The sequence below is a fragment of the Carcharhinus amblyrhynchos genome, chromosome 1, assembly GCF_965287045.1.
Source record: "Carcharhinus amblyrhynchos chromosome 1, sCarAmb.v2.hapA, whole genome shotgun sequence".
NCBI lineage: Eukaryota > Metazoa > Chordata > Chondrichthyes > Carcharhiniformes > Carcharhinidae > Carcharhinus > Carcharhinus amblyrhynchos.
Window position 1 is genome coordinate 88,888,156 of NC_137324.1, and position 72,089 is coordinate 88,960,244.

The following is a 72,089-nucleotide window of genomic DNA, read 5'->3' on the forward strand; positions in this document are numbered from 1 at the left end:
GAAAGAATGCTTTCTATGATGCATCTGTAAAAAGTTGGTGAGAGTCATAGCTGACATGCCAAATTTCCTTAGCCTTCTGAGAAAGTAGAAGCATTGGTGGGCTTTCTTAACTATAGTGTCAGCATGGGGTTACCAAGACAGGGTTGTTGGTGATCTGCATACCTATAAACTTGAAGCTCCCACACTTCCTACTTCATCCCTGTTGATGTAGACAGGGACTTGTAGTCCTTTAAGCTTCCTGAAATCAATGACAATCTCCTTCTTTTTGTTGACATTGAGGGAGAGATTATTGTTGCCGCATCAGTTCACCAGATTCTCTATCTCATTCCTATACTCCGCCTCGTCATTGTTTGAGATCCAACCCACTACGGTGGTGTTGTTAGCAAACTTGAAAATTGAGTTGGAGGGGAATTTGACCACACAGTCAGAAGTGTATAAGGAGTATAGTAGGGGGCTGAGAACAATGCCTTGTGGGCACCAGTGTGAGGATAATCGTTGCCTATCCTTACTGATTGTGTCTATGGGTTAGGAAGTCTAGGATCCAGTCGCAGAGGGAGGAGCTGAGCCCAGGCTACAGACTTTGGAGATGGATTTCATAGGAGTAATGGTGTTAAGGCTGATTTGTAGTCAATAAATAGGAGTCTTTGTTGTCTAGATGTTCCAGGGTTGAATGCAGGGCCAGGGAGATGGCGTCTGCAGTGGACCTGTTGTGGTGGTCAGAGCCACTGGATGATGATCATTAAGACACGGTGCTTGGCTTTTTTTCGATACCGGAATGATGTTCACCTTCTTGAAGCAGATAGCGATCACTGCAGGTCATGTGGTGCATGTACATCCACAGTGCTGTTCAGGAGGAAGTTCCAGGATTTTGACCCAGCGATATGAAGGAACTGCAATAAAAAATAGGTGCAGATGTAGGCCATTAGACCCTTCGAGCCTGCACTACTATTCAATATGATCATGATTGGTCACTTTATATATTATGTTGCACTTTCAGTATCCCACTCCAACTTTCTTTCCATGCCCATTGATACCTTTAGCCATAAGGGCCACATTCAGCTCTTTACTGAATATATTTTCCTGAGTATTTATTGTGGGAAAACAAAGATGTGTTTGTGTTCACTTTTTATTGAAAGTTCATGTTAGTGTCCAGTGTTGTAATTGCCACTTTGTGGAACATGGCTGAACATACAGAATCAGCTGGGTCTTGCTCCATACATTGTAAAGGACATTGTCTGAGAAGTGGTGAAGGATCACTGCGAAGATATCAATCTTGGAGTTCTCCATTCTAGCCATCACAGTTAGTAGTGTTCATTGCTCAGTTTAGTCAGCCGGAGCACAAAGCTGGTGGTCATGAATCAGCTCAAAGTCCATGAAACCAATGAGGTGCTGAACTGGTGGTGGATTTTCAATTGTCTGTTTCCACTCGAACCAAATGGAAAATCACTTGGGATCTTAGTGTGTAACAATTTCATTTAATGGCATTTACCGACATTAACAAATTTAAACCCATTGCCCACATGAACAAAGTGAGACCATCGCTTTTCTTGCATCAGCTGTCACTGTCACCATGAAGACAGCCCTCAATTTCTGTCTTTCCCTAATTCATTCAATCTTTTTGCAGAAGAATTGTACACAACATACCCTTGTAAGGCAGACTGCAGGAGGACGTAGCCCTAATATTGAAGAAGTTACTCTTTGGTCACAACAGACCATTGCAGATGAGGACAAATTCTGCTGCCGCTATTGGAGATAAACCATGCTGTTACTGTGCAGTCATCTGGACTCAAAACATCAGCTCTGGCCATGCACCAACTGACTCAAGAACAGCTTCTTCCCTGCTGCCATCAGATTTTTGAATGGACTTACCTTGCACTAAGTTGATCTTTCTCTGCACCCTAGCTATGACCGTAACACTACATTCTGCACTCTCTCCTTTCCTTCTCTATGAACGGTATGCTTTGTCTATATAGCATGCAAGAAATAATACTTTCCACTGTATGTGACACATGTGACAATAATAAATCAAATCAAATCAAAATCTTTTCTTTCCTCGCAGATGTTGCCAGATCTGCTGAAATTTTCCAGCATTTTCTCTTTTGGGTGCAGTTATCTCACATGAATCCCTTTGAAGAAGCATGAAATTAGGAGTTGCAATCCCTTTCTCATTCTTCTTAAATCACAAGCCATTCTTTGCTTGCATGCTCTGTCCCTGTGGCCCTACCACTGCAACAAGGGCAGAGGATTAGAAAGTGGAGGAAGAAAGAGAGGAAAATCAGCAAGTTACAGGCTCAGGAATTTCTCACTTCCACCAGTCTCAGCCCATCCTATCAACTGCTACATTGTGTATTTATACGTTTCATTTCAACAATGCAAGCATAAAGCCAAGGAAATTCAGGATGACAACAGCATAAAGCTTCATCAGGAATAAATTATAATTAGGTGGTTGATTTGTAGACAGATTATGGGGAGGGCCAGATCTCAATCGTACATTTGAGAGGATTAATTTTTCGTATAACACCAATGGGAACAGCTTGCATCCACTTTTGCTAGCCAAGAAAAGGACTTGTCCCAATTTTACACTAAAAATGATGCAAGTAGTTTTGAATTTCAGCTTGGCAGTCTCTTTCTCAGTTGGTGACAGTAGTAATAATAAACTCTGAACTGATATCTCTGTGAATCATATTAGCACCGCTGAAAAGTAAGAAAGGAGAAAGAAGTACTTGTTTTATATAGCCATATGTTGTCTCAGAACACTTCCTGCCACTTTTTGAAGTGTAGTCACTGTTGTAAGTTAAGAGATGTAGCAATAAGTACATGCACAGCAAACCCCTACAAATAGCAATGTGTTAATAAGAACATAAGAACATAAGAAATAGGAGCAGGAGTAGGCCATCTAGTCCTTCGAGCCTGCCCCGCCATTCAATAAGATCATGGTTGATCTGTCGTGGCTCAGTTCCACATTCCCGCCCTCTCCCCATAACCCTTAATCCCCTCTTTTATCAAAAACCCATCAACCCGCGTCTTAAAAATATTTAGCGAGGCAGCCTCCACCACTTCAACGGGCAGAGAATTCCAGAGATTCACCACCCTTTGAGTGAAGAAGTTCCTCCTCAACTCCGTTCTAAACCGCCCCCCCTTTATCTTGAGGCTGTGCCCCCTAGTCCTACTATCCTTTCTGAGCGGGAAGAGTCTCTCCACCTCTATCCTATCCATCCCATTCATCATCTTATATGTCTCAATGAGATCTCCCCTCATTCTTCTAAACTCTAACGAGTACAAGCCTAGTTTATTCAGCCTCTCCTCATAGCTCAACCCTCTCAACTCCGGTATCAGCCTAGTAAACCTCCTCTGCACTCCTTCCAAGGCCAAAATATCCTTGCGTAAGTACGGCGCCCAAAACTGCACACTGTACTCCAGCTGCGGCCTCACCAATGCCCTATACAGCTGCAGCAAGACCTCCCTACTTTTATATTCAATCCCCCTCGCTATGAAGGCCAGCATCCCATTCGCCTTCCTGACCACCTGCTGCACCTGCAAGCTGGGTTTTTGCGACTCATGCACAAGGGCCCCAAGGTCCCTCTGCACCGTCGCCTGCTGCAGTTTTTTGCCACGTAAGTAATAATCCTTCCTACCATTATTCCTACCAAAGTGGACCACCTCGCACTTGCCAACATTAAATTCCATTTGCCCTTTCCTGGCCCATTCGCCCAGCCTATCTAGATCCTTCTGTAGACTCTCCACACCCTCCGCACAATTTGCTGTTCCACCAAACTTGGTGTCATCAGCAAATTTCGACACCCTACACTCGGTTCCCTCCTCTCTTTTCTGTGATGTTGATTGAGGGCCAGGGTGTCAAAGATAAATTCCCTACTCATCTTCAAAAGAATATCCTGGGATCATTTATATCAACCTAGGGAGGTAGACAGGGCTTTGCTTTAACATTGTATCTGAAAGGTGGCACCCCTGACAGTGCAGCTGTCCTCCAGTATTGCACTGCACTCTAGTGCTGCATTGCACCCCAGTGCTGCATTGCACCATAGTACTGCACTGCATCCCAATAATGCACTGCAATCAAGTACTGCTCTGTTCCCCAGTAGTGCACTGTACCCCAGTACTGCACTGCACCTGAGCACTGCACTGCAACCCAATAGTGCACTGCACCCACTACTGCACTGTACCCCAGTAGTGCACTGTATCTTAGTACTGCACGGCATCGGACTACTGCACTGCACCCTAATACTGCACTGCACCCTAGTATAGCACTGCACCCCAATACTGCACTGCACCTGAGTACTGCACTGTACCCCAGTACTGCACTGCAGAGTCACCAAGTTTTTTGTGCTTAAGCCCTGGAGTGGGACTTCAACCAAGACCCTTGTGATTCAGAGGCAAGCATGTTACCAACTTTGCTGTGTTTTCTATCTCACAGGCAATTAGAATCTTTCAGTTAAAAACTTCTGAAAATGCATATTAGTTTGTCTTCTCTTCCTTTTAGCTCATTCAGTCTTTAAGATCTTCAAACTATTAGACCAATGCAACTGTTTCTGTGCAGTTCCTGGCAATGTTTGGATTGTTATAGCTCAGTAGATTAAAATAATACTGTTTCTCCATTTTCAGTTAATTTTCTATCACTGCATGCCAACCTTGCCCTGTGCACCAATTCAAGGGGCATAAGAGACTGAACTGGGACTGAGACACTAATGCCAAGTCTCTCATCAATACATATTTCCTGTGGAACATGGGACAGCTCTTCAGTGAAATAACTAGAAAATATGAACTGGCGATGTGGAGCTTGACACTAAGGCTATTTGAGCATGGCCTGTCCACCTAACCCGCACATCTTTGCACTGGGGAGGAAACTGGAGCACCTGGAGGAAAACCACACAGACACATGGAGAATGTGCAAACTCACATAGAAAGTGACTCAAGGTTGGAATTGAACCCAGGTCCCTAGTGCTGTGAGGCAGCAGTGTTAACCACTGTGCCACCATGCAACCCCTTGATGAGCCCTCAAGCTACACATGGTACCCTTCCTCCCCCTCCCAAAAACTCCAGAACTCAGTAAACTCACTCACCCCACCTCACAGCCAGAACAATGGGACATGCCTAACCCTGGGGACAGCACCCCACCCCACCAAACCCACTACCCACCCTCCCCCCCCCCCCCCCCCCAACCCCCCCACCCCACCGCCCACCAAGGATTCAGTAAACTCTCCCACTCTACCCAACAACTTTACAGCCTCGGAGATATGTGGAAGGCCGGCCCAGTGAGAAGCCAATTTTCGACTCCTACTCATATCTCCTGGCCTGCTGTACTATACAGGCAGCGCAGCGGGAGGGAGAATCACCCCGCAGTGTTTGATTAGCCATCTGCCTGACTCGGAGGTATTTAGATTGTGTACAGCCCATTCAGTGCTATGTGGGTTTGGCTCAACTCCAGAAGACTGGACACTGATATGTCAGTACAGTAATTGCTGGGCTTTTCTGAAAAGGTGAAAAGTTCAGTTTTATTTTAGAGGGAAAGAATTAATTTGAAGCATCTTCAGTCTTTCAATCAAATTCACTTCTTATGAAAAGTTGTTCATGGGAATATTACTTAAATGAACTCCCATGTAATTAAAATCCTGCTGCAATCTTTCTCCAACTAGACACCACTTTAACCTTTGTGTGTGAATGATTTGGAGATGCCGGCGTTGGACTTCTTATTGTGTGAACGATTTTGCCAGAGATGAATACCTCAAATAATTCTCCACAAGTATTATAATCCAAACTGCAGTCTGATGATAAGACTTTAAACTTTTTTACTTTAAAGAATGTCAGTTGTACTGACTTTACAAGGTTCTGAAATGTCACAGAGACTAATAGGCTGGAATTACATTTCCTCCCCGCCTTCTTCTGCATGAAAGCAGATTTCTGATGAAAGGCCATCAGCCTGAAACATTAACTCTGTTTCTCTCTTAGAAGATGCCAGTTGGTCTGCTGAGTATTTCCAACATTTTCTGATTTAATTAAGTCTCCACCTCTCTTTTACATCCACTCCCCTTCACACAATGGAATACTTTTACCAATTCAGCTATTAGGTTCTTTAAGAAAATCATGTAAATCATAGAATCCCAACAATACAGGAGGAAGCCATTTGTCCTGCTGAGTTTGTACCGACCACAATTCTAACCATGCCCTATTCCCTACACATTAACCCCACACACTTATTCTGCTAATCTCTCTGACACTAGGGGCAATTTTAGCATGGTCAATCAACCTAATCCACATATCTTTGAACTGTGGGAGGAAACCGGAGCACCCAGAGAAAACCCACGCAGACTCAGGGAGAAAGTGAAAACTCCACACAGAAAGTGACCTGAGGCCAGAATTGAATCAGGGTCCCTGGTGCTGTGAAGCAGCAGTGTCACCGTGCTGGTTAAGGGAGAAATAAGGACACCGCTGTGTTTCATCATACAGTGACATGGAATCTTAATGTTTGCAGCAGGTAACTCGCCTCCTGATTTCCCAAAACCTGTCCACCATCTACAAGACACACGTCAGGAGTACAATCATAGAATTACTATAGTGCAGAAAGAGGCCATCTAGCTCATTGAGTAGGCACCAACTCTCTGGAAGAACATTCCACCCAGGCTCCACCCAATCCTATATCCCATGCATTTACCATGGCTATTCTATCTAACCTACACATCTTCTGACACTCTGCACTTGCTTGGATAAATGCAGCTTTAACAACACTCAAGATGCTTAACACCATCCAAGACAAAGCAGCCTGCTTGACTAGCAACCCATCTACCGTAATATCCATCCACTCCCTCCACCACTGACGCTCTGTGGCATCAGTGTGCACTAGCTACAAAATGCACTGCAGCACCTCACCAAGGCTCCTTCAACAGCACCTTCCAAACTAACGACCTCTACCACCTGGAAGGACAAGGGTAGCAGACACACGGGAACAACGCCTCCTGCAAGTTTCTCTCTAAGCCACTCATCATCCTGGCTCGGAAATATATTTCAGTTTCTTCACTGTCGCTGGATCAAAATCCTGGAACTTCTTCCCTAACAGCAATATGAGTGTACCTATGCCTCATGGACTGCATACGTCTCAAGAAGGCTGCTCACCATCACCTTCTCAAGGGCAATTAAGGATGTGCAATAGATGTTGCCTAGCCAGCAACACTCACGCCCCATGAATGAATATCTAAAACTATTCTAAAGAAGAGCAGGGGAACTATCCTTGGTGAGCTGCTGCCCACTATTTATCTATTAATCAACACTACAAAAACAGATTATCTGGCCATGATCAGATTGCTGTTCGTGGAAACTTGCTGCATGCAAATTGGTTTCCATAATTCTTATGTTACAACAGTTAAAAGTTTCCATTAGTATTTCATTGGTTGTAAGGTGCTTTAGGAGGGTCCTGAGCTGGTGAAAGTAATTTACTGTAAATCTTCAATTTGTTTTACTGACGGACTACCCAGATCAGCTTTGACCCATAACATGTTTGTCACAGTGTGTTTCTTATCCCTAAAGCATGTATTAATTTTATAAAAACTCCTTCAGCACAAGGGCACCCACGAGGCATCCACAAGTCAGTGTGTACAATGAGTGTTGAGTCTGATGCAACCTGCTTCAGACTTAATGGCAAGTTTTGGAAGTTAAATTAATCAGATTTATATTCCTGTCTACTTCTCTCCATACTTTCATGACAAATAAAATTGAAATGATTTTGAAATGCCCCTTGTGCGTTAGTGACTTCTTCACAATCCAGGCATAATCTGGAGTTACATATGATGAAAGCAAATTACTGCAGATGCTGGAATCTGAAATGTGGTGTCCAATTCTCCCATTGCAATCTTCAATTTTTCTGGTGGGTCGAGTCGGGAGATGCCTGTGTCGGCCATTTCGCGGGTTCCCCGCAAGTGTTTACGAACCACGTGCATCTCCCAAACAAAAGAAAATGGTGCTGCCAGGAACATGCAGAAAACCAGCTGGAAGTAAGGGTCAATCATTTGAATATGTTTATTTTAAATGTATTTTAAATATGATTATCAGGGCCGGCACAGACTATCACTCCTGGCACGGATGCCCAATAGCATCTCCCACCCTGCCAGAGTACTTTATCCCAGCGGGTTTAGAGTAGCTCCCCAAATTCGGGGAACTAGCGGGACACCCTGCCAGAGTGAAGGTGGAGCAATCGGGGCCCCCCAGGGGATGAGATGGTGGGGGGTGGTGCCTCTGGGCATGGGCAACCTGGCAGTGCCAGCCTGTGATCCCAGCACTGCCCAAGGGGCAAATTGCCCATGCCCAGGGGCACCTTGGCACAGCCGATCAGGCATTGGGCAGTGCCAAGGGGGCAGGGCCTATTGTAGGTGGGGCCTAGGGGTGATTGGTGGGGTTGAGGGGTCCTGCTGCCACTCTGCATTGGGATCGGTCTGGGCTGGAGAGAGGCAATGATTGGGGCGAGCTGGGGAGGGGAGCCTGATCCTGGGGTGGGTCAGCGGATGGGGGAGGTCTGCCGAGGTGTGGGGAGATGGGAGGATCACCACTGCTGGGTGTATGGGTGGGCTGGATATCAGGGTGCTCCGGACTGGGGTGGAGGGAGTCAGGGCTGGCCCAGGAATTGTTGTGGGGGCCATGACAGGCTGTAGGGAGGGCTGGAGGGGCAGCACTGTGGGGGTCCTGGGCTGGCCAGCGATTGAGCTGGCTTGCAAACGGGGAGATTGACAGATTGGGACTACTGCACATGCATAGAGTTTCGGAAGTGTCAGGCTCTGGCGTGAATAAGCTCCCCCCTCCCTCCCACCCACCCCGGGTTTTTAATGAGATTCACAATTGTGAGTCACACTCTGCATTGCACAGAGTGCCGAGATTCAGGTCTGAAGCTTTACTGAAAAAACAGTCGTGACCTAGAACAGGATTCCCACTAATTTAGCACTTTTGGGAGAATCCCTCCCCCCCCCCACCCTGCGTTGGGAGTTACACATGGACCAGCCAACTGCACAAACATTTCACTGAGAAAAGCTACATTCAGTGACAATGCAAAATAAAGTATCACCTGAAGGTGCAATTTTACTTGTCTGCACATACAGTGATTAAAAGGGCAGGGCAGCACAGGTGACAGGTGCTCCATCAGCTTAAGTTGTCGGCGATAGGCGTCTTTCTGTACCTTGAGCAACACCTGGCAACCTCAACTGCTGGGCGTGTACTAGCAGGATCCAGTGCTGGCTGTCAACTTGCAATCCAAGCGCAAATTGTTTGTAGTTGGAATAAAGGTAGCATGTTGCTTGTAGTCTGCCTTCTAAATTACACCGTTTCTGAAATGGCCAGCTGAATAATAAATGAAGGAAACATTCCTTTGAATCATTATCCAAACAGTGGACACAGAATGCATTATTGCTTTTAACGATCGGCCTGCGGGTGTTTGTAGTTGGTGTCAATGTAAAACATCAAACAGCTACTTAGAGGTTAGCTAATAAGTGGTTCTCATCTGTTCCACCATTACGTGATCAAAGATGAATATATGAAGCGGGATTCTCCTCTCTAACCCCACCCTGGATCAGGGTGGGGATGGGGGGGAGGGGTCAGAGAATGAGCAAATATTGCCTGCTGAATCGTCCTCCCCCTTCCCATCATTCGGGCTGCTGTAAAGTTCTTGTGAGGCGGGAGCTTTCCGGCATCACTCCCTGGGAAGGAGCTTGAGGACTATTGTTGTCACCTGTTGTATGCTGAACCTGCACATTAACCAATCAGGCAGCATCCTGTGCTCTGGGAGATGGAGGCCCTTGTAGCATCAAGAGGAGTGGCCGGGTGGAGGGTGGACAATGTGACCTAAGAACTGCCAGAGATTTTCACTGACTGACCCCCTCAACAAGAATTGAATGTGAGAAGGGAAAAGACGCACTGTCCCATTTGAGAGAAATTCTTGCTTTGTCACAAAGCGGAAATCTCAATGACCCTTTTCGATTTCACTTTTTTAAATTTACTGCGCACTTCAATGTAAAAAAGGCTTTAAGAACTTAGAAAAACTCTGCTCCAGTTTGCTTAGGAAATTACTTTGCCGGTGGGTTAGGGAGTTTTGAATAACGCAATACTCAGGGTGGATGAGAAAAGAAGGGATAGTGGACGGGGGGGGGGAGGGAGTGTTTTCTCTTCCCAGCTTTGGTCAGGTTGTGTGTGATGTTGCTGGGGGAAGGGTGGGGGGGAGGGGGGCTCAGGATTTTCCCTCTATCTCATGAAGGAGAGCCTAAGGGTCGCCTACCACATGATCACAGCCCCTGTTCCCCCCCTCCCCCCACCATGTAACTTTTCATCACTTGCCTGCAAGAGAAGGAGAAGGAGATAGGGAAAGTTATCTGCAATCTGCAGCCTCACACTTGAAGGAAATTTCCCTCATCCCCTCCCCCACTCCATCAACTGGAGTTTCTCTAGGTCTCCATTGGTTACGTTCAAAGCAATCAAACGTTTGATGGATTTTTTGAAAGGTCATTAAGTGTGAAGGAACTTTTCATCGAAAGATGAAGTCATCTGGGATTGGTGAAAAAAATGGGAATTCTATGATGTCGAATTTCCAGTGGGAGTCTAGTGGAAAAGTTATAGTAAGAAGTCTCATGGTACCAGGTTAAAGTCCAACAGCTTTATTTGGAATCACCTGATGAAGGAGCAGCTCTCCAAAAGCTCATGATTCCAAATAAACCTATTGGATTTTAACCTGGTGTTGTGAGACTACTTACTGTGCCCATCCCAGTCCAACGCCTGCATCTCCACCTCATGGATAGACTTATACCTGCAACTGTTTTTGGGATGACAATGTGGATTGTTTTCACACTGATTCTTGTATTCTGGAGTGGTCTTGCAGATTAGGAGCACAGGAAATTTGGTGCACAGTGTGCTGAGCAATCTGCTGAAATGGGAATGGCACCATTACATATGTGGGCCATAGAAACATGCGAGGCCAGAGGTAGTGGACAGAGGCAGGAGCTGGACACAGTGCAGTGCGCACTAGGCATGAAGAGCAGGAAAATCATCAGGCATTAACCAAGGGTAAGGGTATACTGACCACAAAAGTCATATCTGAATATGACAGAAGATTCATGTAGAAGGGAGCTCAGATTAACCTGAGAATTGGTGCCAGGTTCAAACAAGGTCTGGCACTGCAGTCTGTGGATCCCTGCCAGTGGTATTTCAGGTCATAGTGGCTCTGAATTCTTATGCAATCAGCTCTCTCCAGGGCTCAGCAGCAGACCTCAGCAGCATTTCATAATCATCTACATAGGGTGCATCAAACAGATATAAATACCCACTTTATTCTGACTTGGAAATATATCACTGTTCCTTCGCAGTCATTGTGTCAAATTCCTGGAGTTCCCTCCCCAGTGGCATTGTGGGTCAACCCACAGATCACAAAGAGCAGCGATTCAAGAAGGCAGCTCACCATCACCTTCTCAAGGGCAACTAGGGATGGGCAATAAATACTGGCCAGCCAGCGACGTCCATGTCCCACGAATGAATAAATAAAAAATACTCGAATGAGGGAATACATAAACTTTCTATTACATGTGTGAGAGCAGATGTTGCAGACCAGCAGCTTCTCAAATAGAGGAGGGTTTCCTCAAGAACAAGTAGCTATAGACTACACATACATTGCTATTAGAGTACCCATTCATCAGCTGGATACCTTCATCAACAGGAGATCATTCCACTGCCTGAATACCCAACTGATGTGTAGCCGCACCAAGGTATAACTATATATATGTGCATGGTATCCTGGAAGCTTGTGTGATTAATCCATATTGAGAAATTCACAGCTGACTTAACATCTTTGACCACTAACACAGGAATGTGGTTACCTTCTGGGGGACAAGGGGTACCCTATAAGGAGGTGGCTAATGACCAACTTAAGATGATTGCAAACAGAGCCCATAAAGCAGAAAAGCTATGTGCTTTTCCATGAGGAATTCTACAGTATTCCCCTGCAAGGGTCTCCAGAATAGTCATTGCATCCTGCATATTGCACAATGTGGCACCATAGTATCGTCTGCAACCAGAGGAGACAGAAGCTGTCACTATCATTAGGTCATCTGAGGAGGAGGATAGTGACGTGGCCCCTGTCCCAGGAAATTGAGTTCATACAGAGGAAGAGTAAGAGGAGTTGTCCCATGTAGCCATGGCTGATCCCTCAGAGGATGGGATCAATGCCCGAGCCCTCTTAATTCAGGGCTGATTTTCATAGATTCTTGAAATGTCTTCAAGTTTATCAGCCAGTCCTGGGTGGGCAGATTCAACGTAACCTTTAACATCAAAGCCACAGTCCCTCAGAGAAATGGCCATTCCCAAGAGGTGAGAAACAGCATATACAAAGAGTCAGTGTCACCAAGAGAGCTGAAACATGATCATCATAACACTAGCCTCAACACACAGTACAAATACACCTCAAGAACTGCTTCACTACCTGGACCATGAACATTTATGTTGTCAAAATGCTGGAGAAAACATCACTTTATGTCTAGTTAAACCATGCATCCTTGGTGAGTTACTGCAGTACATCTTACAGATGGTACACACTGCTGTTGCTTTGTGTCTGTGGTGGAGGCAATGAATGTTGAAGGTGGTGGATGTGATTAGTCAAAATATGCCCATTATGCCAAGTGTAACAGTGGGAAACGTGACTTTAGACCCATGGCAGTCATATGATTTTATGTGTCTATGATACAGCAGCAACTACACATTGTGCAGGGTGATGCCACTGGTATGTTCACCACCCCCTTGTACCACCCACATGCTCCACCTATCATCAGTGTCCAGTGCCAGCAGCGTATGACATCTGTGACATGCACTGCCTCCAAACACCTGAGCTTCCGGTGACCCTGCTGCTCTACCACCTAGAAGGTAAAGTCCCAAGGCTTCTCTCCCCAGCTAGTCTAGTTAAATTTCTCGTCAATGGCAAACCACTGCATATTAATGGTGGAATTTAGTGAAGGCCACTGAATGTCCTGGGGAAATTATAGACCCTCTTTTGTCAATGATGCTGTTTGCCCTGGCACTTGTGTGAAGTAACTGCCATGTATCAGTCCAAATCTGGATGCTGGATGTCTTGTTGCATGCGGATGAATAACCCCTGCAGCAATATCTGAGATGATTGGTTCCAATAACCATAGGAACATAAAAAATAGGAACAGGAGTAGCTCATTCAGCCTTTTGAACCTGCCCTGTCATTTAACATGACTGATCCTCTATCGCAATTCCATATTCCAGCACTGTCCCCATTCCCTTTGATACTTTTAGCATATAGAAATCAATTTATTTCCTTATTAAATATATTCAGTGACTCAGACTCCAAAGTCTTCTGAGGTAGAGAATTCCATAGGTTCACCACCATCTGGGTGAAGAAATTTCTCCTCATCTCAGTCCTGAGACTGTGACCCCATGTTCTAGACGCTGCAGCCAAAGGAAACAACATCCCTACACCCAGTCTGTCCAGTCCTGCCAGAATTTTATATGTTTCAATTAGAGTCCATCTCTTTCCCCTCCAGAGAAAACAGGCCCAGTCAACCCAATCTCTCCTCATACGACTATCCTGTCAACCCATGAACCACTCTGGTGAATCTTCACAGCATTGCCTCCATGGCAAGTATATCCTTCCTTCATTAAGGAAATGAAAACTGCACGCAATACTCCAGGTCCCACCTAAGTCCTGTACAGCTGGAGTAAGAAACCACAACCATCTTCCTTTGTGCCAGCGACTCCAGTGCTTGTTTCCCTTTGGATTAAATGCTACTCGGGTTTCTTGATACCACAATTTGATTGATTGTACTGCTTTAATGTCAAGGGCAATCACTTTCATCTTCCATTGGGTTGTCAGTGCTTTTTCTACATTTCTACTTCATTGGCTGAAAAGTGCTTTGGAATGTCATGAGCTTATATAAACACAAGTCTTTTCTATCCTTCTTTCTTTTGTGCCCATACTTTGACCCAGACTTTATTGAGGCCTGAAACTGAGTGGCCCTACTGGACCATAAACTGAACATCAATGAGCACCCCCACTGGTCTCCCAAATTCCACTCTCCATAACCTTGAGGTCAGTCAAAACTCTATCCTACCTCACAGCAAGTTCCATTCACTCATCACCTCAATGCTCAATGATCTACATCTTTATATTAAAGTTTTTATGTTTATTCTCAACCATTCCATGGTCTCATTCTTCCCTGCTTTTCCTTCAATTTCTCAACCCTCCGGGGGGCCAGCACTCCTTTAATTCTGGGCCGCTTCAGCATCCCAGATTTTAAACATTTCACCTTTGGTGATTGTGTCTTCAGCTGCCTAGGCTGTAAGCTCCTGAATTCACTCCCTAAACTTCTTTACCTTACTTTCTTTCCTCAAGAGGTTCCTAAATGCTTATCTCTTTGTAAAGCTTTTGGTCATCAGCTCTAATATTGCTGTAAATGGCTCATATTTTGTTTTATAATGCCTCTGTGAACCGTTTTGGGAGGTTTTGTTACATCACTGGCATTATATAGTAACTGTTGTTGTTGGCTACAATGTCAGTTGGCTATCCAATTTGGGAACCACAAGCTCTTGCAAGAATACTTGTAGTTATACTGGAAATTCCTTAGAAAATCTGACCAACAACCAAAGGCATTGAAAGAATGTAGTGGTGAGAAGTCCCATTGAGCCACCATCATAAAACTTATAGATTCAGAGGGACAAAAAAATACACATCAAAGCAATCAACATCTTGTGCCCCAAACAGTGGAATGCCAGTGAGATCTAAATACAGTTTGAACATTTTGGGGAAAGAAATATTTCCCTATGGGAATATTGTTGCTTCTGTGTTCTGAGAAAGATGAGACTGATCATGAAATGGAAGAGAAGAAAGAAAGATAGTTGGATAAAGCCGAAAACATCAACATCTACCCACAGACTGAGGAGGTTACATCTGGATTTCTCAAAAAGGCAGTTTGTGGGGAGGCTGCACATTCCCCTCAGAGTAATTACATCAGTAACTGGCCACAGATCTATGTTTTCCACCTCAACAAAGAGCCTAGTCTTGGCAGTGTCTGCTAAAGTTCATAGTGCTGCATTTTTATACCATTGTATCCTTTAGGGTAGCCTTGGGGACCTTGATTACATCAATTCATCCACTGTGCACGACAGTATCAAGAAAGCCAACGCTACTTTGTTCAAGCAGAGATCTCCATTTATCAGCTTCTAGAAGGACCGAATGAAGTTTGCTCGGAATTCCCAGCATCCGTCATAAGCTGAATTGCTGTTACTCGTGCTGCAGCATTATGCTGCTCAAAAAACATCAATCCTCCTAAGTAATCAAAAGAGGTATGAAGAAATAGTGTATTCATCTTGCAGGATCATGGAGGTTATCCAGGAGAGATTTGAGGAAGCTCCAGGAAACTATGAGCCAGCAGTTCATTAGTGAATAATTAACAAGTTTACAATAAACATCGGTCTTGGCATTTCTCTAAGTATATAATTCATTGAATGGGCTCTTGGACCCTTGAGTGTCACACCCTTGGTGTGTTTTTCAGTGGAATGGTTGACAATCAATTTGTTTGTGCCTTGGTCCTAATGTTAAATATGTGGCCCCTTTTATTAGATGTGCTGGATAAGTACATAAAATAGGCATTTAATGTTGCAGAGATAGGTAACAAACTCCTCCAATCTATCCATAAGCTCTACTTGCATGGATACATTCTTCATTTAGATAGATTATCCTCGGGATAAGACTCTTCAACAAAGGGAGGACATTCCTCCATTTTTTTCAAAGTGATGCCTGGATGCTTCTCTTTCTCTTCACTCCTTCCCTTGGTTGTGCTCAATCCTTCGCCCATAGTTAGTTTTTCTGACTTGCTAGCTCAATGACGGCATGGTGGCACAATGGTTAGCATTGCTGTCTCACAATGCCATGGACTTTGGTTTGATTCCAGCCTTGGTTGAATGTCTCTGTGGAGTTTGCATATTCTCCGTATGTCAGTGTGGGTTTCCTCCAGATGCTCCAGTTTCCTCCCACTGTCCAGAAATATGCAGGTCAGGTGGATTGGGAAGAAGCTGACAGAAGATAGGGGTGCATGGCATTCTTGATTATGCTGGCTGCTTTGCCAAGGCAGCAGGAAGTGTAGACAGTGTCAGTGGGTGGGAGGCTGGTTTGAGTGATGGGCTGGGCTTCGTTCATGACCCTTAGTAGTATCTTGTGGCCTCGGAAGAGCAGGAGACATACCAAGCTGTGATACAACCTGAAAGAATGCTTTCAATGGTGCATCTGCAAAAGTTGATGAGAGTTGGAGTGGACATACCAAATTTCTTTAGTCACCTAAGAAAATAGAGGCATTGGTGGGCTTTCTTAAATATAGTGTTGGCATAGGGGGATCAGGACGGATTGTTGGTGATCTGGGCCCCCAAAACCTGAAGCCCTCAATCATTTCTACTTCACCCCCATTGATGTAGACAGGGGCATGTTCTCCACTACACTTCCTGAAGTCAACGACTATCTCCTTCATTTTGTTGACATTACGGGACAGATTATTGTCGTCACAACAGTTCACCAGATTCTTTATCTCTTTCTTGCACTCAATCTCGTCATTGGTTGAGATCTGGCCCACTATGGCGATATCATCAGCATACTTGAAAATTGAGTTGGTGGAGAGTTTGGCCATACAGTCATAGGTGTATAAGGAGTATAGTAAGGGACTAAGGGCACAGTTTTGTGGGGCACCAATGTTGAGGATGATCATGGAAGAGGTGTTGTCTATCCTTACTGATTACTCAATAGGCCGAAGGGCCTCTTCTGTACTGCATGATTCTATGAATTACCCAGAAGTTAGAAGTGACTTTAATGCTTCTAACTTTTTTGGGTAACTATCGGTTTAACCTGGTAGCCAGATGCATCTAAAAAATACAAATTAAGTCACAATTTAGGATTGTTCATAGTGCAGGACAATTGTCCAGGGGAAGTTTGCACTTCCTGGGCAATAGCCGTGTAAATCATACCTGGGAATTTCCAGCAAGGTGGTGAAGGAGTTGGGGGGAGGTGGTTCTCCAGGGCATCTTTGGATGTCCTCTAGATACAATGCCCTGGAGCGGTAGTTATGGCCCTATCACTGTCACATTCATTTTGTTGATTACACTGAAGGTGTTGCAGCAGTGGAGGTGAGTATTCCTAGAGGAACAACTACATTGGTAACTTGACTTACCTTGGTCAACATTGTAAATTGTTGCTCCATATCATAGAGTGATTGGCTGCATGAGTCACCTCCTGCTCACATTACAATCTAGCTGTGTGTTGCCTCTTCCACGTGGAAGAACTTCCATGCTCTTATCTCAATTGATAAAACATCCATGTAAGTGTTTGGAAACCTTGGGGATATGCTGCAGTGGAACCATCTGCTGGCCCTCCATCCATTCCAAACACCCAGCTCACTCCCTCCTTTAGTTACATATGGAGAAAAATTGAATTCCACCTCCCCCCCACCCCCACGCTGATCCCAGCAGCGATAAGGAACTTCGGGACAGATAGACCATGACAGACCCATCCTGTAGCTTAAATAAGACCCAGCCAGAAAGGTTCAATGGGGTTCTGGCTGTCTTGTGAGAAAAAGCCAATGCCGATTTGAAACCTGACCCAAAACTTCTCAGAGCTGTAAAAAGTTTCAGCTGAGTCTAAGCAATGCTGTTGGAAGAGAGAGAGACTCTGAACTTCCAAGACTGATAACTGTCATTCAGTAAAAATAGATTAAAAGCTAATTTACCTTAATGGTTAAATACTGAGTGACTAACAGTTATCCATTGATCACATTGGTACCTTGCTTTTCTTCATTCATTTGTCTTTTTTCCATTTTACATCTTTTCTTCCGAAGATGTTAATACTTATGCGCACATGTCCGCAGGCTATTGGCTGATATTATTGCGGAAGATACCCATCGCTCACCTGTTACTAAGGGAATAAGTTCCACTGTTCATGTGACTACAGGGGACATCAGAGGGAATTGTCACATCTGTACACTTTTTGATTTGATTTGATTTATTATTGTCACATGTATTAACATACAGTAGAAAGTATTGTTTCTTGTGCGCTATACAGACAAAGCATACCGTTCATGAGAAGGAAAGGAGAGAGTGCAGATGTTTTATTAATTGAGATAAGAGCATGGAGGTTCTGACATTTCCACATGGAAGAGGCAACACACAGGTAGATTGTAATGTGAGCAGGAGGTGGCTCATGCAGCCAATCATTCTATGATATAGAGCAACAATTTACAATGTTGACCAAGGTAAGTCAAGTCACCAATTTAGTTGTTCCTCTAGGATTATGAGTACAGTCATAGCTAGGATGTCGAGAAAGATCAACTTAATGCAGGGTAAATCCGTTCAAAAGTCTGATGGCATCAGGGAAGAAGCTGATGGAAGAAGGCGGAAGAGAGAATGTCCAGGATGCATGGCGTTCTTAATTATACTGGCTGCTTTGCCAAGGCAACGGGAAGTGTAGACAGAGTCAATGAGCGGGAGGCTGGATTGAGTGATGGACTGGTCCTTGTTCAAACAAAGCATACCATTCGTTGAGAAGGAAACGAGAGAGTGCAAAATGTAGTGTTACAGTCATAGCTAGGGTGTAGAGAAAGATCAACTTAATGCAAGGTAGATCCATTCAAAAGCCTGATGGCAGCAGGGAAGAAGCTGTTCTTGAGTCGGTTGGTACGTGACCTCAGACTTCTGTATTTTTTTTGATAGAAGAAGGTGGAAGAGACAATGCCCAGGGTGCGTGGGGTCCTTAATTATGCTGGCTGCTTTGCCAAGGCAGCGGGAAATGTAGACAGAGTCAACAGATGGGAGGCTGGTTTGCATGATGGATTGGACTACATTCATGATCTTTTGTAGTTTCTTGCAGTCTTGGGCAGAGCGGGCACCATACCAGTTGTGATACAACCAGAAAGAATGCTTTCTCTGGTGCATCTGTAAAAATTGGTGAGAGTCATGACTTCTATTGTGGGGTCAATGGACAGAGAATAGGACAGAGACTATCTAATGTTTCCCTTCCTAACTCAGCACTGTTGGCACCACTCCTAGTGTTCAAGGCAAACCCAGCTGATGTTAGTTGCTGCGACACAAACTATGAATCTGTAACCTTTGATCTTTCTGCTCTGTTTAATTCAGTGACTAATTGCCTGCACTTTTACATGGCAAGAGATCATTTCATAGAATCCCTGTAGTGCAGAAGGAGGCCATTTGGTTCATCAGGTCTGCACTGACTGTCCAATAGAGCATCCCATCCAGGCCCTATCCCTGTAACCCCATGTAATTACCCCACTAATCCCCCCAACCAAGGGGCAATTTAGCATTGCCAACCCACCTAACCTGCACATCTTTGGAGTGTAGCAGGAAACCAGTGCACCTGGAGGAAACCCATGCAGATATGGAGAGAATGTGCAAACTCCACGCAAGGCTGGAATTGAACCCGGGTCACTGCTGCTGTGAGGCAGCAGTGCTAACCATTGTGCCACCGTGTATGAGATAGAGAACAATGCCATCTACTTCCATTTACTTCAGTGGTGGATGAAATAGAACAGGGCATGAAAACGGATATGCACTAGATTGCCAAAGAGCTAATCAGTTAAAATTGCCCCTATTCTGCAGAGACTGGCACAATGGAGAGGACATTCCATTAACCTCATATTTGGAGGTGGGTACAGAGGGCATGCTTGAACTAGAAAGCCTCCAACCGATCTGAAAATTGACTGCGTTTTCAATATTTGGGGCAAACCTTGCACAGGGAAGTTGTCATTTTAATAGAATGAGGTTAGTCTGCTTGCCTCACCCAAGTTTGTTCTTGGAGAGGGGGTGATGTGGCAATGTACAAGTGATCCAGAATATTCTGGAGTTGGCAGCAATCTCCTATTCCTCTTGGCTGCACAGTGTGATCTTTGAAATCTCAAAGCAAAACTTGGATGCCATCACAAGGCTCCACTCATCACTATCTAATTTCCCAGATTGTGCCAAAAACAGGTATTTTGCCCCCGTTTACACATGTAAGGGGCTGATGCGCTGTTCCAGGTGGGCACTGGAAAAATGACCCAAACCAAAGTTTTTCAGGTGTACTTTGACATGAAAGGTTGGTTTCTTGAATTGGTGTTTGAAGTGGGGGTGGAAGGCGGGGTGATTGCAAAATTCTCTACTGCCTTGTGGATAAAAGGCTAAGGGAGTAAATTTTGACAAAAAAATCTGGAATGAAGCCTGAAGGTGGATTGATGTTTAAATATGTCACCTTTCTGGCAATGCATTTTGTGTACAGGGACTTTGAACTTCCAAGACTGATAACCCTGTTATCCATTAAAAATAGAGTAAAGACTAATTTACCTTAATGGTTAAATGCTATGCGTTGTGAACAATTATCCATGCTATACTATTGGAACTCATCAAGCATGAAGCTGATATTTTAAATGTCAGATTGCCAAAACCCCAATTGTCTCACTAATGACCTTGAGAAAAGGAAACCTTTTCAAATTTGTTCAGACACATTTGTGACTCCAGTCCCATAACTCTTGACTAGATCTTATCTGCCCATGCTGTTGGTCAATCATATCGCTTCGTAAGGGCAATATATCCTGAACTTGTCAGGGATGTCTACATTTTTAGAATGAATTAAAACAATGAGCAGCCTGCACAGTAGTTGACTCCACAATACAGCTGCTCTGGTCTATCAAATTTTACAAATGTGCTCCTTCAGTGTATGTTCTCAATTGCTATTGGTCTGTTTTGTTTTGTTAGCTGTCACACTTTGAAGATGTATGTCCAATTTGGTCTGTAAACTCTAATCACTGGGCTAAATCTGGATGAAGAAATCTAGGAATGTATGATAAGTGGTAACCACTCAACATAGTCTGACCACACATCATGGTTGCATGTGAATCCAATTCATCATGAAAAAAACCACCCTCAACATTACATCGTAACTGCATGGGCCAAGTCCAACAGGCTTCCTCTAACACAGTTGAACAAAGTAACTTGATTCAAATACATATTGCTACTACCCGTACGTCCTAAATTACTGAAAACACACAACTTTATCACAGTGGCTTTGTCATACTGAACTGATAACGTGCCTATCTATTGCTGCATTGAGATGGGAGATGCTTAGCTTGAAGAGATTGTTGTCACAGACAGTACCTTTACATTGTACAATGGCTTTTTTAGCCACAGCAGATATACTTAAAAGAATTGCATATTCTACACCTGTTCAAATGTTTGAAAGAAGTGAAAACCAAGAGAAATAAAAAGAATACAACAGAACCAATATTGCCTAAATTAAAAAATAACCCGTTTTGGGTATTTCACCCACACCAGTAGCTTCTCTTGAGTCTGTCCAAGTCACTGATAGGAAAACCACTTTGCTGCTGTGTTGTCAGACCTAACAATGGGTCAGGATAACTATGATTGCCCACATGGTGGAAGTGATGTAGAGAGCCGGTAAACCTCCTGCTGCCTGCTTACCTCCATGATTGTGTTTGTAGATTGACAGTAAATGCTGAGTAGGGGCCAGGTTCTTGTGAGCCTATGCTTAATCTTAATGTCAGTCCACACCCTTAAATAGGAGGTGATTTGTTTGCGGCTGGAAGAGGCTGGAAATGACTTTCTGAGAAGGAAGAAACCGGAGCGATGGAGTAGCAGAGAGGACTCTTTGCTAATATGTATTCATGGAGATGTAAGTGCCACTGGTGAGGCCAAGATTTTTGCCCATCCCTAATTGCCCTAATCTAAGGATGTATCGGTTAGATGATTGGCCATTCTCAGTTGCCGCATTGTGTCCAAAGATGTGTAGGTTAGATGGATTAGCCATGGGAAATGTGTGGGGTTACAGAGATAGGGCCTGGATAAGATACTCTGTCAGAGAGTCAGTGCAGACGTGATGGGCCAAATGGCCTCTCCTGCACTGCAGGGATTCTATGCCCCTCAGAAGGTGGTGTCTTCTTGAGCCACTGCAGTCCATATGGTGAAGGAACACCCACAATGCTGTTAGGATGGTAGTTCCTGGATTCTGACCCAATAATAATAAAGGAATAATTTACCAGGTTGTGTTCATCTCTTGCGATAGTGATGGTCACATGGCCTCTGGCCATTTGGACTATGGCTTGTAAAAATATCTCCTGTTCTTTAAGTGTACAGATGCCAGTTTTCAGGGTTCATCTAAAGGTCAATGAGCAGGTGGTCCATAGAAAATTTTTTTGTTCAGTTGAAACCTCAACTTCAATGTCGGCAAAACACCAGGTTTCATTTTAGAGATAAAGTTTCATATATGGCTGCAGGCCAGGATTTATAAAATCTTGTAAGGATGTGTAAGAAATAATGTAAAAAGTGTTTCATTATATCAAGCAAAAGCTGAAACACATGCAAAGTGACCTGATGAAAACGTCCCAGGAGATATTCCAACTACAAAAGTGCAGTCGTCTCAGGTTATTCCTTGCTTCAAGGTCATGGCTGCAGCATGGCTTTGTCCTGACGCTGGCCCAGCATTGCCCAGGCAGTGCAAGAGTGAGGCAGCCAAGGAGAGAGAGAGGGAGCGAGCAAGTGAGGAATACAAAAAGTGAGGCAGAGAGTGAGAGAGAGGGACAAATTCTTCTGCAGGGTTCAGGACCTGACATTGGGACCAAATGGGGTCCTGAACTCACTATTGCCCACAATAGGACAGGCACAGGGATATTCCCTGGAGGTGGTCTCCAAGTTCACCATCTAATTCCAGACAGCGAGCGGTGTCCCAATCCTGCCAGTCCATTCAGAGAGCTGGCAAGTTTGAGACCCCACTGGGAGAGGTGCTTGTTGCTGAGGCAAATAGGGGATTGAGAGGTGCAAGAGGTAAGGTTGAAGTGAAAATTCAGAGATGCCAAGCAGGCCTGCTAGTCAAAGGTTAAAATTCCCCTGGATGTTACATTGGTGGATGGAGCCTGCAGCTCTGATGACTGCATGTATTGGCACAGGAAGGATGCCTCCCTAAAACCTGAGGTTCATGTGCAGAGGGATTACTCTACAGCTGGGAAAATGCCAGCAGACCAGCTAAGTCATCCCCACTTGAAATCTTATATATGATATTGACTGTCCAACTCCATGGTGAGGACAGCAGACCTGGGTCACTACCTACAGCCAGGAAACTTCCCAGATGGCGGGAATGTGTTGGGTTGTCATCCTAGTTATTTTCCTGGATCTCCACGTTGTTTCCAAGCCTGCCACCCAGACAATCAGACAGGAGTGATTGTCAGATAGCAGAACAAGAGAGAATGCTAAAGTTTTCAAAGATAGGAGCATGATTAAAATAATGGTTGGAGTTGGGTTTTTACAGAGCGAGTAGTGCTGGGGGAGTCAAGAAAGGAGCAGTTGGAGCACAGTTTAGGGACAGTGATGATCCGGGGAGAAGGATGACATTTACTTTCTGTGTTATTTTCCCTCTGATGGTTAGCTAGTTAATTACCTCATTGCAGTAATGGTGTTACATGTGTACAGAGGTACTGCTGTAAGAAACATTTCCATTTGGAATGCATATTAAAAAACCCCCAAGATTTCAGAGTCCTCTCATGAGAAAGCACAAGAGGTTTAATTTTATTTATAAATTGTGTCAATTGTGTTAGCTTCCTGAGAATTGGTATGTCTGAAGATGGCACATTTTTACATTTTTCAGTTTTGGGAAGGACAGCTGGATACAGCTGTGTGGAGTTTGCCCATTCTCCTCGTGCCTGCGTGGGTTTCCTCCGGGTGCTCCAGTTTCCCCCCACAGTCCAAAGATGTGCGGGCTAGGTTGATTGGCCATGCTAAAAATTGCCCATTAGTGTCCTGGGATGTGTAGGTTAGAGGGATTAGCGGGTAAATGTGTAGGGATATGGGGATAGGGCCTGGGTGGGATTGTGATCGGTGCAGACTCAATGGGCCAAAGAGCCTATTTCTGCACTGTAGGGTTCCTATGATTCTATACCATTTCAGTAATTTGCCTCTGTGTTGTGGAAATTTACAGTGTACATTAGAGCTAACAAATGGGTTAAATGTGTAATAAAGCGTAGCAGTTCTAAGAGTTAACATTGTCTGTGGTTTGATCCCCTTTGAACTCTTGTTTGAACTTACATTTATGTGTTTAATGAAACACAGTTAACCTTTTCAGTCAATGACCTTGGTGTTTCTAAAGTTTATTTATTAGTGTCACAAGCAGGCTTACATTAACACTGCAATGAAGTTACTATGAAAATCCCCTGGATGCTACCAGACCTGTTGAGTATTCACAACAAGTTTGTTTTTATATAGTGTTTTTAGCATAATAAAGTATCCCAAAGTACCTCACAGAATTAATTAAACTTAGCTCTTTCATTTAAAAGGGAGGGAAACAAGGAGTGGAAAACTACATGCCAATAAGTCTAGCGTCTGTCACAGGGAAAATGTTCGAAGCTAGGATTAAAAATGTTGTAGGAGGGCACTTGGAAAAGTTCAAGGCTATTAGGCAGATTCAACACAGTTTTGTGAAAGGGAAATCATGTATTGGGGAGGGTTTAAATTAGATTTGCCGGGGGTTGGGAACCAGAGTGCCAGAGCAGATAGTGGAGTGGGGTGAAAATAATTGATGTTAATAGCTCATGCAAAATCACAAATAGAAGGGTTGTGTGTGGTGGTAATAATCTTCTGAGATGTGTCTACTTCAATGCCAAGAGTATTATGGGGAAGGCAGACAAGTTGAGGGCGTGGATTGACACATGGAATTATGACATTATATCCATTAGTGAAACTTGGCTACAGGAGAGGCAGGACTGGCAGCTCAATGTTCCAGGGTTCCAATGTTTCAGACGTGATACAGGCAGAGGGATGAAGGGTGCGGGGTGAGGGTTGGGGTGGGGGGGATGTGGGGGGGTGTGGTGGTGTGGTGGGTGGGTGGCGTTGCTAGTCAGGGAAAATATTGCAAGACAGATTAGAGGGCTTGTCTATCGAGGCCCCATGGGTGGAACTGAGAAACAGGAAAGGTATGACCACATTAATGGGGTCGTATTATAGACCACGCATAGTCAGCGAGAATTGGAGGAGCAAATCTGCAGAGAGATAGCAGACAACTGCAGGAAACATAAAGTTGTGATAGTAGGGCATTTTTGTTTTTCACATACAGATTGAGACTCCCATACTGTTAAAGGTTTAGACAGGATGGAGTTTGTAACATGTGTTCAGGAAAATTTTCTAAATCAATATATAGAGGTACCAACTAGAGAGGATACAACATTAGATCTCCTATTAGGAAATGAGTTAGGACAAGTGACAGAAGTGTGTGTAGAGGAACACTTTAGTTCCAGTGATTATAACGCCATTAGTTTCAACTTGATCATGGATAAAGATAGATGTGGTCCTCGGGTTGAGGTTCTAAACTGGAAAAAGGCCAAATTTTGAAGAAATGAGAAAGAAAATAAAAACAGAGGATTGGGACAGGCTGTTCTCTGGCAAGGAGGTGATTGGTAAGTGGGAGGCCTTCAAAGGAGAAATTTTGAGAGTGCAGAGTTTGTATGTTCCTGTCTGGATTACAGGCAAAGTGAATAAGAATAAAGAACCTTGGGTCTCGAGGGATATTGCAACTCTGATAAAGAAAAGAGAGGTGTATGACATGTATAGGCAACAGCAAACAAATAAGATGCTTTAGGAGTATAAAGAATGCAAGAAGCTACTTAAGAAGGAAATCAGGAGGGCTAAAATAAGACATGAGGTTGCTTTGGCAGTCAAGGTGAAGGATAATCCTAAGAGCTTCTACAGGTATGTTAAGAGCAAAAGGATAGTAAGAGATAAAATTGGACCTCTTGAAGATCAGTGTGGTTGGCTATGTATGGAGCCAAAAGAAATGAGGGAGATATTAAGTGGGTTTTTTGCATCCGTATTTACTAAGGAAACTATCATGGAGTCTATGGAAATGAGGCAAACAAGTAGAGAGGTCATGGAACCTATACAGATTAAAGGGGAGGAGGTGCTTGCTGTCTTGAGGCAAATCCCCAGGACCGGACAGGGTATTCCCTCGGACCTTGAAGGAGGCTAGTGTTGAAATTGCAGGGGCCCTGACAGATATATTTAAAATGTCGGTAGCCATGGATGAGGCGCTGGATGATTAGAGGATAGCTCATGTTGTTCTGTTGTTTAAAAAAGGCTCAAAAAGTAATCTGGGAGATTGTAGGCCAGTAAGTTTGCTGCCAGTAGTAGGTAAATTATTGGAAGGAGCACTAAGAGATAGGATCTCTTAGATAGACAGGGACTTATTAGGGAGAGTCAACATGGCTTTGTGCATAGTAGGTCATGTTTAACCAATCTGTTAGAGTTTTTCAGGAGGTTACCAGGAAAATAGATGAAGGGAAAGTGGTGGATGTTATCTACATGGACTTCAGTAAGGCCTTTGACAAGGTCCCGCATGGGAGGTTAGTTAGAAAGGTTCAGTCGCTAGGTATACATGGAGAGGTAGTAAATTGGATTAGACATTGGCTCATGGAAAAAGCCAGCGAGTGGTAGTGGAGGATTGCTTCTCTGAGTGGAGGCCTGTGACTAGTGGTGTGCATGATGTGGAGATGCCAAATTAACCTTACTACCAAAATAAACCTGTTGGACTTTAACCTGGTGTTGTGAGACTTCTTACTAGTGATGTGCCACAGGGATCTGTGCTGGATCCACTGTTGTTTGTCATCTATATCAATGATCTGGATGATAATGTGGTAAATTGGATCAGCAAATTTGCTGATGATACAAAGATTGGAGGTGTAGTGGACAGTGAGGAAGGTTTTCAAAGCTTGTAGCGAGATTTGGACCAGCTAGAAAAATGGACTGAAAAATGGCAGATGGAGTTTAATGCAGACAAGTGTGAGGTATTGCACTTTGGAAGGACAAAGCAAGGTAGAACATATAAGGTAAATGGTAGGACACTGAAGAGTGCAGTAGAACAGAGGGATCTGGGAATATAAGTACATAATTCCCTAAAAGTGATGTCACAGGTAGATAGAGTCGTAAAGAGTGCTTTTGGTACATTGGCCTTTATAAATCAAAGTATTGAGTATAAGAGTTGGAATGTTATGGTGAGGTTGTATAAGACATTGCTGAGGCCGAACTTAGAGTGTTGTGTGTAGTTTTGGTCACCTAATTACAGGAAGGATATTAATAAGGTTGACAGAGTGCAGAGAAGGTTTACAAGGATGTTGCCAGGACTTGAGAAACAGAGTTACAGAGAAAGGTTGGATAGGTTAGGACTTTATTCCCTGGAGCGTAGAAGAATGAGGGGAGATTTGATAGAGGTGTATAAAATTATGATGGGTATAGATAGAATGAATGCAAGTAGGCTTTTTCCACTGAGACTAGGGAAGAAAAAAACTAGAGGACATGGGTTAAGGCTGAAGGGGGAAAAGTTTAAAGGGAATATAAGGGGGGGCTTCTTCATGCAGAGAGTGGTGGGAGTGTGGAATGAGCTACCAGATGAAGTGGTAAATGCAGGCTTACTTTTAACATTTCAGAAAAACTTGAACAGGTACATGGATGAGAGGGGTGTGGAGGGATAGGGTCCAGGTACAGGTTAGTGGGACTAGGCAGAAAAATGGTTCAGCACAACCAAGAAAGGCTAAAAGGCCTGTTTCTGTACTGTGATGTTCTATGGTTCTATGGTTCTATGACCAATTTGTTGGAGCTCTTTGCAGGAGTCACATGTGCTGTGGGTAAAGGGGAGCTGCTGGATGTACTGTACTTAGATTTCCAGAGGCATTTGATAAGATGCCACATCAAAGGCTATCACACAAAATAATACAAAATCTCATGGTATAGGAGAGGGGTAACATATTGTTATGTATTAAAGATTGGCTAACTAACAGGAAACAGAGAGTTGACATAAATGGTTCTTTTTCTAGTTGAGTGATGTGTCAAAGGGATCAGTGCTGGGGATTCAACAACGTTTTACAATTTATATAAATGACTTGAACAAAGGGATTGAAGGTATGTTTGCTAAATTTGCCAATGATGCAAAAATAGGTAGGAAAGTAGATTGTGAAGAGGATGTAAGAAGGCTGCAAATAAAATAGGTGGATTAAATGAATGGGCAAAAATTTGGAAAATGGAGTATAATGTAAACAAATATGAAACTATTCATTTTGGCAGGAAGAATAATAAAGAAGTATTATTTAAATGGTGAGAAATTGCAGAGCTCTGAGATGCAAAGGATTCTGGGTGTCCTGGTGCAAGAATCACAAAAGGCTAGTATAATAGGTGCTTCAAGTAACTAGGAAAGCTAATAGAATGGTATCATTTATTGTGAAGGGAATTGATTACAAAAGTAGGGAGGTTATGCTTCAGTTGTACAGGACATTGGTGAGACCACATCTGGTGTATTATGTACAGTATTGGTCTACTTATTTCCTGAAAGATGTAGTGCATTAGAAACAGTTCAGAGAAGGTTTACTAGACTAATACTAGGAATGGGCTTCTGAGGAAAGTTGAAGAGATTAGATTTATATCCACTAGAGTTTAGAAGCATAAGAGGTGACTTGATCAAAACCTTGAAGAAGCTTAAAGGCATTGATAGAATGGATGTGGAGAGGATGTTTCCTCATGTTGGAGAATCTAGATCGAGGGCACTTCTAAAAATAAGGTGTTGTCCATTTAAAACTGAGGTGAAGATTTTTTTCTCTCAGAGGGTTGTGATCTCTGGGACTATCAATGTAAAAGACAGTGGAAGCGGAGTCTTTGAATATTTTTAAAACAAAGCTCGATGGATTCTTGATTAACAAGGGGGTGAAAACTTATTGGGGGTAAGCAAGAAAGTGGGATTGAAGTTACAATAAGATCATCCATGGTCTTATTGAATGGTGAAGCAGGCTCGCAGAACTAAATGTCCTGCTCCTAATTTGTATGTTCACGAGTAAAGATGACACCGAGCCACATGAGGAGATATTGGGGCAGATGGACAAAAACTCAGTCAAGGTGATAGATTTTAAGGTGCTGATATGTTTTAAGGTGGTTTTAAGATGATAGGTGATAGGGGTGGCACAGTAGCATTGCTGCTTCACAGCTCCAGGGACCTGGGTTTGATTCCCATCTTAGGTCACTGTTTGTGTGGAGTTTGCACATTCTCCTCATGTCTGTGTGGGTTTCCTCCCACAGTCCAAAGATGTGCGGGTTAGGTTGATTGGCCAAAAATTGCCCCTTAGAGTCCTGGGATGTGTAGATTAGAGGGATTAGTGGGTAAATATGTAGGGATACGGGGGTAGGGCCTGGATGGGATTATGGTCGGTTCAGACTCGATCGGCTGAATGGCCTCCTTCTGCACTGTGGGGTTTCTATGATTAAGAAGAATCTTAAAGAGGCAGATCTTTCATGAATGAAATTAGGAAATACTTCTGGATGCAAAGGGTGAGAGAACTTTGGAATTTACTTCCGCAACTTATTGCAAGGAATATTGTTAAGTTTAAAACTGAGATTGAGCATTTTGTTAACAAAAGCTATTAAGGGATATGGCGAAATGTTAGTGTATGGAGTTAGGTTACCAGTCAGCCATGATCTCATTGAATGGGCAAGATAACAGGTCATACAACACCAGGTTATAGTCCAACAGGTTTATTTGAAATCACAAGCTTTCGGAGCGCTGTTCTTTCGTCAGGTGAGCAGCCTTGACTTCACTTGACAAAGGAGCAATGCTCTGAAAACTTGTGATTTCAAATAAACCTGGCTATAGCCTGGTATCATGTGATCTCTCATCTTGTCCACCCCTGTCCAACACTGGCATCTATACATCATTGAATGGAGGCACAGGCTTGAGGGGCTAAATGGCCAACTGCTGTTCCTTTGTTCTACTGTTCTGAAAGTCCACACTGCTGAATCTGATACCTGAGTGTGATCAGAGGAGAGTGAAGAGTTCTCAATTAGACCACTAAAGGTACTTATACAGCCCAAAATCAGATCCATGTTCATAATTCCACAGCAGCAATTAACATTGCTGTCAGAGAGAAATAGGAGAAGTGTTTTCAACATTTTTAGTTGAATTTTGTTTTCAGTTTGTGAAAGTGTGTGAGAATGTGTGACAGGTTCCTGCAGAATCTTGAAACTTAAATTAATGAATGATAACCTGTTTATCAGAAACTGCTGCTGTTTTCTACTTTCAGTTTTGAACTGATTAATTGGGCAACATATTTGATTACATTACTAAGTACCAAACTGGTTTTCCTTGTATTTCCGCTGCAGACAATTAGTCTTCTTCTTAGACAGTGTCTCAGAATGGAAGAGGACTTGCTTCTATTCCAGGTCGAAGGGTTCTGAAATAGCTGTTAAGTCCAAAGTGTGATCTGCAGACTCTGCAGCATGTGGTGCAGATGGTGCTGAAATGTTGGGTAGATGTGTTTTTTAAAGGTTTGTGCACTACTTCTGTGCCTCACCTCACCTCACCTTTCTGTATTCCCAACAAAGTCTCTTGCTGTTTTCATTGTCTTCCTGAATGAACCTTCACCATTTTGGTTGGTCACAAGCCAGAGACTCCCATGTGTTGGTGGGTATGTATGATCTCTTTAGGGAGGCTTTTATGCCATCCTTAATATGTTTCAGTTGTTCTTCTGGGAATCTCCTGTTGTGACCTCTGAGGACAATAGTTGCTTCAGGAGTCTGGTATCAGGCATACGAACCACATGTCCACAGAATGGAGCTGGTTTTTTGATCTGATTTGGTTTATTATTGTCACTTGTATTGGTAGACAATGAAAAGTTTTGCTTCTTGTGCACCAAACAAAGTATATCATTCATAGAGTACATTGGGAGAAGGAAAGGACAGGGTGCAGAATGTAATGTTATAGTCATAGGTAGGGTGTAGAGAAAGATCAACTTAATATAAGGTAGGTCCCTTCAAAAATCTGATGGCAGCAGGGAAAAAGCTGATCTTGAGTCTTTTGCTATGTGGTCTTAGACTTTTGTATCTTTTTCCCAGCAGAAGAAGGTAGAAAAGAATATGTCCAGGGTGCACCTGTGAAGGCGTCACTGGTGGTATTTCTAGAGTGGTGCTTGCTACAGGTCTTTCCAAGTCTCCAAAGCATAAAGAAGCACATTGATCACTGCTGCCTGGTGACCCATGACCTTGTTCTTGAATTCAGATACTGGTCCTCAAATATTCTTTTCTTCAGTCTTTCCTGCATGGAAAATTCAAAAAACATGCAAGGTCCAACCACTAAACATGGCCTTTTTGACTCCTCAAAAGCCATTGACTCATACACAGAAGCATGGAAAATAGAATCAGAAGTAGGCCACATGGCCTTTGAGCCTACTCTGCCATTCATTTTGATCATGGTTGATCATCAAATTCAATACCCTGAACCCACTTTCCTCCCATATCTTTTGATCCCTTTATCCCCATGAGCTTTATAAGAGCATAAGAAATAGGAGCAAGAGTAGGCCATATAGCCCTTCGAGCCTGCCCCGCCATTCAATAAGATCATGGCTGATCTGTCGTGGCTCAGTTCCACATTCCTGCCCTCTCCCCATAACCCTTAATCCCTTCGCTTATCAAAAACCCATCAACCCGCGTCTTAAAAATATTTAGTGAGGCAGCCTCCACCACTTCAACAGGCAGAGAATTCCAGAGATTCACCACCCTTTGAGTGAAGAAGCTCCTCCTCAACTCCGTTCTAAACCGCCCCCCCTTTATCTTGAGGCTGTGCCCCCTAGTCCTACTGTCTTTTTTGAGCGGGAAGAGTCTCTCCACCTCTATCCTATCCATCCCATTCATCATCTTATACGTCTCAATGAGATCTCCCCTCATTCTTCTAAACTCTAACGAGTACAAGCCTAGTTTATTCAGCCTCTCCTCATAGCTCAACCCCCTCAACTCCGGCATCAGCCTAGTAAACCTCCTCTGCACTCCCTCCAAGGCCAAAATATCCTTGTGTAAGTGCGGCGACCAAAACTGCACGCAGTACTCCAGCTATGGCCTCACCAGTGCCCTTTACAGCTGCAGCAAGACCTCCCTACTTTTATATTCAATCCCCCTCGCTATGAAGGCCAGCATCCCATTTGCCTTCCTGACCACCTGCTGCACCTGCAGGCTGGGTTTTTGCGACTCATGCACAAGGACCCTGAGGTCCCTCTGCACCGTCGCCTGCTGCAGTTTTTCGCCACGTAAGTAATAGTCCTTCCTACCATTATTCCTACCAAAGTGGACCACCTCGCACTTGCCAACATTAAATTCCATTTGCCATTTCCTGGCCCATTCGCCCAGCCTATCTAGATCCTTCTGCAGACTCTCCACACCCTCCGCACAATTTGCCGTTCCACCAATCTTGGTGTCATCAGCAAATTTCGACACCCTGCACTCGGTTCCCTCCTCCAGATCATCTATATAAATTTATCTAATTCCTTCTTGAAATTATACATTTTGGGCTCGAATACTTTCAGTGGTAGTGAATTCCAGAGATTCACCACTCTTTGGGTAAGGAAATTTCTCCTCACCTCAGTCCTAAAAAGTTTACCTCTTATCTTCAAACTACGATCCATGGTTCTGGACTCCCTCACGATTGGGAACATTTTTTCTGAATTTACCCTAATTCTTGTTCATCATCCACCAAATCTACAACCTCCATTACCTAGAACCAGATTTGGCACTCCTTAATAATATGAAGGGCCACTTTTTAAATTTACTCTAAATGTAATATCTCAAGAACCACAATGCAGTTTCTCAAATGCCAATAATGGAAAAACAAGATAAACACCCTTTTTAATCCTTTTGGAATTTTACAAGTTTCTGTGAGACCCTCTCTCACTCTTCTAAACTTTAGTGAATATAATCCTAACTGACTTAATCTCTTTTCATAACTGCCATCCCAGGGATCAGCCTGGTAAACGTTCGCTGTTCTCCCTCTATAGCAAGGACATCCTTCCTCAGATAAGGACACCAAAACTGTACAGAGTACTCCACATGTGGTCTCACCAAAGCCCTATACATTGCAATAAAACATCTCTATCCCTATATGCAAATTCTTGCTCTGTGAAAGCCAAAGTACCATTTGAGTCCTTTACTATCTGCTGTACTTGAACACATACATTCAGTGACTGACGCATGAGGACACCAGGGTCTTGCCGAATAGGCACCTCTCTCAATTCATTCCCATTCAAACAATAATCTGCCTCCCTATTACTGCTGCTGAAGTGGATAACCTCACATTTATTACATTATACTGCAACTGCACATTTATTACATTATACTGCCATGCACATGCCCACTCACTCAGCTTGTCCAAATCATGCTGAAACATCTATGCATCCTCCTCACAGCTCGCCCTTCCACCCAACCTGGAAAACTTGAAAGTTTGGAGATAATACATTGAGCTCCCTCTTGGTGTCCAGATCACCAACAACCTGTCCTGGTCCCTCCAAGCATTACATTATAGTTCGGAAAGCCCACGCAAGCCTCTACTTTCTCAGAAGGCTAAGGAAATTCAACATGGCAGCTTCGACTCTCACCAATTTTTACAGGTGAACCATAGAAAGCATCATTTCTGGATGTATCACAGCTTGGTATGGCTCCTGCTCTGACAAAGACTTCAAGAAGCTACAAAGTGTTATGAATGTAGCCCAGTCCATCACGCAATCCAGCCTCCCAAACATTGACTGTACCTACACTTCCCACTGCCTCAAAAAAGCAGCCAGAATAATCAAGGATCCCACGCACCCTGGACATTCTTCCACCTTCTTCCATCGGGAAAAAGATACAAAAGTCTGAGTACCAACTGACTCAAGAGCAGTTTCTTTCCTGCTGCCATCAAACTTTTGGATGGGCCCACCTTATATTAAGTTGATCCTTCTCTACGTCCTACCTGTGACTGTAACACTGCGCCCTCTCTTTTCCTTGTCCCTTATGTACTCTACGAAGAGTATGTCTTGTCTCTATAGCATGCAGGAAACAATACTTTTCACTGCAGAATCATAGAATCATAGAATCCCTACAGTGCAGAAGGAGGCCACTTATCCCTTTGATCCTACATTGACAAAAACCCCACCCAGGCCCTATTCTTATAACCCCACATATTTATCCTGCTAATCCCCCTTACACTAAGGGGCAATTTATTATGGCCAATCCACCTAACCCGCACACCTTTGGACTATGGGAGAAAACCGGTGTTCCTGGAGGAAACCCACACAGACACAGGGAGAATGTGCAAACTCCACAGAGACAGCTGGAATTGAATCCGGGTCCATGGTACTGTGAGGCAGCAGTGCTAACCATTGTGCCACCATGTCGTCCACACGATACATGTGACAATAATAAATCAAATCAAATCAAATCATTCGTTTATAATGTGGACAGTTGGGGCCCTAGCACAGATCCCTGAGGTACCCAACTAGTCACTGCCTACCAGTCGGGATTTATGCCAACCCTTCACGTCCTTTCTGCTAATCAGCTTTCTATCCAATCAAAATACAATCTGCTATGTGAGACCTTGTCAAAAGCTTTCTGAAAATCTAAATAGACTACATCCACTGGTTTCTCCTTGGTCAACTCTACTAGTTACATCATCAAAGAATTCCAATAGATTCATCAAGAATCAAGATTGCCAATCATATAGGCTTATAAAATATCCTTATATTAATTTATAAATATAAATATAAATTTGGCTGCCCTTGGAAAATTTTCACCATCTCTGCCTGCTCCAAATGAAATGAAAGCCACGATCTTCTCCAATGGAACCAGTCTTAGTGAGGACTGGGATAAAACAAGTCTGTGACATCGCACCAACCCTCCTCCCCCCCTTCCTCTTTGCAATACTGCATCTCACCGCCAACAAACTACCCATAGGCCAGGAAATCTTTTTCAGCACAGATGGGAAACTTGTGCTGTCTTCAATCCAAAACCAAAACTATTCCAACCTCAGCCAGAGAACTTCATTATACAGATGATGCCCGTGTGCACGCTTATTTAGAAACTGAGTTCCAGCTCATTGTCGACTCCTTCTCCATATAAGAAAATGGGCTTTTCATTAAACATTTGGAAAAATAGTGTTCTCTTCCAACCAACTCACTTCTCAAACTCCACATCGTCAATTCAGATTGGAAAAAGGGAACCATTTTCCATATTTAACTTCCTCTCCACAAAGGCAGACATAGATGACTAAATTCACTACCCTCTCCAATGTACCAGCTCGGATTGCAGAGAATTAGTAGAGCAAATTAGTGCCCAGGTGCACAATTCGGGAATATCAAGACTAATGAGGCATTCTTGGAGTTCATAACCAACTAAATGAATCAAACGTGCATGAAAATATGAATGGTGGTTTGATGTTCATTTCAATTTAAATGTTTACCCCAGAATAAGAGAGAGTTAAGGTCATAATGTTAGGAAAACAATGAAAATTGGCATTACACATTATAAATTAATGATTTGTGGTTTGGTGTTTCTTTGACTCAAATATGTTAAATATGTCTTTTAAAAAGTAAAAAGCATGTCTTTGGAAAATCAAGTCTGAAAACTGCATTTGTGTGATTGACTCCACCCAGATAGTTTTCGCAAGCAAAAAATAATTAACCTCAATCTGATTGCCAAATTGCATTGCTGAAGTTAATTCCTTACTGTACGAGTTCTCAGAATTTCACACCTACTGAGCTCCCAGCACCTCAATCTGCTGTGGACTGGAAAGAGCAGTCAGTTTACAAACAGCTCCATTGTCCCTTCATAAATATAATGACGTTCATGAAGGACTGGATTTTGTGGTTAATAGTAAAGTGACAACACTCATTATTGACTTTGAGGGAAGCTGCAGATCAAAACTGCACCGCGTTGGCAGAGAAGCAATATACAAACCTCTACACAAAAGGGGAAAAGAACCTTTGTATGTGGCTGCATTGAGCTGTGCTCAGTGCGCAAACACCAACAGTGGGATTTTCTGGCTGCGCTTACCCCAAGACTGGAAAATCTCAGTTGCGGTCAGCAGACTTTTGCATGGTTGTGTCCCGCCCACTATGATTCCTGAGACAGGCAGGCAGAATGGGTAAATTCTGCCCCAAATGTTAATACATGCTGAGGTTCTACCTGTCACCGGTGTTGTGAAACCTACGTCCAGTCACACTTCCGCAAAATGCTCCAAGTCTGTGCCATACCACCAGTCCCTCATGGAAAAATTTACGCAGAGAAACACCTTTGACCACAAGTACATCAGGCACTGGTACGTAACGTCCTAGAGACCCTATGAGAAAATGAAATGGTAGATCCTGTCAGATGGTTCCCTGAGCAGGCTGTCAAGGTCATTTAGAGAATGCCTCATCACCAGAATTTTCAAACAAGCACCAAGGCCTAGCTTGGCTGGTTGTAAGAAAGGCATTCTTCTGTCAGATCTATCCTACATGCCCAGTGTCTCACCCCCAACTGCATGTTGCCATTGAGATGGTTGTGGTGGGGAAGAGACTGTTGTCTACCTCCTTGTGGAATGTGCTTTTGCAAAGAAGGTCTGGCGAAAGATGTAGTGGTATTTCCCAAGCAGCTCCGTGACACAGGACACCATGCTCCATGGGCTGTTCCCAGGGATGCAAACCAAACATCAGATGCTGTTGGAGAATCGTCAATTCAGTGAAAGACGCTCTATGGTCTGCTTGAAACCTGTTAGTCTTCCAGTGCAAAGAATTGTCCCCGACCAAGTATTGCAGACTTGCACAATCCAAAGCCCAGGACTACCTGCTGAGGGATGCACTAAAGCTTGGGGCAACGGCCGCAGAGACAGGAAGGTCACTGTCTGAGATCTTCCAACCACAGTGAACTGAGGAGAGGGTAATTTTATAGAATTCCCTCATGCCATGTGACTCATATTGAATGTGTACAGTGAATATTACATATATCCCAATTGTTTTAAAGGAATTCAGGTTGCAAATTGATCAATGTGAGCAACTTAAAAGCCTTTGCAGCAGTTGTAATGACCATTTTGAAATGTCTGTAATTTTTATTGACTGTATCACAGCATCTCAGAATGCAACAATGTAGAAAACCTGAATATTGTTACGCTTTCTGTGATGGCCATTTTGAAATGTTTGTTCTTTCAGATATTTTGTGAATAAAGTATAATTTTTGCCACAAAATAAAGGTTGTCCGTAGAGAGCAATTGAACCTTGTGAGGCTGATTCCATCTTTCCTGGTATTAGTTTCATTCTGGCTTCAACTTGAGGGGATCGCTGGTGTCCAGCAATGCTGATGTCAAATTAAGCAGTCAGACACGCTAAAGGATTTTGACAGATAGCAAAGCAAAAGAAGCTAGCTGATTTTATTATTCACTTCTCATAATTTTACAGAATGCAAAATAATGATTTGAACATGGGATTAAGGTAGAAACTAAAATGTCTAAACTTTGGAAAATAATATCATTTTTAAAAACTTATGGATTTTACATCTTGAACTGGAGAAATTTGACATTCCACAAATATTGTTCCTCAAACGATTTGAATTTGTGGATATTGAGGAATTTCATCAGCAAGTCGTTTTGTGCATACCACTTTCCCCTGGTGGTTATAATAAACCCTAAAAACTTCACAAGAGCCACCTGTCAGTTGTTTGATCTCCAGTTAGATATTGATACTTCTTAACCTTTCCATCCCATGCTTTTTCCAGGGAATTGTTATCTTCAATTCCTATTGTACTACTGCAACTTCTTTCCGATTGCAGGTCAGCGTATTGATTTTATATAGTTGTTTATTGGGCATTCGAAAAATACTTTAAAATTATGCTTGTGTGCATACTCCTCCAACTGATTCAAGATCCTATTGTGTCTGGAGAGCCTAGCATTTTTGGCAGAAAGACAGTAGCCTGAAATATATCTAATCGTTTTGTTCACGGAGTTGCATCTTTTGCATTATTTACCACCTCCGGATTTTCCAAATGCTAAAAAAATCTTGTAGGTTATGCAAAAATTTTAATAAGAAGAGCATTAATAAAGGTCGACTCCTTTAAAATGTTAATATTCAGATAGCAATTAGAAACCAGGTCATCAAGGAAGTAGGAAATGCCAATACCTTGGTAATTTAAGTTGGACCAGCTGTAGGCTTCAAATTTATGCCAATCCAAAATTGGACTTTATTCACTATCTGCTTGTTGATAGATAGCATTTGGCTGGTCCAAATCCTCTACTTCCCTGATGACCCAGAGACTTCTCAACCGGTTGCACTTGGTATCTAAATCTGTGCCGCTAAATTGGAATGACGCCAGCGCCGCTGAATCATTACTAGTTTTAAAATTTAAAAAAATTTTAAAAACTTAAATTAGTACCACCATCTCCAATTTCAGTAAGGCTCGGCTTCCCTCTATAGTCTTTCAGGCCTAGAGAAGTTGATTGGAATTTCACTCCACCCGCAGTGGGCTGGGAGATAGAGGGATAACTGCTGCCAAATGTTGCTCTCAGTTTCACAGAATCAAATTCCACCAGTTTTTTTTTAGGCAGGGCATTCTGGAGGTGGAAAAAGAATTCTCAGCTCCATTCTAACCAGGGTTACAGTTCCATTCAGCAGAGAGAGAAGATTTTTCATACTGGCCCTCACTCCTCTCACTCTCTGTAGTCTGCTCTTGCTCTATGACCTTCTGAGATCGCTGCACTCTGACTCTGTGCTCTTGTACTTTCCCAATTTTAATTGTTCCATCCTGGGCAGCTCCACCTTTTGCTGCCTAGGCATAAGGCCCAGGATTACCTCCCTAAATCTCTCCCCCTCTCTCCTCCTGTATGATGCTTTGTAAGGTGGCTGAGGTTTAGACCACCTGTCTAACATCTAATGAATCCTGACGTTGCTCAGTCTTGAATTTTGTTTGATAATGCTGCCCATTTCTTTATTTATTCATTCTTGGAACATGAGGGTCACTGGTTGGCCAGCATTTAAAGATAACAGTAGTCTACTAGTTGTACTGGTATTGATGTAACAGATTACAAAGTACCAGTATTAGAATCCTGTCAGATATCACTTTAATTTTCTGGGCCTTTCAGTTTCAATAATGCAACTTGATTCATTCAAACTAGTATCTCCACAAGCTGCAAATTATATGAAGGGCAGAGCTGGCACGTTTCCCATGTCCTATTATGGCATTTGAAACTCTCTTAAGTGTATGTTTATTCTGCACACAATTCAATTTAAGTAAGTTTTAATGAGCCACAGCTAATAAACCTTGCATAATGAACTTTAGTCTCTGGCGTCACATTGTTGAGCACATGTGCTTTTCGATGTGAGCCAAGAAGATCTATAGTTGTGATAAATATCTCATCCAAATGTAATAAAATCAAAACAGCATACCATTTTCCTCTATATCTGAATTTAGATTTCTTGGAAATTGAGATTGGAACTATGGGTGGTATGTAAATAAAAGGCCAGTAGCCAAGTAAATAATCACAAGCTTAAGCTGTCAGGTCATCAGCGGTTATATGGCTCTTTAAAGGAAGAATCAGCAGATTTTCTGAGCTGGGAGTCGTATAAAAATTGGGTGGGAAAAGTTCACTTTGTAGATGAAATATCGAATATGTTCGAAAAAAGCATGGGATGGAGAAATTAGAAGGACCCGGAAGAAGCACAAAAAAGAAACAGGACAAGATTCTCCAGCCTTCCAGCCGTGTGTTGCCTGGCGATGGAAGGCAACGTGTGCTCACCAGCTGCGGGATTCTCCGGTCTCGCCGCTGTCAATGGGATTTCCCATTGATGTCACCCAATGCTGTCATGGGAGAGGGTGCGCTGCTGACGGGACCGGAAAATCCCGCTGGCATGAATGATCGGAGAATTCCGGCTAAAAGCAAATTACTGCAGATGCTGGAATCTGAAACCAAAAGGGAAAAACAATTCCGGCTATAGGGTGGAAATTTCTCAAAAAACACAAAGGTCATAATGGCAAGAAAAATGGAGCGATCTGCATTGGCCCGTCTAATGTGGTCTGGACTGCAATTGTCCCACACTCGGTGCACTGAAAGAATCCCCGTGTGAAACACACTTCCACATGAAACGTGTCTCCAAGTGAAACATGCCTCACGTGAAACATGCTGGTGTGGAGCTCCTACGCATGTGACTCGCCCGAACTGGCTCCCAGCTGTGCACGTTAATGAGGGGAATTGCATTTAAATGCTCCCTCTGCACCCACAGCCAGTCATGCCAGGAAAATGGCGGCTCCACACTTCATGGAGGCAGATCTTGAAAGATTTCTGTATGCCGTGGAGGAGAGACAAGCCATCTTGTACTCCCAAGAACATAGACAACGCTGGAACAGGAGAGCAAATGTGGCCTGGGATGTCATTCCAGCATCTGCGAGGCTGTTTGGGGGAGTTCCGTAGCCTTCAGGCACAGAGATGGTGTTGGCATTGCATGGCACCCAGGCCAATACGGCAAGGGTGGCAAATGCAATGGAAAACCTACAATGGTGGGCATGAGTGGCAGGGTCCAAAGCATGGCCAAGTCGCTGAGGGCCAGGGTTGAAGGCCTTGGGAGCATGCTGCAGACACAGCATGCAAAGGCTGGGGGGGCTCTAGGGCTTGGCCCAGACTCAGGGATTATCACTGAGGGCTTGCACACTATGCTGCAGACAATGTTGAGCATCCAGGCAATGCCAGGTGACATAGAAGTTCCTGGAAATCACTCCAGCTGCCCCTCCATCCCATTGAGTGTTCCAGGGATCCACGGATACCCTGAGGGAGGAAAAAGCACTAGAGGCCATCACATCACACTAATGTCCTTTTGGAAACAAAATCTGCCATCCTTAACAGGTCTGGCCTACATGTGACTCCAGAACCGCAGCAATATGGTTGCTTTTCAACTGCCTTCGGGCAACTAGGGATGGGCAAAAAATGCTGGCCAGCCAGCGACACCCATGATCATTGGATGAATAAAAAAAGGTCTCCTACTCTGGAGACTCCTGCAATTCATTGCATCTTGCTAAACAGAAAATGATGCATGTATGCCTACTCCCTGCTTCCTGTTAGCTAGCCAATCTTCTACCCATGCCAATACATTATTCCCTACGGCATGAGCTTTCATTTTCTGCAATAACCTTTGACGCGGCTCCTTGTCAAATGCCTTCTAGAAATCTAAGTACAGTACATCCACCCACTCCCCTTTATCCATGGCACCAACTACATGTCCCAGCATTTCCTTTTCTACCATATAGGATCTCTTTTGGTGCCCATTGAAATTTTTAGAAAAATACCTCATTGGCCTCTCTCTGCCCATTTCATATTCTTGCAATAAGACTGCATCCTCCCCCCAAGTCATGAGCAATGACTGCCACCTTGAAGGGCTTTTGAAGATTAGGGGCTGCCAACACTCCTTCAGCCTTGCTCGCACTGTCTCTCTCACCCTCCAGAGCATTCTTGGCTGCAGGTTGATAACCACACATGGAATTCCAGCAAGGCTTGGGAGGAGAGAGTGAGCAGCCTTGCTTCTCAATGTATTCCCCAAAATACTATGGGTGGAGTCTTTGCAAAAATGCACAGGGTGTTGGCTCAGGTGAGAAAATTAATGTGAAGCTTGTAGCCTTCACAGCCGGCTTTCCTCACCCTATTCAACAACACTCTGAGAATTTGAAAGGGGAAGTGAGAATCAGACAGTCAGCTGGAGGTGTGGGCCCTGAAGAACCCAGCAAGACCAGGGACCCTGAGATCAGAGCGCCGATCTTCAAGGGAGCCCCAATCTCTGAATTAAATAAAATGCCTTCCCCCTCCTCCACGGACATTAGAATCCCTCAAGCGTCAGGGAATCCGCCTCCCCACCACACAAACATCAGGGCATTGCCACCTCCACTCACTGTGCAACATAAGTGCTAGGGTGACCCACTCAACTCCTTCACAGGCAACAGGGGCTCTCCCCTCCAACCCAGCACGCGAGCATCACAGCTCCTGTCCCTCCTCTCCCCCACCACACATTAGGAGAACTTCCCCAATGGGGGTCCCCAGAGGATACACCCTGAACTCTAGCAGTGCCAACCTGGCATTTCTTTTTTGAAAACTAGTAGTGACTCGCGCTGGCAGAATGTCACAGTCACTAGGAGGGAAGATACATTGTGGGCAGACTTTACACCATCAAGCCCAGTAAATACATGTTTCAATACAAGTCTGCTGGGGACTTTCTAGAACTTTGGAAGACTGCAATCACTGCATCCACTATCTTTGCAACCATTTCTTTTAAGATCCTAGGCTATAGGGCATCAGACACAGGGGACTTGTCAGCCTTCAGTCCCAAGAGTTTTCCCAATGTTTCTTCCCCAAGTGATTGTCATTGACTTAGGTTCCATCCTTCCTTTCAACTATTTTTGGGATGCTTTTGTGTCTTCTACAGTGAAAATAGGGTGATACAAAATATCTGATCAATGTTTCTGCCATATCCTTGTTTTGCATTATTAATTCTCCCTCCAGAAAACTAATGTTCATTTTAAAGCTCTTTTCCTTTTTATAGACTTGCAACAACTCTTAGGACCTGATTTTTACAGAGACATACAGAGCCTGTACTTGCCGGGATAGTTTCCTGGAACAGTGTGTGTTGGAGCTGACGAGGGAGCGAGCTATCTTGGATCTGGTGTTATGTAATGAGGCAGGTAGAATTAGGGACCTTGCGGTGAAGGATCCTCTTGGGGAGAGTGATCATTGTATGGTGGAGTTTCTGTTGCAGATGGAGGAGGAGAAAGTGGGTTCCCGGACACGCGTCCTTTGTTTGAATAGAGGGGAGTACGGTAGGATGAGAGAAGAATTGGCGAATGTGGACTGGGGGAGCACGTTGGAGGGAGGGTCTGCTGAGGAGCAGTGGAGGATCTTTAAGGAGATCTTTCTTGGTGCTCAGCGGAAATTTATTCCGATTGTCAAAAAGGACAGTAGGAGGAGAGGTAATAAGCCGTGGATAACGAAGGAGGTGAAGGAAAGTGTTAAATTAAAAGCGGAGGAATTTAGAGTAGCTAAGAGTAGTGGGCGAGAAGAGGATTGGGAGAGGTTTAAATGTCAACAAAGATTGACAAAGAAGTTGATAAAGAAGGGTAGGAGAAACTATGAAGCTGGGCTAGCGCTTAATATAAAAAAGGATAGCAAGAGTTTTTATAAATATATAAAAAGGAAGAGGCTGGCTAGGGTGAATGTTGGTCCTTTAGAGGATGAGAAAGGGGACCTAGTGGTAGGGGATGGGGATATGGCTAAGGTATTGAATAACTTTTTTGTGTCTGTCTTCACGGAGGAAGACGTGAATAATTTGCCGGGTGTTAGCGATGGAAAGGTGGTAGGACTGGAGGGTCTCAATGACATTATTGTTACTAGAGAGGCGGTGCTCGACAGACTGGAGGGGCTGATTGTGGACAAGTCCCCAGGACCGGATGGAATGCATCCGAGGGTTCTGAAAGAAATGGCGGAGGTGATAGTGGATGCCTTGGTGGTTATTTTCCAGACGTCGCTGGATTCCGGGGAAGTGCCGGAAGATTGGAAAACGGCTAATGTTACGCCGTTGTTTAAGAAGGGTGCCAGGCAAAAGGCGGGGAATTATAGGCCGGTTAGTTTAACGTCTGTGGTAGGTAAAATGTTAGAATCCATCATTAAGGAGGAAATTGCGAGGCATCTTGAAGGGAATTGCTTGATAGAGCAGACGCAGCACGGTTTCATTAAGGGGAAGTCGTGTCTGACAAATTTACTGGAGTTCTATGAGGACGTGTCTAGGGCAGTGGATAGAGGCGAGCCGGTGGATGTGGTCTTTCTAGATTTTCAGAAGGCGTTTGACAAAGTACCTCACAAGAGGTTATTGCAGAAGGTCGAGGGACATGAAGTTGGGGGTAGGGTGTTGGCATGGATAGAGGATTGGTTGTCAAATAGGAGGCAGAGAGTGGGGGTCAACGGGTGCTATTCGGATTGGCGGATGGTGACTAGTGGAGTGCCCCAGGGATCGGTGCTGGGGCCTCAGCTTTTTACCATTTATATAGATGATCTGGAGGAGGGAACCGAGTGTAGGGTGTCGAAATTTGCTGATGACACCAAGATTGGTGGAACGGCAAATTGTGCGGAGGGTGTGGAGAGTCTGCAGAAGGATCTAGATAGGCTGGGCGAATGGGCCAGGAACTGGCAAATGGAATTTAATGTTGGCAAGTGCGAGGTGGTCCACTTTGGTAGGAAGAATGGTAGGAAGGATTATTACTTACGTGGTGAAAAACTGCAGCAGGCGACGGTGCAGAGGGACCTCGGGGTCCTTGTGCATGAGTCGCAAAAACCCAGCTTGCAGGTGCAGCAGGTGGTCAGGAAGGCGAATGGGATGCTGGCCTTCATAGCGAGGGGGATTGAATATAAAAATAGGGAGGTCTTGCTGCAGCTGTATAGGGCATTGGTGAGGCCGCAGCTGGAGTACTGTGTGCAGTTTTGGGCGCCACACCTGCACAAAGATATTTTGGCCTTGGAGGGAGTGCAGAGGAGGTTTACTAGGCTGATACCGGAGTTGAGAGGGTTGAGCTATGAGGAGAGGCTGAATAAACTAGGCTTGTACTCGTTAGAGTTTAGAAGAATGAGGGGAGATCTCATTGAGACGTATAAGATGATGAATGGGATGGATAGGATAGAGGTGGAGAGACTCTTCCCGCTCAAAAAAGACAGTAGGACTAGGGGGCACAGCCTCAAGATAAAGGGAGGGTGGTTTAGAACGGAGTTGAGGAGGAACTTTTTCACTCAAAGGGTGGTGAATCTCTGGAATTCTCTGCCCGTTGAAGTGGTGGAGGCTGCCTCGCTAAATATTTTTAAGACGCGGGTTGATGGGTTTTTGATAAGAGAGGGGATTAAGGGTTATGGGGAGAGGGCGGGAAAGTGGAACTGAGCCACGACAGATCAGCCATGATCTTATTGAATGGCGGGGCAGGCTCGAAGGGCTAGATGGCCTACTCCTGCTCCTATTTCTTATGTTCTTATGTTCTTATCCAAAATAGCACCATGATCTTGTATCTGGAAGTTCCACCTACAGATCAGACAAGTCCCATTTTTATTGGGGGCGCGTGATTCGCACATTAGAGAGGGTGGGGGGAGGAGGGGGTGGCACCCAAACCCAGCAGGGCTATTGAACTCAATGTTAAGTTCAAAGAAATACCATTGTCGCTGGAGCAAGATCCATGAAGGGTAAGAGGGGCCATTGAGGAGGCATGAGGGATGTGTGGGGTTGAGTGTGTGTGAGGGTTGAGGGCTAGAGGACTCAACTGGGATTATAACTGAGATGAAGCCCCAGAACACTGAGGTAAACCTTTTACCACCACCACCCTCCAAAACCCTGGGCATTTCCTGACCTTAAATATCCACCCTGGGAGCAAAAATCCAGACCTTTTTTCATATTTCTGGCCAGTTGTCTCTCGTGTTCTACTTTGTCCCTCCACAATATGTTTTAGTCAGCTTTTGCTGGTTTTGAAAATGTGTCCAATCTTAGAGTTAACACTAATTGTTGCAGTATTGTCTATGCTTTTATTTCAGTTTGACAGTTGGTCCCTCCTTCTCATAGTGTCCTTCTTTCTCAATGGAATATATATCCCTTACTCAGCCACAATATATCAATCACTCTTAGGCTTGAAAGATCTAACTGTCCCAGCATCCACTTCATCTTGCCTCCTTGTGACCCAGTAAGATAGAGGGTTATAGATAAGCCTAGTAGGTAGGGATACGTTCAGCACAACTTGTGGGCCGAAAGGCCTGTTTGTGCTATAGTTTTTCAATGTTCTATATTGTAGTTTTCTGTGGGAAGAATCCTACCAGATTGAGGCATCCCAGTGTCAACCACTATGGTTGTCAGCAAGGAAATGACCGGACACAGATTGATTATAATCATGGAGGGAGAGGATCGTGGGATGGCAGTTGTCCTGATTATTTTTACGAAGCCCAGATGAGCGCTATAAATGATAATGAGGAAGTTATCAAGCCTCACTTTTTCTGTCATTACATCCATAATAACGCTGGAACTTTACCACAGGGTTTTAGCATTGCTGGAATTGGTGGAGGCCATCAGATGAACAATATGCCTCCGTTCCCAATGTGTGTTGATGCCAGGTGAAGCTCTCCTCTGGGTGTGTTAACTTGGGAAGTTCAATGTGGCTACATATAAACAAAGAACAAAGAACAAAGAACAACCCAGCACGGGAAACAGGCCCTTCGGCCCAACGAGCCTGCACCGCCGCATCATCCTACACCTATTCTACCCTGCATGTCTACGAATGGAACCCCTAACTTAGCCAGATTCAGGGGAGAATAGTGTCAATTTGGTAAACCAATCAGCCTAAGAGCACATCTTTGGGGTGTGGGAGGAAACCGGAGTGCCCGGAGGAAACCCACGCAACCACAGGGAGAATGCACAAACTCCCACAGACACAGGCCCAAATCCATGTATCTGCACAGCTAGCAGTGCTAGTCACTGAGCTGTTGCGGCGCCCGTCTACCGGTCCAGGATCAAGCACACACACCGACACGAAGTACTAGGCCACTCCCGGAACCTCCAAGAGCAGCCCACGCACGACCCACCGTGTGCATGCCCCTCGTTTGACACGAGGTGGACCTCCACCTGCGGAATAAAAAGACAAAAAAACGTTAACTTACAAGTCTGCATTTCCGGTGTCTCCCGAGGATCTGACCTTATTTAACAGCCCCTACCATAACCCTCCATCCTCGTTTCGCTCATGTGTCTGTCTAATTGAACCTTAAACGAGTCCAACGTTCCCGCCTCCACCACCCTACTCGGTAGCGCGTTCCACACCCCCACAACTCTCTGTGTAAAGAACCTTCCTCTCGCATCCAAATTATACCTCTCCCCCCTCACCCTTAGATCATGACCTCTCGTATTTGTACCCAGTCTAGGGAGCAGTCTCTCACTATTAACTCTATCTATTCCCTTCAGTATCTTATATACCTCTATCATGTCCCCCCTCAATCTCCGTCTTTCCAAGGAGAAAAGTCCCAGTTTCTCCAACCTTTCCTCGTAACCCAGTCCCTCCATGCCAGGCAACATCCTGGTAAACCTCCTCTGCACCCTTTCCAGAGACTCCACGTCCTTCCGGTAGTAAGGTGACCAGAACTGGACGCAGTACTCCAAATGCGGTCTAACCAACGTTCTATACAACTGAAGCATTAGACTGCAGCTTTTATACTCTATACCCCTTCCTATAAAGGCTAGCATTCCATAAGCCTTCCTAACAACCTTCTCCACTTGTGTCGCAACCTTCATGGATTTGTGAACCTGCACTCCCACGTCCCTCTGTATTTCTATACTCCTAATCGGCCTACCTTTTATCACATAGCTCCTCTCTGCATTATTCCTTCCAAAATGCATCACCTCGCATTTGTCAGGATTAAATTCCATCTGCCACCTATCTGCCCAATGCACCAACCTATCTATATCCTGTTGTATCACCTGACATTCCACTTCAGTATCCGCCAACACCGCCATCTTGGTGTCATCAGCAAACTTGCTGATCACACCACTTACGCTCTCTTCCAAGTCATTTATGTATACTACAAAAAGGAGAGGTCCCAGTACTGAGCCCTGCGGCACACCACTGGTCACTGGCCTCCAGCCCAAAAAGGTCCCCTCCACAACTACCCTCTGCCTCCTATTGCCCAGCCAGTTCTCAATCCAATATATTGTGGCACATCAGCTCACTGGTTTGATGTTAATAAAGATGCCTACCCACATCCAGTATGATATATCTGTTGACGAGAACAGGTCTGGTCAATTGCCCAGAAGTCAACATAGAATCCTACACCTCAGAAGGAGGCCATTCGAGTCTGCACCGACCACAATCCCACCCAGGCCCTACCCCCATAACCCCATAAATTTACCCTAGATAGCCCCCCTGACACTACAGGGCAATTTAGCGTGGCCAATCAACCTAATCTGCACATCTTTGGACTGTGAGAGGAAACCGGAGCACTCAATGGAAACCCACGCCGACATGGGATGAATGTGCGAACTCCACACAGGCAGTGACCCAAGGGAATCAAACCTGGGTCCCTGCCTGTGAGACAGCAGTGGCATAACCACTGTGCCGCCACATCAGTGTCGTATTTCTTTATGTGTATTATTTTGCTTTAGATTTAGATGATCAGCATTTTCAGTGATATTTTCTTTGTTAAGGGAGACACATTGAAAGCAGTGAGGCAAAATGTGCAAGTTCTGAAAGAGAGGTTTTACACATGTTGTCAGCAGGTAAAAAGAGATGAATGATTAATTGGAATTACAAATCCATCACATGATAATGATTTCATGGTGGTGTTATGGTGGTTACTATTGGATGCAATATAACACAACACAGTACTACACAGTACAATATATAATTAGCTCTACTTTAACCAACTTAGTTCCTTTTTTATCCAGCCGACACATTGGATTGGGAATCTGCCATTATTTCATACGCAGAATCATCTCAGGCACTGGTCTTTCGAGGGCTGTATTTTTCCACACTTTCAAGCAGGCTTTTTTACCCTATCATTGGTGGCAGACTTTGCTCAGTTGTCAACCACATTGATGAAAAGTACAATCACTGTTTATTGGGTTCTATTTATTAACTGGCAGTTATAAGTTGCTGTCCCTATTTGGGACATGCTGGAGGAGATAGGTATAAAAATGGGCAGGACATTAACAACATCGCATGGTAGGTTAATGCCTAAGGTTAAATCTCACAGGATCCAGGGTGAGGTAGCAATTGGATGCAAAATTGGCTTGACGACAGAGGACGAATGTGGTTGTAGAGGGTTGTTTTTCAAACTGGAGACCTGTGACCAGTGGAGTGCCTCAGGGATCGGTGCTGGGTCCACTGTTATTTGTTATTTATATTAATGATTTGGATGAGTGTATAGGAGGTATGGTTAGTAAGTTTGCAGATGGACACCAAGATTGGTGGCATAGTGGACAGTGAAGAAGGTTATCTCGGATTGTAACAGGATCTTGAACAATTGGGCCAGTGGACTGACGAATGGCAGATGGAGTTTGATTTAGATAAATGTGAGATGATTCATTTTGGTAGATTGAATCGGGACAGGATGTACTCAGTAGGGTATTGGGGAGAGTAATAGAACAAAGACATATAGGGGTACAGGTTCATAGCTCCTCGAAAGTGGAGTTACGATGGATAGGGAGGTGAAGAAGACATTCAGCATACTTGGTTTCATTGGTCAGAACATTGAAGTTGGGACGTCTTGTTGGTGTTATACAAGACATTAGTAAGGCCACACTTGGAATACTGTGCGCAATTCTGGTCATCCTATTAAAGAAAAGATATTATTAAACTAGAAAGAGTGCAGAAAAAATTTACTGGGATACTAGCAGGACTTGATGGCTTGAATTATAATAAATGGCTGGATAGACTGAGACTTTTTTCCCTGGAGTGTAGGGGGTTTAGGGGTGATCTTACATAGAACATAGAACAGAACATAGAACACTACAGCACAAACAGGCCCTTTGGCCCACAAGTTGCGCTGATCACATCTACACCTACCAAGCCATAGAACTATCTGTAACTTCCAATGCCATTAGATCCCATATACTCATCCAGAAGTCTTTTAAAAGCCCCCAGCGAGTTCGCCTCTACCACCACCGACGGCAGCCGATTCCACTCACTCACCACCCTCTGAGTGAAAAACTTTCCCCTAACATCTCCTGTGTACTTGCTTCCCAGCACCTTAAACCTGTGTCCTCTCGTAGCGACCATTTCAGCCCTGGGAAATAGCCTCTGAGAATCCACCCTATCTATTCCTCTCAACATTTTATAAACCTCTATCAGGTCGCCTCTCAACCTTCGTTTCTCCAGGGAGAAGAGACCTAGCTCCCTCAACCTATCTTCATAAGGCAATGCTCCCAATCCAGGCAACATCCTTGTAAATCTCCTCTGCACCCTCTCAATAGCTTCCACATCCTTCCTGTAGTGAGGCGACCAGAACTGCGCACAGTACTCCAAGTGGGGTCTGACAAGGGTCTTATAAAGTTGCAGCATTACCTCCCGACTCCTAAACTCAATCCCTCTATTAATGAAGGCCAGTACACCATATGCCTTCTTGACCACACCCTCCACCTGCGAGGCTGATTTAAGAGTGCTATGGACCCAGACCCCAAGATCCTTCTGCTCCTCAACACAGCTAAGACTCCTACCCTTGATATTGTACTCCTGCATAAGAACATAAGAACATAAGAACATAAGAAATAGGAGCAGGAGTAGGCCATCTAGCCCTTCGAGCCTGCCCCGCCATTCAATAAGATCATGGCTGATCTGTCGTGGCTCAGTTCCACTTTCCCGCCCTCTCCCCATAACCCTTAATCCCCTCTCTTATCAAGAACCCATCAACCTGCTTCTTAAAAATATTTAGCGAGGCAGCCTCCACCACTTCAACGGGCAGAGAATTCCAGAGATTCACCACCCTTTGAGTGAAGAAGTTCCTCCTCAACTCCGTTCTAAACCGCCTCCCCTTTATCTTGAGGCTGTGCCCCCTAGTCCTACTGTCTTTTTTGAGCGGGAAGAGTCTCTCCACCTCTATCCTATCCATCCCATTCATCATCTTATACGTCTCAATGAGATCTCCCCTCATTCTTCTAAACTCTAACGAGTACAAGCCTAGTTTATTCAGCCTCTCCTCATAGCTCAATCCCCTCAACTCCGGTATCAGCCTAGTAAACCTCCTCTGCACTCCCTCCAAGGCCAAAATATCCTTGCGCAGGTGCGGTGCCCAAAACTGCACACAGTACTCCAGCTGCGGCCTCACCAATGCCCTATACAGCTGCAGCAAGACCTCCCTACTTTTATATTCAATCCCCCTCGCTATGAAGGCCAGCATCCCATTCGCCTTCCTGACCACCTGCTGCACCTGCAAGCTGGGTTTTTGCGACTCATGCACAAGGACCCCGAGGTCCCTCTGCACCGTCGCCTGCTGCAGTTTTTCGCCACGTAAGTAATAGTCCTTCCTACCATTCTTCCTACCAAAGTGGACCACCTCACACTTGCCAACATTAAATTCCATTTGCCATTTCCTGGCCCATTCGCCCAGCCTATCTAGATCCTTCTGCAGACTCTCCACACCCTCCGCACAATTTGCCTTTCCCCCAATCTTGGTGTCATCAGCAAATTTCGACACCCTGCACTCGGTTCCCTCCTCCAGATCATCTATATAAATGGTAAATAGCTGAGGCCCCAGCACCGACCCCTGGGGCACCCCACTAGTCACCAACCGCCAATCCGAATAGCACCCATTGACCCCCACTCTCTGCCTCCTATTTGACAACCAATCCTCTATCCACGCTAACACCCTACCCCCAACTCCATTGGTCATCCCATTGGTCCTGCCAATATGGACCACTACACATTTATCCGCATTGAAGTCCATCTGCCACTTCTCTGCCCAGTCTTGCACCCTATCTATGTCACGCTGCAACTTCTGACATCCCTCCAGACTATCCACAACACCACCAACCTTCGTATCTTTGGCGAACTTACTAACCCATCCCTCCACTTCCTCATCCAGGTCATTTATGAAAATGACAAACAGCAAGGGTCCTAGAACAGATCCCTGGGGTACTCCGCTGGTGACCAACCTCCATGCAGAAAAAGACCCATTCACAACCACTCTCTGCCTTCTGCAGGCAAGCCAATTCTGGATCCACAAGGCCAAAGACCCTTGGATACCATGCCCTTGCACCTTCTTGTAGAGGTCTATAAAATAATGAGGGGCATAGATAAGATAGATAGTCAACATCTTTTCCCAGAAGTAGGGGAGTTTAAAATTATAGGTCATAGGTTAAAGGTGAGAGGGGAGAGATACAAAAGGGTCCAAAGGGGCAATTTTTTCACACAGAGGTTGGTGAGTGCCTGGAATAGGCTGCAAGTGGTAATAGTAGCGGCAGGTGCAATTTTGTCTTTTAAGAAGTATTTAGACAGTTATGTGGGTAAAATGGGTATGGAGGGATATGGGCCAAATGTGGGCAATTGGGACTAGCTTAGTGGTAAAAACTGGGTGGCAGGGGCAAGTTGGGCTGAAGGGCCTGTTTCTGTGCTGTAAACCTCTATGACTCTGTGACATATGCAATGCAGTGGACTAGAGAAAAGGGCCATTAAGGATGTGCCTCATTTACCATAAGATGGACAACATCAGTGCTATCCACATTGGCACTGACAGCGGCTGGAACACTACCATTTCACCTGCCACCGCTCTTGGATTTTCGTCCTGTCATCACTGCTATTCCCATAACACTCCAGCTCAGAAAAGAACTTATGACAGGTTTCACCAATCAAAGCTGACATGCACCTTTACTATTTGGCATGATTCTTGAACAAAAGCCAAGGTTCTAAGAGTTACTTTAAAACAACATTACTAGTTTTTGGGAAAATGTGAATATCTCCTGCAGTGTCATAATGTGAGCAGACTATTTTCTACACAGTCAGCACCTCAAGTCTAGAAGCCAATATGGTGAGTAAATAGTGCTGGATAAAAGACCCTCTCCAAGTTAATTGTGAGTTCACATAGCTACTATTTCTACCTATAGTCCAACATTTGGTGCTAGCAAGTGCTCTTGGACCTCAGGCTACACTTTTGAATTTATAAATTGTGTGACTTTAGCCTTCTCATCATTTCACTTGCCATTGTACAAGCATGAAGGGTTAATGAAACAATGCATTAATACCAGACCCATCTCATTTAGAATAGAAACACTGTAGTTCTTAAGATCCATCTTTGTTTTGTGTCCAATACATCTCATATTTCTTCCATTGAAAATGTACCTCATAATTGTAAAAGTATCGGTTGCGTGAAATGGAAATTAATCTTTTATGTAAATAGCATGGAGGAGCTTTGTGAATAGAGACAATTGTTCCTTTCCTCTGGAAACCACACTTTAGGTAAAACTATCACCAAGTATTAATTAGCAAACTGTGTGGCAACCTATTTCTTGACAATACCTCCTGGCAGAAGAAGATTTATAAAAAAAATCTTTTTGGGGATATTGATGCTGCCAACAAGATTGGCATTTAGTTCCTCATTCCGAGGAATGAGGAAATAAGAAGGTGGTGGTGAGCAATTCTCTGGAACTGTTGCAGTCCATGTGATGAAGGTGCTCCCACAATGCTGTTAGGCAGCGTATTTCAGGATTTTCACACAGTAGTGAATATATATAGAAGTTGGGTTGGCATGTGAATTGAAGACGCAATTGGAAGTGATGGTGTTCCCACTAGCTGCTGCCTTTGTCGTTCTAGTTCAGGGGCTGGCAACTTCTAAAGCCACATGTATGTTGTCAAGGTCTTGTGTGTGACTCACTTGTGGAGAACCGGCATTGTTGGGGTCGGGGGGCCGGCCTGCGATCTAGAGGCCATCAATGCAGAGCCATTGTGCATGTGCTGACTTCAGCACTGACAGATCAGTGCATGTGCAGTGGCCTATTCAGCGCAATGATATTCACACTGGTGGCCTCTGCAGTGCACGGAGTGTGGGAGATTCTTCTCTGAACTCCCAATGGAAAAAAACGACGTAAATTACTCCAGTTTTCCCACACATTTGACACTCAAGAGTAGAATTTTACGAGACTTTTTCTAAGCGTCAAGCTACCGTGAAAATGGGAGATTTGCTGGTGCATTTTTTATGTGAGTTTTCACACCCAATCTTATGCACTCTGTCTCTGAAAAGGTGGGCTCCTCAGTTTCTAGCCAGAGAGGCTATGGGTTGGGCTTAATTTGCCAGCCAGCCTGTGGAGGGAGGCAGTGCACATGTGTAGACTCTGATGTGTAGACTTAAATGTGTAGGCTCTGATGTGTAGACTCTGCGCATTAGCAGTGGCAGGAATCTGCCAGGGAGAGAGCTGTCAGGACCCTAGCAGCCTCAACCAGCACCACACCTCACAATTGTGCAGTTCTGAGGCCTGAGATTCAGCCCTTGCCACCCCCGCCTCCAATGAGACCGATAGCAGCCCCCGTTCCCTCCCCCACCAATCGCAGGTAGAATGGCAGCAGGCCTCCCCACCTGCCACTGGCCTTGCCCCCTCCCCATTGGCCCAGGTCCCTCCCCAGGGGGCCTCAGTGGCCTCCAGTTCCACTGGTGAGGCTAACACGACTGTTTCCCATTCACAGGGACCAAGTGTTTTCCTCACTGGAGAGAACCGCTCCCGGCGAGGCCAAAAAGACAGGTGATCCCAGCTAATTCACAAAACAGATGCAAAACAGCTTCTCCATAAGTATAAATAAATTAATCAGCCTTTCACACATTTCCAGTAAGAGGCTGACTGCGCTGGAAATCCAAGCTTAGTAAAATCGCGTGTGCTGGGAAATCAGGTGTGATCCTGATTTCTTGGTGCTTGCGCGATTTTACTAGCTTGTTGATGGGCGGAGCGAGATGGTAAAATTCCACCCTTTGAATTTTTTTGGGGAGAATTCCAACCATTGTGTTGTACTTTAATTCTTATATAGGGTGAAAGGACACAGTCCCCTGGAGATCCAGAACTCATTTACATGGGCTCTTTGAGCAGATCCTGGAAACTAACACATGTTGGGTTCTGTTGTGAAGAAAATCCCTGGTAGGAGAGCCTGATTAACATTAAAGTTTTGCAATTCTTCAATAAGCTTGAATGGATGCATGGTGTTAAAATGGGATTGAAAGCTGAAGAGAAATCAACAAAGCGTTTTTGCCTAATCTATCTGTATGCAGTTCAATCAAAAGGACTAAGGTCAGAACAGCATTGCCCACTGATTTATGAGGTGGATGGGCAAATTGTAACTGATCACTATGTGGAACAAGAGCATCTAAAAGATGTTTTGACACAATGGCCTTAAATCACTGCATGTTGATCGATATAAAGGCAACTGGTCAGTAATCATTCAGATTAGCCAGCTGCGACTTCTTAGCAACTGGGACGATGATGATTAATTTCCAACAGCAAGGAACAATATCTGGAAAAGACCAGAGAGATAGGGCAGAATTTTACTGGCACATCCGCCCTTGGTTTGAATGATCCCACCTGAGGCCAACGGAGGATGCCATTCTCTGAGCCTCACCCGCCCCCAAATCGGGGAAGGCGTGCCGGTAAAATTCTGGCCAAAGAATCTGCCCAACGATGAACACATTCTGAAGAATTTTTCTGCTGATCTGATCTGGACTACACGCATTCTGTGAATTCACTGCGCTACCTCCCAGTTGATAGTGACATGAAATTTTTCTAATCTATGAAGTGAAGCCAGTTGCATTTCTTTAAATTCATCATTTTCAAACTAGCTCAAAAATCTGATCAATTCATTTGCAACATTACCAGGATTATCTGTGGATTAAAAGGGGTCATTTCTTTTTATCGATGCAAAGCCTGATATTTTACGTACACATTTCCATGCACGCTGGGACTGTTATGCTTTTGTCGAAAAGTATCTTTGGCATTCTGAACTACATCAGGCTAAAGTCCAATGATTTTATTTGGAATCACAGCTTTCAGAGTGCTGCTCCTTCACAGGTGAGTGGAGTGGAGTGTTGGACTTTAACCTGGTGTTGTGAGACATGTTATTGTTCCCATCCTAGTCCAAAGCTGGCATCTCCACATCATGACCTTGATTTTAATTCACCAAGTTTGTCTTGATAACAAACACTAAATGAAATGTGTCTTTCCTTCATTATTATTTTCAAGTCCTTTATGATCAGTTGAATAGATTGCTTTAGTTTAGGCAAGAAGTTGTTCACCAAAATAAAATGATCGTTTATAACATATCTGGCTCTATTTATGTCATCATCCTCCATAAAAATGACCCAATCTGTGTTATCAAAGCAAGTTTGCAGATTTTGAATGGCCACTTTGTTTCCAAACTTGAACAACTTTCCTGACAGCTTTGATAGTTTTCAGTTTTTGCTGATATTTAGGGAGAAGGTACACAATATTACAATCTGAATCTCCAGTCGCTGCTCGAATGAGAGACTTGTGAGGGTCAGAAATGGAGCAAAAATATTGATCAGATGACTTGTGCCAATGAGTTCATTTGTCAACATACCTGAAGAGGAATATTGCAGCCTCATCATAGTGGCTATGGGGCCGTAAAATGAGACAGGCCCTTGAAAAGTCCATTGACTTTGAAGGAGTATTAAATCCTGTTGGTGTAACGTTCTGCCCCTATTGTAGTTAAAGAGAATGTCTATCAAATACAAGTCACAGTTATTAACACCACCTAGGAGACGAACTTCAATAAATCTGGGAGAAGGCATTTTTTGGAATTGTTTCATTAACAACTCCTGCCATCTCCTGCACATTAATATCCAATGGAATATAGAACAGAATAAGGTATAGTTGATTAAATTCAGTGAGGCAGATAGATGGGCCTAAAAGCTACACACAATAGCTCAATGTTAGCAAGACAAATACATCTCATAACCTGAACATTTCAGCAGCAACATTTACTCACATACATATCCCCCTCCTCGTTATTTATTTGTAGCAGTAGTAGATCCATTGAGTTTAGATTGAACCCACCAATATCAAGTACATTCCCCGGAATGTGCAAGTAATCAGGTTTCGGTGAAACAGAGCACACCTGACTACCTGAATTTTGGCAAAAAACTTGTGCAGGTCTGAATCTCATCAATCTTATTTGTCACTGACTTTACTTTAGTAGGAGATTTTGCTAAATAGTATTATCTTAATCTAAAAACGCTGAATGGTAAACACTTCACTGCTGCTGGCTTGAAGATGGCATTCCTCAACTGCTTCTATGATACCTTTTGTTGGAATGCCTTGGCTGTATAACCGAGATATTAACTGCAAGCAGAACATTTTTTATTCTTTAAAAGAAATTAACCCCCATTCACAAAGATCCATCATTGTCTTTTTTTATTTCCACATTGAAGTGTTGTGGGCATCACTGGCTAGGCCAGCATTTATTGCCCATGCCTAATTCCCCTTGAGAAGGTGGTGGTGAGCTACTACCATCTTGAACCACTGCAGTCACGTATTGTAGGAAGGAAGTTCTTGGACTTTGACGCAGCAACAGTGAAGGAATGGTATATATTACCAAGTCAGGATGGTGTGTAGCTTGGAAGAGAACCTTTAGGTGGTGGTGTTCCCAGGCATCTGCTGCCCTTGTCCTTCTAGGTGGCAGTGGTCACGGGTTTGTGAGGTGCTGTCAAAGGACCCTCATGAGTTGCTGCAGTGCACCTTGCAGACGAATGGTACACACTGCTGCCAACTAACCTAAAAAGGAATCCAGAAATTTCTATAGGTATGTAAATAGTAAAAAGATGATAAAGGAGGAATGGGGCTGATTAGGGACCAAATTGTTCAATACAGAGAGGCAGAGGGCATGGCTGTGGTATTAGATGAATTAAAAATAGAAAATGCCGGAAAAACTCAGTCGGTCTGGCAGCATCTGTGGAGAATGAAGCAGAGTTAACGGCTGGAATCTTCTAGTCGTTCACACTGGCAGGATCTTCTGGTCCTGCCAACAGCGAGCCTCCGCCATGTGTTCCCCAGCGGTAGGCATTCAATGATTAAAATTGATAAGGATTAGATAGGCTAGCTGCCCTTAGATTTGATAAGGAACCAGCACTGGATACTATGTATCCAAAGACATTGAGGGAAGTGAGCTTGGAAATTGCAGAGGAAGGAGCCATCATTTTCCAATCTTCTCAGATTGAAGAATTGTCCAGAGGACTGGAAAACTGCAAGCATTATATCTTTGTTAAAAAACAGTTGTAAAGGTATGCCCAACAATTACTAGTCTATCTGTTTAATGTCAACTGTGGGAAAGCTTTCAGAAACAATGATTTAGGACTAAATTAATAGTCACTTGGGCAAATGCCGGTTAATTAAAGAAAACCAACATGGGTTTGTTAAGGGCAAATCATATTGAACTAATTTACCTGAGTTTATGATAAGATAACAGAAAGGTTGATGAAGGTATTCTTCTTGATGTAATCTACATGGAAGTCCAAAAGGCATTTGATAAAAAGTCCCAGAGCAGACTTGTGAACAAATTTGGAGCTCATGGAGCAAGATGAACACTGAGCACCATGAATATGAAATTGGCTGAGTTACAGGAAACAGAAAGCAGCGGTGAGCAGGTTTTTTTTGACTGGAGCAAGTTTGTAATGGAGTTCACCAAGGGCTGGTGTTAGGACTTCTGCTCTTCCAGGATTTGGTGTACAGGGCACAATTTCAAAATTTGCAGATGACATGAAACTTAGAAGCATTGTGAACTGTAGAGAAATAATATCACGTAAAGGTCACAATTCTAAAGGGGGTGCAGGAGCAGAGTTTCATTTAATATCACCAATCACTGATATTGTTCTCTGTGAGAGCGTGCAGACAATATCTGTCCCATTGAGCTGCTGTGGGCATTGCAATTCTGCAGTAGCAGTCAATTACTCATTGCCTCGTGCTGAGCTGCCAATGCACCACCTGGACGGACTCCAGCAAAAATGTTTAGGTGAGCTTGACCCCAAAATTAACCTGGATGTATACTGAACATGGTGGGCTGGGGTGCTATCCCATAATGCCTCAAGCTGGAGAGGAGAACCTTGCATGATAAGAATAGGATGTGGGCTTCTGTGCGTGAGTTAGATTACAAATTGCCAAAGCAGCTATTTGAAATTTCTTGGACATGAGGGATCCCATCCACTGTTCTCTTTTAATCAGCAGTAGCTAATTTGTACAGAATCAGAGTGGGCTGCCTGAGGGAGTATTCAACACTGGCAGAAGTTTAATGGCTGTGATCTTACATAAAGCCATGAGAAAAGGTTTAAAACTTTGGTATCCCAGTAAACCCAGAAGATTCTTGTCCATACGTGCTCAGATTCCCTCATGCTAGGCTGCAACTCAGATTCTATCAAACACGATAAAGGAGCATTCCCTCAGGCACATTTCTTTGGCAGTATGATGAGAACCCTTTCAGAATAGAGCGGTCCAAAATACCTGTGAAGAGATATGTGACAGGTTGATTTCTATCAGCAACTCCCGAAGAAGCTATATGCGCATTAGGCAGAATCATAGAATTTTAGAATGCTGACTGCCATTCAGCCCATTGTGTTTGTGCAGGCTCTCTGCATGCAGAAATAATTCACCAAGTGCCACTTCCTGCCTTTTCCCTCATCTTTGAAAATATTTTCATTTCAGATAACGATCCAATTCCCTTTTGAAGGCCATGATTGTGAATCTGCCTCCAATACATTCTTAGGCAGTACTGATCCTAACCACTCACTACGTAAAGAAAGGTTTCCCTCATATCATCATTGATTCTTCTACCAGTCACCTTAAATCTGTGCTTACTGGTTCTTGATTCTTCTGTCAATAGAAACAGATTCTCCTGATCTACTTTGTCTTGTCCTCTCATGATTTTGTATGTCCCTGGATCAATCTCCTCTCATTCTTCTCTTCTCCAAGGAAAACAGTCCCAGCTTCTCCAATCTGTCTTTATAACTGAAGTTTCTCATGCCGGGAACCATTCTTGTAAACCTCTTCTGCACCTTCTCTGATGCCTTCGCACCCTTCCTAATATTGGTATCCAGAACTGGACTCAATTTTTTGGTTGAGGATGAACCAGTGTTTTACGCCTTCCTTGCTTTTGAACTCTAAGTTCATATTTATAAATCTCAGAATCCCATCCACTTTATTAACTGCCACCTTCAATGATACGTACACACACCTCCTCCCACCACACTTCACCCCACTGAGCAACATGAATATGAAATTGGCTGAATTACAGGAAACAGGATGCTGTGATGAGCAGTTTTTTTTGGCTGCAGTAAGGTTTGTATTAGAGTTCACCAGGCACTGTGTGTTAGGACCTCTCCTCTGCTAGACTTTGGCGTATAGGGCGCAATTTCAAAGTTTGCAGATGACATGAAACACTGCTCCAGCGCCTCCTTTAGAAGTGTACTCTTTATGAGCGCCCGGAGGAAATCCACGCTGACGTGGGTGAATGTGCAAACTCCACACCAACAATCAACCCAAGGCTGGAATTGAACCTGGGTCCCTGGTGCTGTGAGGTAGCAGTGCTAACCACTGTGTCACCATGCCACCCCTAATTATAGTCTCCTTTCAATGCATTTGCTCACGTGTTGGCAGCTACTTCTTGTGTCAGTTAAAAGTGATATCTAGGGGCAAAATGGACATGAAAGAATTAAAAATGTTGCCAAATTCTTCACTTTAGTATACTTTGGAACACTGGTGGTATCAAAGAAAAGTATTCAGCCTACTCTCCTCCATTCTGAAAACACATTGATGGAAGTGAGTTATCCAGGTCATAATACTTTCTCAATGCTGAAAACCTAGAAACAGTTGCAGTCCAAAGGGTAATGTGGGTCCATATACTTAGTTATTAAAATATTTTGAATAGATGGAGAGTGTAACCTAAAAGGGGAATGGAGAACTCAACAGAAGACATGCTTGATTTATATGTGCTCATTTGACAATGCCTAGAGTACTGGAAGCAGTCCTGGATGCCACACGTTCTGAAGGATTTATTGGCCTTGGAGGGAATGCAACATAGATTTACCAGAATGACATCAGGGTGCCATGGGTTAAGTTACAGCAGAGATTAATAAACAAAAGTGTGTTCTTTGGAATTTAGAAGGTTGATTTGGCGATTTGATCAAAGTTTCCAAGATAATAAAGGGAATAGATAGGGCAGATCAGAGAGGAACTACTTTTGCTGGTTGGGAAGGCTAGGACTGGGAGGCATAGTCCAACAATTAGAACAACCAGACCTTTAAGGAGTGAATTTCACAAACACGTGTACCCACAAAGTGTGGTAAATGTTTAGAACTCTCTTCCACAAATGATGTTAAGGAGTTAGATCAGCTGTGATCTCATTGAATGGACAAGGCACAAAGGATTAAATTACTTAGTCATGTTGTGTTTCCATGTTGACTTAGGAAAGGTGCCCTGCAGAGCCTATGTGGTGGTCATTGCTTTTTTATACAGGATTACTGGCTGTCTTCTGAATATCACTGCTCTCTGGTGCACACCGAGGTCACTTTTACTGCTACTCCTCTTTTTCCGCCCAGGAAAGGCTGATAATAATAGCACTGAATGAAACCCGGTCCATCTCGCAAACCAACCTCTCATCCATTGACTCTGCCTACATTTGCCTTGGAAAAGCAGCCAGCATAATTAAGGACCCCACACACTCCAGAGATACTCTCTTCCACCTTCTTCCGTTGGGAAAAAGATACAAAAGTCTGAGGTCATGTACCAACTGACTCAAGGACAGCTTCTTCCCGAATGCCATTAGACTTTTGAATGGACCTACCTCATGCTAAGTTAATATTTCTCTACACCCTAGCTATGACTGTAACACTACATTCTACACTCTCTCCTGTCCTTCTGTATGTAGTATGCTTTGTCTGTATAGGGTGCAAGAAACAATATTTTTCACTTTATACTAATACATGCGACAATAATAAATCAAATCAAAATCAAATCAATGACGAGTGGAGGTTTCGCAAGTGAAGTAAAATCTTTCAGAGAAATAATCTGGAAATTGGAGGTGAAAGAGATGAAATTGTTCTAACCCTGCTCAGAGCTCTGGTTTAGACCTTGTCTGGAGCATTGCATTCAGTTCGAGGTACTGCACATCAAGAAGAATATATTTGTCTTGGAGGGTTTCCAGCAAAACAAATCACAGAATGATACTGAAGCTAAAAGGTTTAAATTATGAAGAGAGGTTTGTATTCTCTTGAATGTAGAAGATTAGGAGGTAATGTAATTGAGATAATTAAGGTGAACAGGTTAGATAGACAGGAAATATTTCTTCTGGTGGGTGTGTCCTGTGCAAAGGGACAAAGTCTGAAAATGAGAGTTTATGTAACGCCAATGAGCCTGTTACTCATCAACAATGAACTGTACATGTAAAGAACCATGAAGGTACTGTTCAGACCAAACACAAATCATCCCTTTTAAGATACAACGGGTGCATGATGCCATCATTGCTTTTTGGAAAGACATGACACGTCAAAATAAAAAGGCTATGTCACAAAGAAAATTTAGAGATATCATAGGTCACCGAACCCACCAGTCTTTGATGGTAGGTGCCAAGTTGGCTGTGACACCCACTTCTGCTTGTTAAAATCTTTGCTGCAGTGCTGATTTCATCATAGCACTACAACTTCTGAACATAGAATAGGCCCTGACCTGCCCGAAGGAGAGCCCCACCCTGCTGACCTTTTGATAAGGGGGCGACACAGTGGCACAGTGGTTAGCACTGCTGCTTCACAATGCCAGGGACCATAAGACCATAAGATCATAAGACATAGGAGCAGAATTAGGCCACTTGGCCCATTGAGTCTGCTCTGCCATTCAATCATGGCTGACTTTTTTCTCATCCCCATTCTCCTGCCTTTTCCCCATAACCCCTGATCCCCTTATCAATCAAGAACCTATTTATTATCTCTATCTTGAAGATACACAATGACTTGGCCTCCACAGTCTTCTGCGGCAAAGAGTTCCACAGATCCACCACTTTGGCTGAAGAAATTCCTCCTCATCTCTGTTTTAATGGAAACAGGGATAAGGAAGAACCTTTAGTCTGAGGTTGTGCCCTCTCGGGTTTGATTCCCGGTTTGGGTCACTGTCGGTGTGGAGTTTGCACATTCTCCCTGTTTCTGCGTGGGTTTCCTCCAGGTGCTCCGGTTTCCTCCCACAGTCCAAAGATATGCAGGATGGGTGGATTGGCCATGCTAAATTGCTCCTTAGAGTCAGGGGGACTAAGCAAGGTGAATGGAAATAAGGCCGGGTGGAATTGTGGTTGGTGCAGACTCGATGGGCTGAATGGCTTTTCTCTGTACTGTAGGATTCTAACACATGGATTCTATCACACGTAGAAGTGCCGTTAGGTGTAACCTGCTGAGAATGAGATGACAGCTGCCTCCAACTACCATTTCAATCCTCTTCCCCATCCAGCCATAAATAGATTATCTATATTTGAATCCATTCTACCAATGAATGCAGTTTCCATATTTTTGGCACTCAAGTCTCCCCAGCCAATGGAAACTATGTAAGGAAAGCTGACCGTTGTGAATTAGCTGGTGCAGTCATAGAGTGGGTGAAAGTCCAAGAGGAATATCCCATTTCCCACGTCTAATTCAGAAGATCAGCAAAATACTCAAAGCAAAGATTTTGCTCTGTCACAGGTACTACCAGAAGGACATGGAGACCCTAGAGAGAGTGCAGAGAAGGTTTACCAAGATGCTGCCTGATATGGAAGGACTGGGTTATGAGGGAAGATTGGGTAAACTGGGGCTCTTCTCCTTAGAAAGACGGAGATTAAGGGGGGATCTGATAGATGTGTATAAAATAATGAAGGGTATAGATAGAGTCAACAGTGGCAGGCTTTTTCCTAGATTGGAGACAAATATCACAAGGGGTTACGAGCTAAGGGTAAGGGGGTAGAAGTGTAATATGGATACTAGAGGGAGGTTTTTCACACAGAGGGTCATGGGGGTATGGAATGCCCAAGTAAGGTGGTGGAGGCAGGCACGCTGGACTTGTTTAAGGTTTACTTAGATAGGCACATGAGTGAAACAGGGATGGAGGGTTATAAGAGACGGTTTTAAAAAGGGTCAGAGCCTCGGGACGATACTGGAAATGTAATACTACATGTTAATGTTTTGTCTCTTTTAATCCGCAGGTGTGTCGGTCTACCTTGTTGTCTAACGAGGGGCATGCACACGGTGGGTCGTGCATGGGCTGCTCATGGATGTTTCGAGAGTGGCCTAGCACTTTGCATCGTGGTGTGTGCTTAAACCTGGACCAGCAGCTGGGCACCACAACAGCTCGGTGACTAGCACTGCTAGCTGTGCAGATACATGGATTTGGGCCTGTGTCTGTGGGAGTTTGCGCATTCTCCCTGTGGTTGTGTGGGTTTCCTCCGGGTGCTCCGGTTTCCTCCCACACCCCAAAGATGTGCTTTTAGGCTGATTGGTGTACCAAATTGACCCTACACTATTCTCCCCTGAATCTGGTTACAATAGGGGTACCATTCGCATACACGTGGGGCAGGGTAGGTGTAGGAAAATGCTTTGTTAAGATGGCGGCGCGGGCTCGTTGGGCCGAAGGGCCTGTTTCCCGTGCTGGGTTGTTCTTTGTTCTTTGTTTCCAACCCAGACAACTCGTGTTAGAAATGTTGAGTTCCCCAAGAACTTATATCAATTGTGTTCAAGACTCCGAAAGTCAAGTTAGTTGATTATTTATTGACCCAGCATGGTGGAGGAATGTTTAAATTCTTGGAGACCAGTGACTTCCCTATGGGCATTTCAATTCAATTTCCGCCAAATGTTTCTTTACACCCAACAACCACTAGATTTCGATTCGGGCAACACCTGATAATGTAACATTGCCTTCAACTCTCCCTTAAGGCCACATGCATAACAAAACTGAAATGTTTCACAGAAGGGTGTGGTGCATTATTGAGCCTTTAAATAAGTGAAATGGTGCACATTTGCTTCAAGGCTTTTGGATACATGCACAAAGAGCAGCTAATGAAGTTTCATAAAGCTTATGACCACTTTGTCAGGAATTTATATCTGATTTACACATTTGTGGGTTTTCTATTGCTTAATAACGTGGCAGAGCAGTTTCAACATGCACAATATGAAGTTTAGATATGAACTTAAAAGATGCTTGTTTGGAATAAAAGCTTCATAAATTGTTGCTATTGCTCTCAGAGCAGTGGGCAGTGGTCCTGTGCTGATTGTTTATTTGCTAATGCCCACATGCATTCCTTTGCTAGAAGCTGATTGCCTGCCTGACAGTTCCAGAGTTTTTCTCCTTCTGCTTTCAGATTTCCAGTGCTCCATTTTTCCCTTTCTATTTCAAAGAATATTCTGCAGCTGCTCCTGCTACTTTTGCTCTCATTCTTGGAGCGTTATGAGTGTTACCTTGAGCAAACATAGCATCAGCTAGTTGATTTTGCTGATCTTTCTTCCCATGTGCAGTATGTTGTGTTTGTCTGCATTAAATTTGACCTACTATTTTGCTCACATACTTGTTTTGTAGCTCATTTTTATAAATTTCTAAACTTCTTCCTGCAAGTCTACTGCATTTCAAATTTTAACTTTAATAACTTTGGACATTTTTGCAGTAAGTGTCTGGACCCGAGGTCATTAAAGTAAAATAGAAACAGTGGTTGGGTTGCAACATTAGTACTCAGTACTTAATCCCGTCCCCAGCATAACTCTTCTTAATGAAAACACATTGCTCTCTACTGTCCAGCCAGTTATTTACCCATTTCCAAGTTTTGCCTTGAGCTTCCACAGTTTCTGAATTAAATTATGCATCTTTTTGGGGATCTTTGTTAAATATCTAAATTCAACAGGGCCCTATTCTAGGGGCAGAATGGTGGGCTGGCAATTTTCACTCGAAGCTGCGCTGGTGCATGACTGCACAGAAATGACAGATCACATATGAGCAACTCTCTCTTTCCGATGCAGGCATACACACCAATATTAAAATGAATGTGCATAGAAACAGCAAACTGAAATTAGAATGAACATTAGTTGGCAGGTTTACTCCAGGAGATAACCATCCTAAATTCATCTTGGGGCCCCATTGAAATAAACCTGGCAAGTTGCAGGCATCACTTGGGGTTCCTGACTCAGATCACCCATTCATTATCCCCTTTGGGTTTTGACTGAGTTGATCTTCAAAGAACCAAAGAATGTCAATTTGCACAGAAACATGATATTTGGGAATATAGAACATAGAAGCAGCAGTAGGCCATTCAGTCCATCAAGCATGCTCCATCATTCAATATAGTTATAGCTGATCATCCACTTCAATGCCCTTTTCCCACATTATCCCCATATCTTTTTATGTATGACTCAAACAGTACATTCTGCACCCTCTCCTTTTCTTCCACCCTATGTACTCTATGAATGGTATGCTTTGTCTGTATAGTGCAGAAAAAAGAATACTTTTCACTGTATCCCAATACGTGCCATTAAGAAGTCAGTCAATTTCTTCAAGCATACCAAATGATTAAACTCCCAAAGCCCTGTGATGTAGAGAATTCCAAAGATTCACATCCCTCTGAGAAAAATTATTTCTCCTCATCTTGATCCCGAGTGTCCCCTTTCATTTGAAATTGTGTCCACTGGCTCTAGATTCCCTATGATGTGGATGTGCTGGCATTGGACTGGGGTACATACAGTAAGAAGTCTCACAATACCAGGTTAAATTCCAACCAGTTTATTTGATAGTAAATCCATAAGCTTTCGGAAAGCTTGTGCGTTTACTATCAAATAAACTGGTTGAACTTTAACCTGGTGTTCTGAAACTTCTTACTGTCTAGATTCCCTACACAGGGGAAACAGCTTACTTGCATCCACCCTGCCTATCCTTTTAAATATTTTGTAGGTTTCATTGAGATCACCTCTCATTCTTCTAAACTCTAGAAAATTCAGGCCCCGTTTCTCAATCTCTCTTCATAGGACAGTCCGGCCATTCTGGGAACAAGCCTGGTGAACGTTCGCTGCATCCCCTCTATGGCAATAATATCCTTCCATGGCGAGAAGACCCAAATTGCACACTGTTCTCCAGGTGCAGTCTAAGTAAGCTTCAATATAATTGAAGCAAGACTTCATTACTTCTATACTCAAAACCTCTTGCAATAGAGGCCATTAACCTTCCTAATTGCTTGCTTCCCCTGAATTTTAGCCTTTGGTGACTTATTGACAAGGGCACCAAGGTCCCTTTGGACATGCAAACTTTCTAATCTCTTACCATTTAAGAAATGTCTGTTCTGCCCAAGACTGCAAGAAACTACAAAAGGTTGTGAATGTAGCCCAATCCATCACGCAAACCAACCTCCCAGCTACTGTTTACACTTCCCGCTGCTTTGGAAAAGCAGCCAGCATAATTAAGGACCTCACATACCCAAGTCATACTCTCTTTCACCTTCTTCCATTGGGAAAAAGATACAAAAGTCTGAGGTCACGTACCAACCAACTCAAGAACAGCTTCTTCCCTACTGCCATCGGACTTTTGAATGGATCTACCTCACACTAAGTTGATCCTTCTCTACACCCTAGCTATGACTGTAACACTACATTCTGCACTCTCTCCTTTCCTTCTCTATGTACAGTATGCTTTGAATGTATTGCGGGCAAGAAACAATACTTTTCACTGTATACTAATACATGTGACAATAATAAATCAAATCAAAATCAAATCAAGTCAAATCAAAATACTCTGCACATCTGTTCCACCTGCCAAAGACAATAATTTCACATAATCTGTAACTAAATGCCTGTGTCAGTCCTGCCTTTGGCAATTATGAAGTGAAGTTGTTTGCCCCGAAGTATTTTGGATTCTTGTTCACATACAATGCAACTGATTACTATCAGTGATTTGCATGGAAGTAAGTGAGCTTTCTAGTCACACAAGTTCTGGAACATCATATTGTTTTTTAGTTGTTGAAGGTGATTTTATCAACTTCACTTGGGATTGGGGTAGAGCCAAGGCTGTGCCAGTCAGTGTACTGAGGAATGGAAGTCAGGGTAAAAGGCAATTTTTTCAGCTGAAAAGCAACAAAGCCTCTGGAGCAGATGGAATCCCTCCCATTATTCAGAAACACAGCAGAGATATGCTCTTGGAATGGCTGCACAAAATCATTTCCTTCATATTGGAAGAGGGGTTCAAGTCATAGGATTGCAGGGACGCTGTAGTTGTGACTGTGATCAAGAAGGGAGTCAAGTCTGACAGTGGTAACCACAAACATAAGAACAAGGAGAAGGAGTAGGCCATTCAGTCCCTCTACAGTGACTACTTCCCACTCTCTGCATCAGGGAAGGTCATTGCAAGGATCATTGCAAGGATTAAGGGTTATGGGGAGAAAGCAGGAAAGTGGAACTGATCCACTTCAGATCAGCCATGATCTTATTGAATGGCGGGGCAGGTTCGAAGGGCTAGATGGCCTACTCTTGCTCCTATTTCTTATGTTCTTAAGGATCCTTCTCAATCATCTTCTCTCAGTAGCTACTGAGCTCCTGCCAGAGCGACGACACAGCTTTTGCCCGTCAAGAGGCATGACAGATGTGATTTTCACAGTGCAGAGAATTCAAGAAAAGTGGAAGGAGCAGCACAGCTGTACATGGCTTTGTTCAATCTTGTGAAAGCCTTTGACTGCCAACAATGGAGCCTAGTGGAGTATCCTCCTCGAACTTAACCGCCCTCAGAAATTTGTCACCCTACTCCAGGGTTAATTGCATGTCGTAATCAAGCCCAATGGAACCCACACAGATTCCATCTCAGTAAAGCCGAGGGTGAAATAAGGTTGACTGACTCTCTTCTCCATCTTCACTGCAATACTGTACCCCACCTCCAGCAAATTGCCCACAGACACAGGGATGACTTACAGAGCAGGTGGGAGGCCATTAAACTTCCTCCGTCTTCAATCCAAAACCTTCACTTCAGGCTCAATCATTGAGGTGCCACATGTAAACAGCAATTGTGCACTCACTCATGCTGCAAATCTAGTACAAACAGGAAAAACAGTAGTTTAGACAAAACTGTTGGAGGAATATTTTCCATCAGGCCCCTGAGAGAGAATAAGGAAGAAACCCAGCTATTTGGGGGACGGCTGAACTAAATGTTTGTTGAATGAGTGCCTCTCTAACCCTAACGCTCCTACAGGTTCTGCAGTGCTGCATCCTTGTTCTCACCCTCCGACTGCCTGGCTTCCCAATCTTCCTCTGAGGTCTGTGCACCTCCTGGTCTAGTGGTTCCTCCTTGCAAGAGTTAGATAATGCAGAGCACAACACACAATGACTGATTGACACACAATATTGCAAAGCCCTCTCAGAATGATCCAGGAACCTCATTTAAAACAAACCTATTGTCCTCTCCACTTATGCCCTTGTGGAGGCATAACAGTGATTTTATCTGTCCTCCCTCCGCCTCTTTCCTAGGATGCCTGAGAGCATCATGAGCCATATTTTCAACGATACCCCTTGTCACCAAGCAACCATCCATCAGGGTGAGCTTGAACCATGAACGATGTTGACACGTGCAAGTGACGCAGTGAATAGGCATCATGACAGCTGCCAGGGTAGTTCGCACCAACTTGCAGAAGCTAAGTCCAGTGGTTGCACATGATCAGAACAAGCTCCTTCCTATTGGTAAAGGTGCCCGGCTAACCAGCTGGCACCTTGATGGCCACATGGCTGCATTTGATGGTGCCCTGCTTGTGGGAAAACCCTACAACAGCCACGAAGCCTCTGGTTCGCTCAGCCTGGTTGGCTCGGTTCGTCTTGAAATGGATGATTTAGCTTACCCACCTGAACACAGCTGACTGATAAACTCCACAAAGATCATCCACCGAGCTCTGAAAAGAGCCAGAGGCCTGAAAGCTAAATACTACAGTGACCTTCAGAGCAAAAGCATTGTGTGTCCAAGCACACAATTGGTGGCTTTCTCCAGTCCAATCATCCAGCACAAGGAAGTGACAGCTTCCCTTGAAAGGCGGAGCTTCCTGTGGCACTGGACCTTGGTCATGTCCAGGTAATTGGACTGCTGCTTGTACACCTTGCCAGCTGGATAATGGCATCTTCTGCAGGCCTGTCCTCCTTACCCTCCCTGTTGGCCCAGCACACACTGTGTCTGCGCCTGTGTCTCTTCTCCAGAAAGTCTCTCCCTGAGACAATCCCTGCATCCACTGACCTCCCTTCTCTCCAACCCCTCTCTTCATCCTCAGAGTAAACAATATCCATCTGCTGCTGTGTAGATTGGGCTGAGCTGTGCACTATTAGTGCCATTGGGTTGAAATTCACAGACAGACCTTACAAGACTAAAGAGCCCCAAAGAGCCCAAAAAAGGTGCACAAACCTCATACTAGAAAGCATTGAAAATGGTCGCAGATCTTTAATTTAACTCCACACTAAACTCTCACTTCTTCCTATCGACTCAGCCTGCTTTTGCTCCTGCCTCCTCTTATCCTTTGTTTGAATGGCAAGTTGGCAAAAATGGATTGGCCCATGTGCCAAACTAAAGATTGCAAGGGCAACGTATAATTCAATTCAATTGGACATTTAATCCCCTTAACTAACTACTTAGCTGTTGGTGGGTGCACAACTGACTCCGGCTCGCACCAGTAACTGAAATATCACCTGACTGCACAATGATGTTGGGAAATGTGCTTGATGTCTTCTTGCTTGATTTTGTGTGGTTCTGGGTCATGAACGTATCCACCCACAATGTGTCAAATGCTGACCATTGCTGCATTCTTTTGGTATGGTTATAAAAGCACTGAAAATCATAGAATCCTACAGTGCAGATGGAGGCCATTCAGCCCATGGAGTTTGCACCGATAACAATCCCACCCCGGGCCCACTTCTATAACCCTATTATGTTTACTCTGCTAATCCCCTGACACTAGGGTCAATTTAACACAGCCAATCAACTTAACATCTTTCGACTGTGGGACGAAACTGGAGCATCTGGAGGAAACCTATGCAGACAAGGGCAGAACGTGCAAACTCTACACAGACAGCGATCCAAGGCTGGAATTGAAACCAAGTTCCCGGGGCTGTGAGGCAGCAGCGCTAACCACAGTGTCACCATGCCGCCCCTCATCGGAATCTATTTGGCTGTTCTGCTTTCTGATGAGAAAGTTTACCTCCCTTTAGAATCTTTCGAATATATAGGCATTTTCCAGTAAGTTTAATAAATATCAAATTCCTAGCCTTTTGTTTGGAAGTTTGCAGGGCTGCAATAACAAAGCCCTACAGATCCAGATGTTGTTTTTGTTTTAATCTAGCATTTTCCAAAGAATCAAACCCCTGATCTTATCTGCTGTTGTTTTCCTAGCAACTTGAAAACAGTCCAGCAGTGCCTGACTGTGAAGGTGCCTCTAATTCGTTAATCATCCAATAAATGAGTGTACATTTGATTTGTGCCAGCACTTGCACAAGATATAGCTTGCTTACTCACTCTTGCCTGAGAAAAAGCGTCTGCTGTATAATAAAGAATAAAGAACAAAGAACAAAAACAGCCCGGGAAACAGGCCCTTTGGCCCAACGAGCCCGCGCCGCCATTTTGACATTACCAGTCCCCCCTCCACCCATGACCCTTATCTATGCTTGTGGCATTTCACATTGAGGGAAAACTAATTTAGGGACAATTTATTACCTCCAGTCAGCCTAAGAGCACATCTTTGGGGTGTGGGAGGAAACTGGAGCACCTGGAGAAAACCCACGCAAGCACGGGGAGAATGCGCAAACTCCCACAGACACTGGCCCAAATCCATGTGTCTGCACAGCAATCAGTGATAGTCACTGAGCTGTCGTGTTGCCCAGCATCTGGTCCAGTTTAAGCACACACTAACAACATGTAGTACTAGGCTATTCTCGAACATCCAAGAGCAGCTCTTGAACGACCCATCACGTGTATGCCCCTCGTTGGACAACAAGACGACTTAAAACCTGTGAATTAAAAGAGAAAAACAATAGTATCATTCCACATCGTTAAACATTACCAGGGATGTCCCAAGGCTAATGAACCTTATTTAAGACAATCTCCTATATCCACCCATCTCCAACCCACTCATGTGCCTGTCTAAGTAACTCTTAAACAACTCCAGTGTGCCTGCCTCCACCACCTTACTTGGCAGAGCATTCCATGCCCCCACTACCCTCTGTGTGAAAAACCTCCCTCTAATATCCGTGTTATACCTCTCCCCCGTCACCCTAAGCCCGTGGCCCCTCGTACTGTGCATTTCTAACATAGGAAATAGCTTACCACTGTTTAGTCTATCTATACCCTTCATAATCTTTCATACCTCTATTAGATCTCCCCTCAGTCACCGTCTTTCAAGGGAAAACAGCCCCAATTTGCTCAATCTTTCCTCATAACCCAGTCCTTCCATACCAGGCAGCATCCTGGTAAACCTCCTCTGCACTCTCTCCAGGGTCTCCAGATCTTTCCGGTAGTAAGGTGACCAGAACTGGATGCAGTACTCCAAATGCGGCCGAACCAACGTTCTATACAACTGCAACATTAGACTCCAGCTCTTATATTCTATATCCCGTCCTATAAAGGCTAACATACCATAAGCTTTCTTCACAGCCTTCTCCACTTGTACTGCCACCTTCAAAGACTTGTGCACTTGCACCCCCAGGTCCCGCTGCGTTTCTATACTCTTTATAGGTCAACCCTTTATCATATAACTCCCCCCTACATTAT